The sequence below is a fragment of the Podarcis raffonei genome, chromosome Z (assembly GCF_027172205.1).
Source record: "Podarcis raffonei isolate rPodRaf1 chromosome Z, rPodRaf1.pri, whole genome shotgun sequence".
Taxonomy (NCBI): domain Eukaryota; kingdom Metazoa; phylum Chordata; class Lepidosauria; order Squamata; family Lacertidae; genus Podarcis; species Podarcis raffonei.
Genome location: NC_070621.1, coordinates 8,261,438 through 8,333,526, shown reverse-complemented (window position 1 = coordinate 8,333,526; position 72,089 = coordinate 8,261,438). Strand labels below are relative to the sequence as shown.

At 44.4% G+C, this 72,089-nt stretch overlaps 1 long non-coding RNA gene across 1 annotated transcript; it reads right to left on the bottom strand.

Moving 5' to 3' along the window:
* Positions 1-26,421: 26,421 nt before the first annotated feature.
* On the bottom strand, positions 26,422-58,739 carry LOC128406623 (uncharacterized). The gene is made up of 3 exons (XR_008328545.1): positions 54,988-58,739; positions 28,223-28,304; positions 26,422-26,507 (listed from the first exon to the last, which is right to left on the bottom strand). It is a non-coding gene; the product is annotated as an uncharacterized LOC128406623 (long non-coding RNA).
* Positions 58,740-72,089: the final 13,350 nt, after the last annotated feature.

Below are 72,089 nucleotides of genomic sequence, written 5' to 3'. Positions count from 1 at the left end.
TAAAAGTTGTTTGCAATGCCTTTAGGCAGTGTCTGTTTCAAAGAGCACAATGCCGTTTTCCCTCTGTAGAGCAAAGAATCCCATTCAAGAATCCCTGATGAGCTTTATAAAAAAGACCAAGGCACACTTGCTTATAAGTAAGCTCCACTCAACTGAACAGAACTTGCTTTTCCATTGTAAGTGAGGATATGATAGAAGTGCATTAAATTATGCATGCTGTAGAGAAGGCGGGTAGAGAGAATTTTATCCCCCTCTCTCATAATCTATCTTGGGGCCATCCAGCAAAGCTGAATGTTGGGAAATTCAAGACAGACAAAATAAAGGACTCATTCACATAGTGCAGTTAAACTATGGAATGAATTTTCTCCCACAAGTGGCAGGGATGGTCACCAACTTGGATGGTTTTAAAAGTTTACACAAAATGGCTATTAGTGATTATTAATTACTATGGCTATGTTCTACCTTCATCGTGGGGAGACAGGACTTAGCTACATAAGTAAAGAAAAGGCATTTTAAATGCATTATAGCACTGTGACACCAGGTGGCATTGTGGAGTTCCGTCTTTCGCCAACATGATTTCCCATTGCGTGCCCAGGCGGAGACCCCCGCTAGCCCAAGAGACAGTCCAAAGCAATGAATCACACATGACAACGTGGGATTTGGGATTTAAAATGGCCACAACTTTGTTAAGAGTTTCAGGTGTAGGAAACCTTGGCTTAGGCATTGGGCATGTATCCCTCTCAGCTCAGCAGCGGGGGGACTGAGGCACAGCAGGGTTAGTTCGATCAGAGGGGGCACTGCAAAACATGTTTACACAGCCTCTGTGCAACTTTGGGGAGTTCACTGACAACCTTTCAGTGTACGGCCAGTGACTCTCTTCACACAACCCCCTTTAATGGAGAACCCTGGAATGCCGTTGCGGGGGGGGGGGGGTGAGTCACCACTTCACGCCCTCCTATAGGAATGATAGAATAAAGGATTCCACCCAAGGCCTAAAACCGCCAAAGTTGTGACAACTGCTACAAGGAAGGCGAAACCTGCAGAGCAGGGGGAATTCCTTCCCAGCTCTTCAACAACAACCATCATAAGACTGTAGCAACACCCAATAACCTGGAAGGAAAATAGTTAACCTGCAATAAAAGCATGAAATCAAAGGGAGGGTTGGGTGGGTGAAGCTCTGGAGCCAATTGCGCAACCTGCGCTGGCTCCGCCCTGCTTTTAAACCCCCAGAGCGGAGCAGAGTGAAGCCTGCTCACTCTTGGTCCGCTCTCCTGGCCCTGCCCCCATTGACACCATGAATTGGTTCATTTAAACAGGCACCAGGAAGGTGGTCGAGCTCTGGCAACCCAGTGTGTCTCACAGACGTTCGATGGTGCTGTGTGCCAGTCTGCTGATGGTGCCCACCATCGAATGTGTGAGTGACTATAATGAGGTTTACAACACGTTTTCCTGAAACGTTTTTTTAAATATGTCTAGATCCAGCCACAGTATGCCTCTGAACACCAGTTGTTGGGAATCACAAGGGGAGAGAGTGATGTTGCACTCAGGCTCCAGCAGGGCTCTTATGTTCTTATGGCTGCTGAGTTCAGGCTTGGATATTAACCTCTAAATTCTTCTCCTGATTTGATGACAATCTAAACCAGGGGTTGTCAACCTGGTCCCTACTGCCCATTAGTGAGCATTTCAGGATTCTAGGTGGGATGTAGAGGGTTCTACGGCACAAGCAGGTGGACGGCTGCTCGTACCCTCAGAAATGTGTTTCTCTCTCCAGAGAGAAGCGAATGGACCCAGCAACAGGGAGCTTCCCCCTTAACGCTCCAGCACTTCGCATGCCCAGTAGCCAGTCAAAACAGCAAGTGCATGCCCATCAGCCGGCAGCGTGTGGCGTGCATGCTCAGAGAAGGCCCTCTTTTGGCCATTTGGGGAGGACGCTTCAATTGCCAGCTTCTTTCAGAGGAGCGGCTGGATGGCGAGCGGGGCGGGGGGTGAGGCAGGACACATGCTTGTTTCGCTCTCGGTAGAAAGGTTACGGTTATAGCCAGGGTGGGAGAGGTCTCTCTGCTCCAGAGCGGTTTCCCATTTTACTTTGCCTCACCCTACAGCAGGGGTTGTCAAACTTCCATTAAGCACTGGTGGGAAGTAAGGAATTTTTACCATCAAGAAAGATGCATTAGTGGGCACTAGGTATAAAAAGGTTGACTACCCCTGATCTATGCTCCTGATCTATAGGCACGCGGGTGGCACTGTGGGTTAAACCACAGAGCCTAGGGCTTGCCAATCAGAAGGTCGGTGGTTTGAATCCCCGTGACGGTGTGAGCTCCCGTTGCTCGGTCCCAGCTCCTGACCACCTAGCAGTTCGAAAGCATGAAGTAGATAAATAGGTACTGCTCTGGTGGGAAGGTAAACAGCGTTTCTGTGCCAGAAGTGGCTTAGTCCTGCTGGCCACATGTACACCAGCTCCCTCGGCCAGTAAAGTGAGATGAGCGCTGCAACCCCAGAGCTGTCCGCGACTCGACCTAATGGTCAGGGGTCCCTTTACCTTTACCTTACCCCTGATCTAAACCAAAGAAGAATTCCAGGCCTACCTACTTAACTCCCAACACTCCCCTGCCTCCACCTATCCAACTCTTATCAATTGCAAAAACTCTTATCAAATGCTGATAACCCTGGGGTGTGTTTATTTCCTCAGTGGCCCATGCTTGGCTCTATTCCTGTTGACTCTAACAACCTAGCATTGCTATTAGAGAGAGTGACTATAGGAAGCTACTTTATACCATCTCTGCCTGTTTAGTCTAAATGGATTGGAAGTTGCTTTGCAGGATTTCAGACTGGAAGCTTTCCCAGCCCCACCTGCAGATGCCAAGCATTGCACCTGGAATCCAGTGTGTTCATTGCATGTCTAGCATATAAAAAGTGTGCAAGTGGTACATCATAATGTGACCATTTGCCTTAAGAAAGAAAAGATTTTCTACTGTAGGAATGGCAGCATCTGTTTTTCCCAACAGCATCCAGAGGCATAGAAGAAACCTCTATCAACTTCTGTTCTCCATGGCTTGGGGAAACACTTTGAGGAAATCTGCCTGCCAGAGTACCTCTGATGTTCCAAGATGAAGGCCTCTCATTCCCTCCACAGAAGAAAAAGAATCAGAGGAGAACCCAACACCAGTCTCACTCCTTCTGAAGTCCCTTGAAAGCTGAGATCACAAGATTCAGTCGCAAAACATTGCCAGCACATAACTGGAGGCAAACAAAACCATTTATTTGACTAATGAATCCCCTGGGTGGCTGGGTTCTTTATTTTATTTTATTTCTTTAAGCAACCAAACTCTTATCATTCGTCATCCTAATTTACTAAGCAGAAATGTCAGCTACAAAGATGAATGAAATGCAGAGCAATCCTGTTAAGGTTCCACAGATAGTTGTGTGTTGTGATGATAAAGGGGTCCCAGAAGGGCAAACATGGAGACTGGTACTGGCAAGTTGGAAGGGTGCCAGAGAAGGACCAGACCAGATAAAATAGCTCCTTGGCCTGGTTTCAGATATTGTCAGGAGGTGCTGGAACTCTATGCAGATTCCCTGTGTGATGAATCTTCTCAGTGAAGTTCCTTCATTCCTTGGACCTATTGCATCCACCCAGCTGACCACTGGACCCTCCTGGGCAGAAAATAGTATAACAGAGCTAGGGAGCTTTTTTTAGCCCAGAGGACACATTTCTTCATGGGCAACTTTCTGGGAATTCCATCAAGAAAAGTAGGCAGAGCAATAATCGTGACTTTGTATGATAGGTTGTGTACCAGACACACAGATTTCTATGCATCCGCACACCCATCTCTCTGTCATCCATCCATCAATCCAAGCAAGGTGCTGCTATCATATTTCCATTATAGAAATCCATGTTGTAGCCACATTTGGAATATTAGGTACAGTTCTTAGAATCATAGAATGTAGAGTTGGAAGGGACCCCAAGGGTCATCTAGTCCAACCCCCTGCAATGCAGGAATCTCAAGTAGATTATACATGACAGGTGGCCACCCAACCTCTGCTTAAAAACCTCCAAGGAAGGAGAACCCACAACCTCTTGGAGTCTGTTCCCTCTGTCAGACAAGTCCTACTGTCTGAAAGTTCTTCTTGATGTTCAGTTGAAATCTCCTTTCTTGTAACTTGACGCCATTGGTAGGGGCCTTAGCCTCTGGAGCAGGAGAAAACAAGCTTGCTCCATCCTCCATGTGACAGCCCTTGAGATATTGGAAGATGGCTATCATATCTCCTCTCAGAAGCCTGCCTCACCTCAAAAAGGATATTGTAGAGCTAGAAAGGGTTCAGAAAGGGGCAACCAAAGTGATCAATGGGGATGGAGCAACTCCCCTACGAGGAAAGGTTGAAGCATTTAGGACTTCTTAGTTTTGAGAAAAGGTGAGTCAGAAGGGACATGTTAGAAGTTTATAACATTCTCTGAATGTTCTTGCCAGTGCTTTTTTTCTAAAAAAATGTTTAGGGGTGCTCTCATTTTCCTACTCATATTGAAATACTGCCCCTCAATGAGGCCACACTTAGATTCACAAAATGTTTAGGGGTATGCGAACCCCTGCGTCCCCCCAGAAAAAAAGCACTGGTTCTTGCTATCATAGTTCAAGGACATGTTTCTAGCCTGACAAAAGCATTTGAGCAGGAGGTGGAGCAGTCTGGTAAGGCGGTGTTACCTGAGAAAGTCTCAAGGGCCTGGAGGGCACATTCAGTCTCCAAGTCTAAGATCCGTCACCCTTACAGGATTTCTGTTCCAGGTGAGTCTTGCTTGAGCAACCAGGGCTTCCTGAGCTCCATCATATTGTTGTAATTCCTGTTCATTCTCAGGGCCTAACGTCTGACGTTCTTCAGCCCTTTGTCCCTTGGTTCAGCTCCAGGGCAGCTGGTCATCCATCAGTGATGGCTGGTGTATTTAGATTGGTGGGACATAAGGTAGGGAGACCAACAGAAGGTGGAGACCAACAGAAGATGGTGATGGTTCAGAAAGCAGGCTCCAGAGCTCTGCAGATCACAGGATTTTAACTGAGTTTTAATTGGATTTAACAGAAGGTAGAGCCAAAGCCAATGAATGACTGTAAATAAGAAGATATGGATTGGCTGAAGGCAGCCTGAGGGTAGTGAGGCCATGTCCTATTCACCCTAACAGCCAACACTGTTATTATTATTTCTTATATTTCTAGATTGCCTTTCATCCAAGGATCAAAGGGCTGTTTATAATATAAAAATGCATAACGTAATAACAAACAACAACAACAACAACACACACCCATTGACCATTGTAGGAAACCCGACAGGCTTTTGGTGTGGTCCAGCAGAACTAATCTTACATCCTGAAATTGTCAGTGAGTCAACCCTGCCATCTCCACCTCTGCTACCAGGAACATGGAGTCAACTGTGCTGGCGCAAACTGACTTTGACATTCAGCCTACTAGGAGGGACATTCGCTTGCCTGCTTCCCCAGTCCTGGGCCTCAACATCCTGACCATGCAAATGATGGTGTCCATCCCACTCTTCATAATGAGAGCTCACAAAGGTATGTCATGGGACAGCATCTTGGCTTCTGCTTAGCTATGCACACTAGAGCAGTGCTGTGCTTCCTGACTTTGTAACTTTCCTGACTTTGTAACAAGTTATGTTTGGGCCACTTGGTGGATTTTGGAGTAAAGCTTTCCATCGTAACAATGGATTTGAGAGTCTCAGTACCGCATCTGTGAGTGGGAGTCAGGACAGGCTGTCTCCTACCAATACGTCCATGGATGCCCTCCTCTTCTTTCCTGCATTCCTCTCCTCTTGCTCATCCGCCTCTCTAGACCCCCATGTAAGTAAGCATTTAATACATTCCCGAGCAACACTACCCCCTCTCCAGATGCACAACACATCTTCATTAACTCCCCATGACATTCCAAATTGCTGGCGATAAAGGCAAACTAAATCTGGAAAGACAACTAGAAATACTTTCCCACCCCCACACCTCCTCCTTCTCCGTGCCCCTGCACAGTGCACTTCCCGCCCCCCTGGGGCTAACGTGCAATTACAAAAGATGAATGGAGTGAGCATTCTGCTCTCAAAATGTTTGCAGGAGATGTGGAGCTGGCATGTCTCCCACCAGATGGCGCTGGAGCTCACCAGATGAAACACCACTGCAGATTTTTCAGAACCAAGGGAACACACTTTTGATCAAAGTTCTGAAGTTGATCAAAGGTCTGAAAGAGATATGGACTCAGAAGGAGATTCATGATTGGATCTTTCAAAACTTAAATTGTTTTATTTTGATTGTTGCAAGTGTGCTGGTGGATGGAGTGTCTTAACCCTTACGTCTGTGGTATTTCTCCCAACCTGATGTTCGCTCTCTCTGGAATTTGTAACACACCACTTATTCTTCTTATATATCAAAGTCAAGGGCTCTGGATAGCCAAGGGATGGAGAGCCTCAGAAAGGTGTCCCTCTAGGGAGGGACATTGAGTGGAAAGAGCCAGGGGGTCAGCCCCCCCTCAAGAATTCTGATGAAAGGGCCACTGCCCTAAAGTTCCTTGGCGGCCACACATGCATGCTGGGTGGTGTTCTCATGTCCCATGCATAAGCTGTGGGGTGTCTGTATGACACATCAGCATGACCTGCAGCATGTGTGAGTGATGTTAGCACACCACAGGGAGTGTGTGCATGGTGTGCTGATGTTGCACGGCCCCGGGCCCCCTCAACTGTGGGTACAAGGCGGCGTGTGTGCCTCCAAGTCTTTCTATCTGGCCCTTGGGACACTTCCTCAGCTACACCTTCTGTCCAAAGGCTACATACCCTGCTGCCTTTGCTTTGCACTCTGTGTGTTTTTGTCTAGCTGGAATGTGTGCTTGATTCTGATAATGACTTGTGTTTGTCTGGAGCAACTGTTACTTGAAAGCAAGCATTGAATGGGGTTGGGCTAGATGACTCTCTGAGACCCAGCTCTACAATTCTATTATCTTTATTCTGGCTAATAGCAGCAGCAACTACAAGGCCCAGATGTCAAGAGTCCAAGATACATGAGCTTGGCAAGAGAATCATAACCGTGAATAGAAACTAGAAAGATGTCTCAACAGTTGATGTGGCCCTCCCACCAAACTTTTAAGGATGAGACCAGGCAAGCTCCCCCATCGAACTCTTTTGCCCTATGAGTCTGCTGCTCAAGCACACGAGTGATTCTATCTACAAAGTTGGTGCCTAGTTCTTGATGGCAAGACTGTCTCTTGTCCCTCTTCCAGTGTTGATGCCACCTCCTCCTGTTCAACTCCTCCCTCAGGCTGGTCAAAGTCCTCCCTGGTGAGCCTCTGAACTCCTCAGAGCGGTGCACATCTGTTTTCCTTTGTGACATCCAGAGTCACAAGGAGAGAACCTCTCTCATTCATACTTGGGTGCCAGCTTTCCAGACACCAATCTGTTCCTTCTCCTGCTGCCTCCTGATTTATCTGCACTACCAAACCATGCTAGATCCTGATGACCTCTGAGCCTCTCATCTGCCACCCGTCCACTACTCCCTTGGTCCATGGGTTCTCTACCCTTTTCCTCTCTTGAAAAGTGCACAGAGCTGAAGGGGCAACTGAAAGAATGACACTCTTCCCTACTTCCTTTTTCAACTATGTTTTGAAAGCTCAGCTGAATTCTACTAGATTTGACTTTTACCCAATTCCTTGGAATAAGCAAAGTGTGTAAATGGGTGATTTCTCTCTAGGCCTGGATGCAAGGCCATCTTTAGCAGATGTGGTGCTGGGGTGCAAATATCTGCCCAGCACCCCCAAATTACCACAGATAGTGTTGGGGTGGCCATAGCTGTGCACTGCCAGCCATCGGGGGGGGGGGACAACTCTCCCCCATGCCGCTGCAGGAGAGCGATCTGTGCAGAGGCTTGGGAGTGAATTTGCACCCCTCCCAAGCCTCCTTGGGAGGAGAGTAAGCCTTGCAGAGGCTTGGGAGTGAAGTTGCGCCCCTCCCAGGCCTCCTCGGGAGGAGAGCGATCCCCACAGAGGCTTGGGAAGGAAGCTGTGTGCCCACCAGCCATAGAGCAGTTGAAGGAGCCCCGATGCTCTGCCTGCTTGCCCATGAGCAGGAACCTTCCTCCTCCCCAGCCGAGCTGCGCCAAGCACTCCTGGTGATCCTGCCCCTCATGTGCAAGCACCAGGAGCTCCAGGGCTGTCTCAGCTGGGGAGGGGGAATCTTCCTAATCACCAGCTGAGCTGCGCAAACAAGCTGCATTGACCCAGCCTGTGACTGCCTGGGTGAAACTGCCTGGCTTCCTGAGGTGAGAGCTGGGGCAGTTTCACCAGGTGCCTCACAGGCAGAGGCCAATACAATTTATTTTTTCAACATCGCAGTATATCGCCAAACCGCAATGTTTGTCTGGAGATACACCGCCATGTTGAAAAGCTGATATTGCCCAGCCCTTTTTCTCTCTTTCTGTTTCCTGGAGGCATGGGAAGCAGATCTGGGCAAGAAAACAGAAAAGTGACTAGATGAGACTGGCACCTACAATACTTGCTTATAAAATAAACTTGCATATTCAAATACATATCATATTTACATGTCTGGGTAGGCTTGTTTAAACCAAGTAAGGTTTTAGTAGACGCTGAATACAGTACAGTACAGTACTGTACAGGACAGTGAAGGAACCTGCCTGATATCAATGTGGAGGGTTTCCAAAGATGGTAGCACAGTGAAAGATCAGCTCCTTGAAAGCTCAGTGCCGATGTTGTTATTTGTTATATGCCAGTTCCACAAATCAGTGTGGTCGAGTGGGCATATATTGGGTAATGGCATGCCCATTTGGATCAGGGCTCAATCCAACTGAATGATCCTTTATTTTCAGGTGAGGCTCCTGGTGTTTGGGGAGAGGTTTTACTGCCAACTTCCTGAACACCCGCATCTCGCTAAAGGGTGCCCAAGCCTTGGTGAAGCCTCTCCTTGTCCCCCCACTGCTGCCACCAAGGAGACCTGAGAGCTCCCCCTTGCAGTACCCTTAGGGTTTGTTCCTTGTTTTTGTTTTCAGTCAAACCATCTCAAAAGACCTTTGAGGAAGCTGGAAACTGTGAGCAGGCTTCATGTATGGGAAGTTCCATGAATCATGGAAATCTGAATGAAGTCATTTTCAGCTTGAACCTGGTTTCTGTGAAGGCAGCCTCAGGTTTCTTCATTGCAAATGAAGGCAATTTTAGAAAAAGAAGAGTGGGCTGGGGGAGAGACCAGGTTTGTATGGAATCGGGGGGGGGGGTGACACCCCCACCCCATTATAGATCATTGGAGTTTGCTCTTGTTTCCAAAGCTTGGAATTTCTTTCCCATTTCTTACAGAACTCAAGGCTTCGCCTCTCGGCTCCCATGTCCCCCCACTGCAAACAGGCTTTTCAAAACATTTTGCGTGCCACCGTCAGAAAGGATAGGGAAGGATTTCATTGTGAAGCTCACCACACCAAAAACAGTGATGTGAATGGCTTAGAGGCTGAATGTGCCACAGAGCTGGCCTTGGAAATTTTAATCTTTGGTTACAGACTTTTTAGTTTGGAGAAAAGACAACATGACAGATGCATGACATGGAGAAGTGAATGGAGAAAGGTTTTTCTCCCTCTCTCATAATAACACTTTGTTGTTATTGTTCAGTCGTTTAGTCGTGTCCGACTCTTTGTGACCCCTGGACCAGAGCACGCCAGGCACTCCTGTCTTCCACTGCCTCCTGCAGTTTGGTCAAACTCATGCTGGTAGCTTTGAGAACACTGTCCCACCATCTCGTCCTCTGTCGTCCCCTTCTCCTTGTGCCCTCCACCTTTCCCAACATCAGGGTCTTTTCCAGGGAGTCTTCTCTTCTCATGAGGTGGTCAAAGTATTGGAGTCTCAGCTTCAGGATTTGTCTTTCCAGTGAGCACTCAGGGCTGATTTCCTTCAGAATGGATAGGTTTGATCTTCTTGCAGTCCATGGGACTCTTGCAGTCCATGGGACATAATAACACTAGAACTTGTTGATACCCAATAGAGCCAAATGTTGGATGATTCAGGGCAGATGAAAAAGTCCTTGTTCACACAGCACAGAATTAAATTGCAGAACTCACTTGCGCAGGAGGCAGTGACGGCAACCACTCTAGATGCTTTCAAAAAAGACGATCAGACAAATTCATGGAGGAGAAGGCTATTGGTGGCTATCAGATAGGTTAGCTATACTCTGCCTCCACAGCTAGAGGCAGCAATGCTTTTGAATAACAATTGCTGGCAACCACAGGAGGGAAGAGTGCTGCTGTGGTTCAGCCCTGCTTGCAAGTTTCCCATAAGCATCTGGTTGGCCCCTGTGAAAATAAGATGCTGGACCAGGTGAGATGTTGGCCTGATCAAGCAGGATTTTAATATGTTCTCATGGATATCAGGAGAAACATCTTGAGGATAAAAGCAGTTTACATTGACATCAATTACCTACAGGGGCATAGAGATCTCTTTTGATGAAAGCTTTCAGACAAAGGCTTGACAGTCATCTTCTGAAGTTGCTATAGCTTAGGAGGCGGGGAAGCTCAGGTTGGGGACCAAATGTGGTCCTCCAAGCCTCTCTGTCTGGCCCTCAGGGCTCTCCTGAGCCTATGCTCCTTCCCAGAGCACATCTGTGACCAGCAGGGCAGCACAGGCAAGATTGTGCACCCTTGAAGGGGGAGGGGCATCGAGGGAGCCCACTGCACCCTGGGTCAAGCCTGACCTAGGGGTGGAGCTGCCGCAGCTGGCACACTACAACTGAGGAGAGTGGGTGGTAGCATTGCTGCAGCTCTCCTCTCTCCACCCCAGTCTTCACCCAGGGGTGGAGCTGTGGCTGACAGTATTGGGCTGATTCAGGATCCAATGAGGTAGCCTGTTGTGGGGCACCTGATCACGTCGCCTCAAAAACATGTGCCTGAGGGCATGCCCCCTCCCTCTATGCTACAGCCTGTCAGTGGCCTTGCTCCGCCCACTCCTAGAGGGCTTTTGCCTGGCTGGGTTGTGCCATTGATGTAATAATGCCTCTTACTTTCCTAAGTATGTTTGTATAAACCACTTTATTTCGCATGCCTTGAATGTAGGAATGGATGGGAAGATTTGCCCATTTCAGTTCCTCATTTTTTTCAATCATTGGTTCCTCACATTTCTACATTACTTTGTGGTTTTAAAACAAACAAACAAAGTTGCTCATGTGAAAACTTATCTGCATTTAGGAGTGAATGTCTGCTAATGCATAATGTTTGTATACAATTTTGGCAAATGTGCTCATCTTTGCAATCATCCCCCCCCGCAATGTAATGCATTTTGGCTTATTAGTCTAATAAATATTTGCATCTTTATGTTGTTGTTGTTTGTTGTTTATTGAATTTATATACCGCCCTATACCCAGAGGTCTCAGGGCAGTTCACAGAATAAAACCACAAAATACCTAATAAAAATAAAACCAATAGCCCAATAGCCCCCCCCCATTTTAAAAGGGCATAGGATATACCGTATTTTTTGCACCATAACACTCACTTTTTTCCTCCTAGAAAGTAAGGGGAAATGTCTGTGCGTGTTATGGAGTGAATGCCTACGGGTGGCGGGGGGATCTGCTGCAGTCGTGAGCAGAGGATCCATGGTTCCCCTTCCATGGTTCCCCTTCCATGGTTCCCCTTCCTTCCCTCCTCCGTGGCTCGTTTTGAAACAGCAAAGCGGGAGAAGAGCCGCTGAGTGGGGAGGAGAGAGGGACAGAGAGCCTGCTTCTTTAAAGGAGCAAAGCGGGAGAGGAGAGGAGTCTTCTCCCCTTATACCCCTCTTCTTCATTATTAGCAGCATCCTTCACCCACCCCACGTGTGCTTCTTCTCCCCTTAAACCCCTCTTCTGTATTATTAGCAGCATCCTTCTCCACACACCCCACGTGTGTTCCTTCTCCCCTTAAACCCCTCTCCTGCATAATTAGCAGCATCCTTCTCCACACACCCCATGCGTGCTCCTTGTCCCTTGAGTGCTTTTCCTTCCCTCCCCACTTAAAACGTGGTTACAAAGCATGGATCCACATGGATCCTCAGGATTTTTGCACTGGGTCACCCCAAATTCACTGTCAGATCACATAGCATGTCCATGGCTACATCTTGCACCAAAAAAATCACGCACCCACTGTTGCCTCAGGCCACAGTGGTGCAAAAACGTGGTTACAAAGCATGGATCCACATGGATCCTCAGGATTTTTGCATTGGGATACTCCAAATTCACTGTCAGATCACATGTCTGTGGCCACAGCATGAACCACAAAAATCATACATCCACTATTTTGTTTAGAATATTTTTTTCTTGTTTTCCTCCTCTAAAAACTATGTTCGTGTTATGGTCGGGTGCGTGTTATAGAGCGAAAAATATGGTAAATTGGATTAACCAAAGGCCTGGTTAAAAAGGAATGTTTTTGCCTGGTGCCTGAAGGTGGCAGGCGAACTTCCCTATGGAGAGCATTCCACAGACGGGGAGCCACTGCAGAGAAGGTCCCATTCTCACCCACTGAACCTTTTGAGGAGGAGGCTTTGACATTAACATATGAGAGTGTTGGAGGTGAAATAGTTAAACAGGTTACCCAATCAGAACCCAGGGGGTGGAGTCAGAGGGACTATAAAACCAGCTCTGGGAGGGGTGAAGAGAGGAGTTCGTTTGGAGTTGGGTGGTTGGTTGGAGTGGGAGTGAATTGGGAGAGAGTCTGTGGGCAGGTTGAGTTAGTGTCACGAAATAAGCTGAGTCAGGAACAGTTAGGAGCTAGGAAGACAAGTAAATATCTGAGAGATGGTTTAGTGAGCGAGAGCAGGTAGCAGAAGTTATAGGTCTGGATAGGCACCCCATGACTGTAATTGACTGATACCGTTTATGAAACCACATGTTTGTTAAACTGCAATAAATAAACAGAAGTTTATGTTCCAATTTAACCCTGACTGGACTCAGTATTTTACCAGGTAGGGCCTGGGTGGTGGCAGCGAGATATAAGGTGGAGGCACAGGGATCATTAGACAGTGAAACGTCTGGGGAACCTATGTGATCGCCACAGAGGCTCACGAAGGAGGGCCTCAGAAGATGATCTCAGGGTCATCTCAGTTGGTTATCACCATTTCCTGTGGGAGCCATTTCCATGGTTTAACTATGCGACGGCTGGAAATATGCACAGCATATGTATTTGCACACACATTACGTGGCCGGAGACCTGCACAGCAAAATTTGGAAGTGTGTGAATTTCAGAGGGTGGCCGTGTTCCAGTTCTCAAGCTCTTTTTGGAGAGTATGAGTAAGGTAAAATCAACTTGTGAATAGGAGCAAATTTCTCCTCCAACCCTACTTTAACATAGCCTACCATGCAAAAGAAAGAGTCACATCACAGCCAGCATTCCATAGTGTGATGTGGTAGGTGATATGGTAGCAGAGGCATTGCCTGAGCTCATGGCACCTGGAGCGGGAGGGCATGAGCAAGCACCAGGGGAGCGGGGCGCCGAGGGTGAAGGAATCTGGCATGGCACTCAGCCCTGCGTTCCAAGGGAGAAATGAGGCGCCATGGCCAAGGGAGCCCATTCCTCCCTTGGCTGCAGGGCCCCCAAAATGCACCTGGGGCCCCTGCCCCAGCTGCCCCCTCCATGCTACACCACTGTATGGTAAAGGTAAAGGGACCCCTGACCGTTAGGTCCAGTCGCGAATGACTCTGGGGTTGCGGCGCTCATCTCGCTTTATTGGCTGAGGGAGCTGGCGTACAGCTTCTGGGTCATGTGGCCAGCATGACTAAGCCACTTCTAGAGAACCAGAGCAGTGCACGGAAACGCCGTTTACCTTCCCACCGGAGCAGTACCTATTTATCTACTTGCACTTTGACGTGGTTTCGAACTGCTAGGTTGGCAGGAGCAGGGACCGAGCAATGGGAGCTCACCCTGTCACGGGGATTCAAACCGCCGACCTTCTGATCGGCAAGCCCTAGGCTCAGTGGTTTAACCCACAGCACCACCCGTGTCCCTTCTCCACTGTATGGTAGGCATCTTCAAATAATGGTAGGCATCTTCAAATATTTGAAGGGCAGGATCCAAACCAATGGATTCAAACTACAAGAAAGGAGATTATAACTAAACATTAGGGAATGGATAACCTTGGAAGGTGGTTGGTCCTCCTTGGTTGGAGGATTTTAAGCAGAGGTTGGATGGCCATCTGCCAGGAATTCTTTAGCTATGATTCTTCCATTGCAGGAGGTTGGGTTACATGACCTTTAGTGATGCCTTCCAACTGCATGATTAGTGGATGCCTTAAAAGGAACTAGGGTTTTCAAAAAGTGAAAATCCAACAGCCCCAAAGGAACAGAAGGTAGAACGGAAACCATACTTAATATTAACCAGTTGAGACAAAGTAATGTTGGGATGTGGACACTAGGGGGCAGAATAGGTTAACAAGTAAACTCAGGTGGTACCTGCTTACTCTATAGGAGGATCGACACAGAAGCATCATCCTTCATACTGACCTGTCTCCCATGTTCCACTTGCTGTGAATTTATGGAGCAGTGATTGTGTGAGTTTCCTTCATTATTCCCAATGGCATTTTCACTTCTTAAGTGTGTTTCCATAATTATGGTAATTATTTTTTTTCCAAAAAAGAATAATAATCAAACTCTCCATGAGTAATGGGAATGCCAAAAGAAACCTGACAAACCATAATTTTATTTTGCTGGGCGATAAATCAAAATGCAGGCTTGATTTCACAGTTGACTGGGATATTTGTTTCACTTGATCGCACCTGTGTCCCAGACGTTTCTTGTGCCAAGCATTCTCCCCAAAGGCCCAGCATGGTGCTGCAGAACCTAAATCTTCACCTTCGAAGGGGCCAAGCTCTAAGGTGATGCTAAAATGCTCTTTGTCTCATAGAAGGTGGAGGGAGCAAGAGTCCTTCGCTGACCTATGTTGGTGGCTATGGTAGGATGTTCCTATTTTCATTAGAGAAATATTGAAGGGTTTATAGAGTTATGTAACCCCCGAGCCAAGGAGATAAGTAGCTTTACAACTTTTAGAAGACATTTAGAAGACATCTGAAGGTAGTCCTGTATAGGGAAGATTTTTAAAATTTTTATTGCTTTACTATGTTTTTATATATGTTGGAAGCTGTCCAGAGTCGTTGGGGCAACCCAATCAGATGGGAGGGATGTTGTGGTTGTGGTTGTTATTTAGGACATCCCTATTGGGAGGGTATGAAATTAGCAACAGCCACTACCCTCCCCTTACCCTTTCTTCAGGACAGGTAGAAAAACTGACCTGGTTGTGGAGATGTAGTTCATGTGTAAATGAAGATAAATTAAAGGGATGGGTTAAGGAATCATTATATTTTCATTGTTACAATACCCCAGTGCTGATTGCTACTGCCATTCATTCACAACTGTATTCTTGCAATAAGCTTTTAATTGGCAATATGTAGACACATAAATTGAAGTCATTGAGGTTTCCGCTTTTTGCTTAAGAGAGTCATTAAGAGAAGCACTTCAGCACGTTTGGATTGCAAGAAATCTGGGGCCTTTCCAGTCATCAGAGCAGATGGTAAAGGCTCATCAGGGGCACATTTGTCAGAATGGAAATTCCTCTTTAGACTTCCCAAAGGAATAAGCTTTAGACACACATTTCATAAACTATTTTGGTGCATCTGGCAAGGAAACATCACTTTTGATGTCACTTTTTCCTGAAGGGGACATATTGCAGAGATGAGTTGCCCCTCACATCTGTTCCAATAAGAAGCTACAATTGGCTGGATAAAGGCAACCACACACAACTCAAAATGCTGGTGTGACTGCTAAGCCAGGTTTGAAAACAAACTTCAGCAGATCTTAAAAGCCCAATTCTAATGAGATTTCAAAGCTCTGAAATTATTTCCTGGCTCAGATAGTAATTTGAGCTAGAGAAGAATTATTGGGGATGGGTTGTAGCTCAGTGGTACATACAAAAGATGTTGAGTGCATCTTCCACATCTCCAAGTAGAGCTGGGAGAGACCCCTGTTTGAAACACTGGAGAGCAACTATCAGTCACTGGAGACAATACTGATCTAGATGAATTGATAGTCTGACTTGGTATAAGGCAGCATCCAATGTTCCTACCACCACCACCCACTCTGTGTATCAGCTCCCCACTCCCCTAAATACCTCCCTGGTTGGCATTTTACCTGGAATGGCTGCAACAATTAAACTAACACTCTGGAGAATTTCATGTCCCATCAATTGCTGAATCCATGCATATCAGCCAGCCAGGATGCCAGGTCGGAATTGGCAGGATACTAGGTGAGGGTTAAGGAAAACCCTTCCTCCTCCCTCCCTCCACTACTGATCCTACTGTTGCTACATAGCCAGGAAAAAATTCAACTGCACTTTTCTGAAAGATAGTTTACTGGTTGCTGGTTTCAGACAGTGGACATATTCAACCCTACCTGAAGATGCTGGGGATTGAACATCAGACCTTCTGTGTGCAGATCTCTCTGTGGCTTTTGATATCACTGACCATGGTGTGCTCCTGGAACAGCTCTATGGGATAGGCAGCAGGGGTATTGCATTACAGTGGCCCTGTTCCTATCTACAGGGTCAAGTTCAGAGCGTGGTTTTTGGCCCTCTGACAGCTATGGTATGGAGTGCCTCAAAGCACTATTTCATCCTCATTGCTGTTTTTTCATCTACATGAAGTTGGTGGTCATTAGGATATTTGGGTACCAAAAAGAGCATAGGAAAAGGCCTAGTATTGATCATTGGTTCATCTAGCTTTGTACTGATTTGCACTCAGCTCTGTTTTTCCATAGCATCCCTGCACCAGTGCCTTGACGAACCAGTGAGCTGGACAAAGGGAAGTAAACCAAGCTTGAATTCTGGCAAGAGAGAGATGAGTGGACTTTGAAAAATCAACCAATTGCCTGGTTTGAAGCAGGAAGCACTCCCACTGATGGAGTAGGTATGCCATCTGGGATGGCTCCTGGATCCAGCTTTGTCACTGAAGGCTCAGGTAGCCTTAGTGGCCAGGAGTGCCTTTTTACTGCTATGACTGTTGTGACTGTTCCTGGGCTGGAACCGCTTGATCACATTAGCTCAGGCATTGGTAACTTCAAGACTAGACTACTATAATGCACTGCATGTGGAGCTTCCATTGAGGTTGACTTAGAAACTCTGGATACCTCAGAATGTTGCCACACAATTGCTTGCAGGAGTGAAATCCTGTTGGCATATTAAATCTGTGCTCAGGTATCTGTACTGGCTGCTCATTTGTTACTAGGCCAAGTTCAAGGCTTTATATAAAGCCCTTCATGGTTTGGGACCAGCTTATTTGATGGATTACTTTGTCTGATACATGCCTGTTTAACCACTTTGATCTGTAGAACTTGTACAAGTGCAGCTCCTATCGTTTGGAAGCCACCCCACTCACTGAGCAGGCCTACCCAGGCATGTACCATATTTTTCCATGTATAAGATGCCCCCGTGTATAAGACACCCCCTACTTTTGGGGACTCCAAATTAAGAAAATGGGGGAGAGAGAGAGAGATGGCTCATAGTTGTTGAGCTTTATGGGGAGAGGATTGCCAAGGGTGTTGAGATTTTTTGGGAGCGGAATGCCCCGAAAATAACTTACTTGACGCTGCCAATCGTGCACGTGGCATAAGAAAACACCTTCTTTTACAGTAAAATAACCTTGTCTTATACACAGAAAAGTACTGTAATTTAGTTATCTATATTTCTGTTGCAAATATTTACTGAATATTGGTGATTATTTTATGCATGCAGTCATACCTCGGGTTAAATATGCTTCAGGTGAAGCGTTTTCAGGTTACGCTCCGTGGCGACCTGGAAGTAATGGAACACGTTACTTCCGGGTTTTGCCGCTCGCGCATGCGCAGATGCTCAAAATGGCATCACGCGCATGGGCAGAAGTGGCGAATCGTGACCCGTGCACGTGCAGACGCGGGTTGCGTTCTACTCAGGATGCGAATGGGGCTCCGGAATGGATCCCGTTTGCATCCCGAGGTACCACTGTATTCATTTCTGCTAACAGTTTTGTGGATTTTAGCTGCATTTTGTTGATAATTTTATTACATACACAACTTAGAGGAGGATTGGGGAAATGTTTTCAGCCCAGGAGCTGCATGCCTTTCTTGGCAAACTTTCAATGGTCATATGCCTTGTGGTGGGTGGGACAAAATAGGTGGGGGGGGGGGAAATGTATTCAAATTGTACCATTGTATAGTAGGCTGGGACTGAGAGAAACCTCCATCTGAAATTCTGGCGAACAGTTGCCAGTCAGTGTTGGCAGTACTGAGCTAGATGAAATAATTGGTCTGACCCAGTGCAGGGCAGCTTCCTAAGTTCCTAACCTTTATTAAATAACATTGATTGCAATGTTTCTAGTTTGTGTTCCTCGATCTAACAAGGAAACCTAAAGAAAAGTTTCATGAACTCATTTGAACCTTGGAGTGCTGATGCTGGGGAGAAATGTCAGGGTGTTTCCAAGTCAGGTTGATGGTTCTAGCCTGTTCTTATTTTTGTCTAAATTTATGTACCCAGCCAAGAGTATTATATTGTTTGGAAAAAGAAACAGAGAGAAAGAGAAAGAGAGAGAGAGAATATGTACACAGAGGCTTACATTGGGGGTGAAATGGAGGGAATGGTGTTCTTCTTCAAAAAACAATTAATTTCATATATTTTGGACAATGACAAAGAGGGAAACAAAAAGCCTTCCAGGACAATATTTGCTATTGGAGCTCAGATGGAAATTCTACAAAATGCTGGCTTTGCCCCATGCAGGCTTCCCACTCCACTGTTCTTAAAAGGATGAGAAATTGCTTATCTTAGCATTTGTAAGTTTATTTTTGGATGTGATTACAAGGCCTGTCATGTCAACTTTCTGAGAAGGTTGCATCCATTGTCCTTAGAAAGCTAAAGTGTGATTACTGTGGGGATTGCTTTTTTCTGTTACTCAATTGTTTAAAATTGGAGAAGTCACTAAGGTTGTTCTCCGACCCAGCTGTGTTGATGGATTAAAGATGGAGTGAGTCAAATATTTACCACAAGCCACACACAAAAAAACCAAAAAAACCCAGAAAAACAGTCAGTGCCCATAGGCTGTGGCAAGTGGCTGCAAGAGGCTTCCCTCAAGATAACATCCAAATAAAACCTTGGCTCTATGTCACACCCTCAAGACTGTCCCCAAACCACACCACTCACTGGCCCCAACCTGCAGCTTCTTTGAGTCTCCCCCAGATGGATAAGATATAGAGGGCTGTATGAGTGTGTGTAGAAACTAGACTGCTATAGGTAAAGGTAAAGGGACTCCTGACCATTAGGTCCAGTCGTTGCTGACTCTGGGGTTGCGGCGCTCATCTCACTTTATTGGCTGAGGGAGCTGGCGTACAGCTTCCGGGTCTGTGGCCAGCATGACTAAGCCACTTCTGGTGAACCAAAGCAGCGCATGGAAACGCCGTTTACCTTCCCGCCGGAATGGTACCTATTTATCTACTTGTACTTTGTTGTGCTTTCGAACTGCTAGGTTGACAGGAGCAGGGACCGAGCAACGGGAGCTCATGCCGTCATGGGGAATCAAACTGCCGACCTTCTGATCGGCAAGCCCTAGGCTCTGTGGTTTAACCCACAGCACCACCCGCACTATATTGACTACTATACAGAGGTCAAATTTACATTAGTTTCTCCACCCCGCTTGACTTTGTACCCACCACTGTTATATGCTCCCCTGCAAACAGGAGTTGCCTATTTCAATGCCTGAGGTGAAACGGGAAGGCATATCCCCCAAATGTCCTGATTTTCCAGGGACAGTCCTGGAATTATAAAAGCCATCCTGGCTTCTGATTCAATCCCAGAATGTTCCTATTTTCCCTTCCAGTGCTGCCGCCACTGAGCTCAGAGAGGAGGATGAGCCAGGGCTTGTCCCGAGCAGTGGTGATGGTGGCTGCGAGGGAGCAACCCATGGCCTCCCCATGGCCACTGCTGACAGTCTCCTCCCTTGGGAAGTTCGTTGTGGTTGCTGGAGAGCAGGCAAGGAGGGGAGGTTACCAATGCAGAGGCCAGCTCTGTGTGACATGCCGGCTCAGAGGGGCAGGCAGAGGGCTGGGAGGGAAGAAAGGAGGAGCAGAGCACAGCACAAACAATCTTGATTTCTTTTTAAAAAAATAAAAATAAAAAAAATGCTTTAGGTGTCCATGTCCAATTTTGCCCCTTTCTATTTATTCATTGGGGTGTATTCCTCTTTATGTAAATCTACGAAATCTACTAAAGAAGGGCATGTGTCCTGTTAATGTACTGGTGGTGGCACTTGTCCTACTGGTAGGAAATGATCGGGGGGGGGCAAAAATGGGGGGTTGGGGAAGGTCAGTTGGAGGGTATTGGAAGGTGCTGCACTGCTGCTGCCCCTGCCCCACCATTGTAGTCTTGCTTACTGAGACTGCATGACTGAGGCTTCTAGGTTCTCACAAGAGGTCTGTGAGATGTTGCCAGAACCCAGAAGCCTCAGCTGCTTCTCCTTGCTTCTCCGGTGCCAGCGGCAGAGGGCAAGCAGGACACCCCACCCACCCCCATACCATGGGAGAAGTGAGGAAAAGCAGCAGCAGCAGTGAGATCTTGTGAAAGTTCCATGTGATCTTGTTTCTGTGGGATTCTGTTGCCCAAGGCAGTTGCTTCAGTCCACCTTCAGGTGGACTGAAAGGGAAGGCAGCCCTCACACTGAAAAAGACTCCCTGATGAGGCTGTATATGTTGATTTTATTTGAATCTGAGAGGGAGTTATGATAAAGGGGGTTTCTTTATCTGGACATACTGGAATTTGAACTTGGGATGTCCTACATTCAAGGCCCAAAATGGGACTATTGAGATACCATGCTTGTCAGTAGATCCAATAATTACTGGGAAGTTTGCCCAATATCATTGGGCCTATTCTGGCTAGAAAGGCCATGTTCCTTGTCACAAATGTCCTGGCCTTTCATAGCAAAAGAACATGTATCAGGGCCCTGCCAGATTTAAGATGTTACATGAAACTCTATGGGAAATAAATTGTGGGTAAGCTTGCACCTTAGGGGGAAAGACACTGTGTTCTTAAAATGTTCTTGGAGGGTTTGACACACAAAGTTGCCTCAGGTTAAGTGCCTCGTGTACTCTCTTTGGGGGGGGGGAGTTTTCACAAGAAAGAAAAGCTTTTACAGGGATATTTTTAGAGAGATACAGAATGGTGAGAGATTCTGGCATAGGAACCAACTCCTAGAGGCCAAAGTGCCTTCGCGCCCCCCTCCCCAAATATTTGAGGGGTCTGCCCTCCCCCAGATGATGGGCATTGCCATTCAAATGGTGTGGGTGCACTGCATCATGTGATCGATTATGCAGGGTGGGGCTTACCTGCCCACCACCCAATATTTTACTCAAGTTGGTGTTGCAAAACAGCAGTGTCCGGGCTGAAGGAAAACTCCACGCAGCAAATGAGGAACAACAAAAGGTTTATTGCCTGGCTAGCCAGCAAGCTGACTCAGAGGAATCAGTTTCCACAGTCTGAGCCCCCTAATAAAGGGAGGGGCTCCTTCATATATACATTTCTGTTATCTCTTATACATATGCATAAACTGCAGCAAAATCCTTCCAATCCTCGGCTACATCGCCCTATTAGCATACCATTTATGGTCTTTCCTTAATTGCATATACATTAAGCAATCACACAAAGAACTCTCTCTAAGCAGCACCTGGCTGCACACAATCCCTAAGCATTCCTTTCCCTATATGGGTTTACCTAAGGGAGTTTAGGACATGGAGCAAAGGCACATCTCCCTTTCTTATGCAGACACTCTAGAATGTGTTTTTGCGAGGCAAAGATAACTGCCTGTGGTACAAGATTAGGATAGCCTGGCTTGAAGGTCTCTATATGCATCATTGGCACCCCTGGATTCTGGACAGACAAAAGGAAGTCTTGTCACATGGAAAATGGAGCAAGCTTTGTTTTCTGTTGCTCCAAGGGTCCCAGCCAACAGATTCAAGTGACAATAAAGGAGATTCCAACTAAACATTGAAGGTAAAGGACCCCTGACCATTAGGTCCAGTCGTGACCGACTCTGGGGTTGCGGTACTCATCTCGCTTTATTGGCCGAGGGAGCCGGTGTATAGCTTCCAGGTCATGTGGCCAGCATGACTAAGCCGCTTCTGGTGAACCAGAGCAGCACACGGAAACGCCGTTTACCTTCCCGCTGGAGCGGTACCTATTTATCTACTTGCACTTTGACGTGCTTTCAAACTGCTAGTTTGGCAGGAGCTGGGACTGAGAATGGGAGCTCACCCCGTGGCGGGGATTCGAACCGCCAACCTTCTGATCGGCAAGCCCTAGGCTCTGTGGTTTAACCCACAGCGCTACCCGCGTCCCTAGCTAAACATGAGGAATAACTTATTGATGGTAAGAGCTGTTCAACAATGGAACACACTCCCTCAGGTAGTGGTGGACTTTCCTTCATGGCCATCTGCCAGATAATTTTTACCTGTGATTTCTGCATTACAGGGGTTGGACTAGATGATCCTTGGTGTCCTTTCCAACTCTACAGTTCTATGATTTTATAAGTGCTTCTTCACATAGCACACTTAAACTATAGAATTAGTTCTCTCAAGAGGTAGTGATGGCCACCAACTTGGATGGAATTAAACAAATCTATGGCAGTTAAGGCTATCAATGGACACTAGCAGTGATGACTATGCTCTACCTCCACTGTTGGAGGCAAGTTACTCTCTGAATACCAGTTTCCAGGAAGCATGAAAGGGGAGTGTGCTGTTGCGCTCTGGTCCTACTTGTTGGCTTCCCTTTTGGGCATCTGGATAGCCACTATGAGAGGCGGATGTTGGACTAGGTGAGTCTTTTTCCTAATTCAGCATGGCTCTTCTTATGTTCTTAATCTTAGTAAGGGTAAAATGGTATGAAAAGATGCAGGGAAGAGAGAGTAAGGGAATGAGGAGGCATAAGCTCTATTCAGTCATTCCATTAATGTCTTAAATGTCTTAGCTATCAGTCTCAGTTTCCTCTTATCCACACTAAACATACACAATGCCCTCAACCATTCCTCATAAGACTTAGTTTCCAGGCCCTTAGTCATCTTGCTTGCCCTTCTCTACACACGTTCTAGCCTGTCAACATCCTTCTCTAATCATGACACTCAGAACTGGACACAGTATTTCAGGTGTGTTCCAGATGTGTTCTGACCAAGGAAGAATAAAGCGAGACTATTACTTCCCTTGATTAGTACACTATACTTCTGTTGATAAAGCCTAGAATAGCATTCTTTTTTTGCTGCTGCATCACACTGTTGACTCATGTTAAACTTGTGTTCTACTCAGACCCCAAAATCCTTTTCAGGTGTCCTCCATCTTATATTGATGCAGCTGGTTTGTCCTGCCTAAGTTCAATACCATACCTTTGTCCCTGCTGGCATTTATTTTGTTAGTTTTGACCCAGTTCTCACATCCGTTAAGGTCATATTGAATCCTGATTCTGTCTTCTGTGGCAATAGCTACCTCTCCCAGTTTGGTGTCATCTGCAAATTTGATGAGCATCCCCTCAATTCCTTCATCCAAGTCATTTATGGAGATGTGGAACAATGGGCCTAGGACAGAACCCTGTGGCACCTCACATCTAATTTTTCCCCAGGATGATGAGGAACCGTTAATGAGTAATCCTTGGGTTTGGTCAGCCAACCAGCCACAAATTCACCTAAGTTACCCTGTTCAACCCACATTTTACCAGCTTCCTTGCAAGAATGTCATGGCAGATGAAAGCTCATACCAATAGCAAACTTAGTTGGTCTCTAAGGTGCTACTAGAAGGATTTATTATTATTATTATTTTGTCAAAACTCTTACTGTAATCCACCAAACTTGTAATGCCATCAAAAAAAAGAAATGAAATTTGTTTGACATGACTTGTTTTTAAGAAACCTGTGTAGGGTCTTAGTAATCACATAATTGTTTTTGAAGTGCTCACAGACCACCTGTTGAATTATTTGCCCTACAACCTTTCCTGGTATCAATGGCAAGCTCACCAGTCAGTAATTACCTGGGTCTTCTTTCCCCCCCTTTTTAAAGATGGGAGCAACATTTGCCTGCCTCCAGTCTGCAGGGATCTCACTTGTTCTCCAATGATTCTCAAAGATCATCAGTGCCAAGTGATGGATGGAGGGACCCATTAAGATCTGGTCTATCTCAGTTTTCAGAGATAATGGGACTAACTCCATCCCATGCAATTCTGAGGCAGGTTTTCTATGAAAAATTCTAAGACATCCATCCCCACCCCCCATTAAAGCTTTTCCTTCTAAACTGCTAATATGACACCTGGAGCAGGGGGAGGGACAGCGGCAGCCATTCTTTCCCCCTACAATTCCCTCTGAGAACACAACCCAGTTCCTCCTAGGGGCCTTGCCTTACATGCATTCAATGCACATGACAGCAAGGAGCCCTGTGCACTAGCCTTTCAGATTGTGGGCAGCTGTATACCCTATTTTAGAAATGAAATAGGAGGGGTGCTATGGATATAGCACATAACCTACAAGGCCACCTTGTAAAATAATCCACTAGACTGGGGATTCTAAAGTGGACCGTTGTTTCGTTTCAGGTCATGATCCATTGGGACTGAACAGGGTATGCATAAGAATCTAAGAGCTTGCTGGATCAAGCCAATGGCCCATCTAGTCTAACATCCTGTTCTCACAGTGGTGCACCTACAAACAGGATTTGAGCACAAGATCACTCTCCCTTCCTGTTGGTTCCAACAGCTGGCATTCAGAAGCATCACTGCCTCTGACTTTGGAGGCAGAGCATAGTCATCATGGCTAGTAGCCGTCAATAGCCCTCTCCTCCATGCTTTTGTCTAATCCTCTTCTAAAGTCATTGGGGTTGGTGGCCATCTGTGCCTCATGTGAGGCATTCCATAGTTTAACTATGAGCTGCATGAAGATATCCTTTCTTTTATCTATCTTGAATCTTCCAGCACTCAGCTTTGTTGGATGTCCACAAGTTCAAATATTGTGAGAGGGGTATGGCATATGGACACCAATTTTACAATGGCAATGCCCATCAATTTTTTGGGGGGGGGCAGTCCCCTCAAATATTTTATTTGGGGGCTGAATACCCCCCTCGTCCCCTAGGAGTTTGCTCCTATGCTAGTGGGATAGCTCCAGATGGTGCTTTGAAGTAAGCCATCCATGAAACTAGCACTCTAAAAATGGATCCTTCTAGGGAGGAACCCTTATGAGCTCATCCACCTTTTCATTGGATTGGCTGGGTTGGATGGAATTTATCAATAAAAGCAGGAATGAGATGACTCATTGTTATCTCCCTGGCAATGAGGTAATACACCTAAAAGAGGATGTGACTCTCATCTGTAAAACGTATTTCCCCCTCCTCTTTGAATTCATTTCCCTGATGCAATGTGGCACAAAGAAATTAGAGTCATTGTATTAAGATTAAAATGGGTATCTGTGTCAAGGCAATTTAATTCCGCCCAGAGACAGCAATTCAGAAAATAACCCTCTCACACTGGAACTTTCTTCCCTGGAAACTCAGAGGGCTTCATCCCTCTTGCATATCAGCACTACACCAATTTTAACCAAATTGTGTGTTTTTTTTAATTATACAAGAGGCTATAAATTGTAGCTTTGAAGACACAGGGATGGATAATCATAGATCATTTCCTAATGAGTCGCAAAATGTTATTGGGATAAGGGAAGGAGCAAGTAGGCACGATATCAAATGAGCTGTCATTTGAGTGATGGAGTTTGTCAGGAACTTCTGCTGCTCATTGCCTCTTGTGAACAGCATCAGTGCAGCTTCTTGGCAAAGAACCTTCCAGGTTGTCTCCACCAATCGTGCCTGTTGGCTTCTCCTGTGCCACAAGAAGGTTGCCAAATCAGAAAAAAGATACATTAACAAATGAATGAACTGTGCCCTGAGGACTGAAAGACAGCATTTACTTTTGCAGCCAGAGGACTAAGGCTGCAGCAGACAGATAGGAGGGAAACAGGGCAACTCTATCAGTTCTGCTGAAACCTGCAACATTTGCATCACCTTCTTGTTTCCTCGATTTCTGCATGGACATATCCCCTTCTCCCTCACAATCCCCATTCCTTGTATAAAGGTAAAGGACCCCTGACAGTTAAGTCCAGTCGTGGACAACTCTGGGGTTGCGGCACTCATCTCTCTCTACTGGCCGAGGGAGCCGGCATTTGTCCGCAGACAGCTTCCGGGTCATGTGGCCAGCATGACTAAGCCGCTTCTGGCGAACCAGAGCAGTGCATGGAAACACTGTTTACCTTCCCGCCAGAGCAGTACCTATTGATCTACTTGCATTTTGACGTGCTTTTGAACTGCTAGGTGGACAGGAGCTGGGATTGAGCAACGGGAGATCACCCCGTCGTGGTTATTCGTGTATTTCCCCTTTTAAACTGTGAGCCTGAGCGCAGGGACTGCCTTTTCACTGATCCTTGGCAACTGATCTAGGAGTCTTTTCAGCTGAAGAAGAGAGTTTTAAAAAATAGTTCTTAATAAGAAAACATATTATTTCTTGCCATGTATTATTTTACCATTAACTTGAAAAAGAACGCATGCATTTCAATACTAGACCCTTTCCTTGAAATAAGGAAAAGGTGGAAAGCCTAGTCCCAATGGGATTACATATGCATTACTGGCCCTACATGTCTAATTAACACAGTAATGCAAGTGGATTTCTTTAAAATGTTTGATCAATGTTGGATATGCCTGACAAAATTCAAACCATGCATTCATCAGCCATCCAGACATTGTTGGGAGGCAAAGTAATACAAGTGAAGCAATTGTTTTTATGCTTGTAGTAGAATGTGCAAGCCTATTAGAGGGACGTGATGCGAAATGAGAAAGGATGGGTCAAGAGTTCCAGTAGCACTTTTTATTAGGATTTGTTCGAAAGGTGATGTTGCATTTGAAGATGAAGAAGTAATGGGTGGTTATTGATTTCTGCACACACAAATCAACACAAAAATGAAAGGGTAAAAGATTTCCCAAACTGTGTAAAAGTGAAGAACACTAGAATTTATGGACATCCAATAAGCTGGATGCTGGAGGATTCAGGATAGACAAAAGGAAGAACTTCATGCATGATATTGTTAAACTGTGGAACTCACTCCCACAGGAGGCAGGGATGGTCGCCAACTTGGAGAGCTTTGAAAGAGGATTGGACAAATTCATGGAGGATAAGGCTATCAGCAGCTACTAGCCATTGGTGGCTGTGTTCTGCCTCCCTCCACAGTCAGAGATACCATGGGGGTGAGGGAGAGTGCTCTTGTGCTTGGGTCCTGTTTCTTGGTTGACTACAGGCATCTGGTTGGCCATTATGAGAACAGGATGCTGCACTATGCTTCTCATGTTCTTAGGATCTTAAGAAAGTAGGAAGGCTTCATGGGTCAGTGGTAGGGCACAGGCTTTGCTTGCCAGAAAAAGACAATTCCCAGATTCAGTCATCAGCATCTCCAGTTAAAGCAGGGAAAGACTCCTGTCTGAAACCCTGGGGAGCCACTGCCAGTCAGTGTTGGCAACAGCTGGGTAGGTGGTCTGATTCAGATTAAGATAGCTTCCTCAGTAAATTTTCTCAGGCATTTGTTAATGATTTAAAGCAGAGGTGAGGAACCTCAACCCTTTGCCAGCCCTGCTCCGTGCTCCCCTCAAGTGCTTTTGCCTGCCTGGAATATATGTCTCCTTGAACTGTGATAATGCTTGTTGATTGCCAGGATTGAGAGATGTTTGTGCATGTTGGTGGGTGCTGCATGAACGGCTTTTTTTGGCTTTTGCATGAACGCATTCTGGAATGCAGCCCACTGTACAAAAGATGAGAGTCTCATCCAGTTCCCCAATTTTTACCTCTGGCACCACCCACCACCAGGATGCATCTCTTGGAAGGTTGCCCAGGGCCAAGGGCTACCTAAAAATATCCCAGGATTCTCTTTTGGTCCACAGAACAACAGTTTCTCCCAAAAAAATCATGCAAAATCCAACCAGCTCAAGCCATGTGGGTTTATTAACGAGTGACAGAGTTAGTGAAGGCTACAGCAAACCACATGTTTAAACTACTCAAAAAGCCACATAATAGAGACAAACATAAACAAACCTATATGCTAACTCTCTTCCTACATTTACTAGGGCACTGCTATTGCAACATCTAATAATGTAGGCCACAACACCAAAGATCAATCCACCTGCTTATCTTCCAGTGTGATGTATTCTGTCACCTGCCAGCAAATCCCTTTGCCATTCTGCATAGGACTAGAAGATCAGTTCCTATACAAAGGAAGAAATGGGCACAGAATTGGCATCAGAAACAAGCCAGCAGGAAAATATTTCATTCCCTCAGAATGCTCTATGGTGGACATCTTTGGTGGCCCTTGAAGCATCTGAGAACTGGGAGGGAGGCATGGACCATCTTCATTTCCCCCAGCACTTCCTGCATCTGCCACCAGGGCTGGGGCTATGAGAGACAGGAGCAACGGCCACCACCCAGGGAGGAACTCCTGGCCGGTCTAGCTTCTTCGTCACTCAATGGACTCATGTGCCAGTAGACTCAGTAGCAGAATGGCATTTGCTGGAACATCAGAGAACAAACGGTGGGAGCCTCACATATATATTTGCCCTGGTGCAGTGGCTATTTGCATCACTGCCTGTTTTATTGTGTTTCAAATATATTATAAAGGTAAATAGTACCTCGGGTTAAGAACTTTGCTTCAGGATGAGAACAGGCGGCGGCACGGCAGCAGTGGAAGGCCCCATTAGCTAAAGTGGTGCCTCAGGTTAAGAACAGTTTCAGGTTAAGAACAGACCTCCGGAACAAATTAAGTATGTAACCAGAGGTACCACTTATATACTTGCCAATGAGAATTATACCATATGCATCTAATTCTAGTCCATGGAGGTATATGCCATGATAAATGTGTTAGTCTTTAAGGTTCCACAGGACATTTTGTTGCTTAACCTCAAATAGTGTTTTGAGTCAGTGGCGGGGGGGGGGGGGGAGTAGGAAATGAATTGCTTATTGTTCTTTCCATACCTTCATACCAGCTTTCCCCCATCAATTCACAGCTGGGAAAAGACACAGTGCAGAACCTCTGATAAAAGCCAAACCATCTTTTAGTTGGCTTGTTCTTTTACTCATGTAAACCTTATAGGGCTGTTGCTACTCTGTGTGTGTGTTTTGCACAAATTAAACAATATTAATATGTATTGGCTCATTTATCAGCTTTTCTGTTTTACTGAAGAAACTGTTGCCAACATGTGGTAAAATCTTCTATTGACTATATCACCCTAAACTTGGACCTCTCCCTTGGTAGGTCTCCTTTCCCACTTGGACACATGAAATCCTTCTTGTTTGGTTTTGCAAATACTGCAAAGGCATTAATTCCTATGGGGAACATTCAGGTTTCATTAGAAGAACAAATGAGGAAACTTCTTCCCCAAATACATGCCACCCAAAATGTAACAGACTTCACAAAAGCAGCTGGTTTCCAAATAGGAGATGCACTAGAATTTAAATCTAAGTCAAAGTGGCACCAGGTGATCTAGATGCCCTGCTTAACCCCACATGTGTGACAAAACCCAAATATAAGAAAAGACTCACATCTACTACTCCAGAGTTCAGCCTTATCCCTTCAGGAAGAGGAATCTGATCTCAAGGTTATGAGACTTCAGGAAATGAAGCCTAGACAGAAGTGGTGGTGAAGGGTAACAGCAGCAGAATCAGCAGCCACAAAATGCATCATCCAACCTCTTCTTTAGTTTCATTCCCTGTGTCAGTAGTCAATTCAATTTGGGATCTCCTAAACAGTGGTGCCCTCCCCTGCTGCTACCTGGACCTCCATGATCTGAGGCTCTAAGCTAGGATTGCCTGATCAGGAGCATCCCAGACTCTGAGATTTCAGGATCCAAACCAGAATCAAGGATGTCATGGGAGACGGTCTTGGTGATGTCCCACTACTGAGCCATGGAGATGGAGGTTAATTGGGGGAGGGGATGAGGATCAGAGGAAGGCAGATCCCCAGAGAGCCATAATTTGCAGCTGGCTCCTATTAGGCTAAAGCTTGCATGCTGCACACATAAGTCTTCTTAAAAATAAAAAAATTAAGCCACTCTCACCCACCTGCAGATTCAGGCAAACCTGGAGGGGGCCAGGTAAACCTGGATACTTCAGGTCAGCTATGGAGAGCTCCAGACCTCCAGAGCTAACCCTGCTCTAAGTCATAGCTTACTTAGCTTGCTTGTCTGGCTGTCAGCAGCTGGAAGGCTGCCGGCCTAGATAAACAGCACACAGTGGTGGTAATTACAAGAATGGAACAAAGTTCAAACTAAAGAATGCAATATTAAGATATAATAAAACAGGCAGGAGAAGTTATCATGTAAAGAACCAGAAGAGGAAGTTGAGGGAAATCGATGGTATATCATGCCCGTAAAAATGGCAAAAACGTATAGAACAGGCTCCAATAAATGTTGGAAGTGTAAAGAGAAGGAAGGCATGTTTTATCACATGCGGTGGAATTGTAACATAATCTTTTTTAAAAATTGGGGGACTTCTGGTCTGTTGTGGATCGGAAATGGTGAAGCAGCTCATGTCGTCTGATTAAAAGGAGACCGTTCTGAGGCTGTTTGGGCATTAGGGGAGAGTGCTAGGGCTAGGCACCCCCCTAGAGAACCCCATGGATGAAGTGGGGCATTGAGAGGACCAGTGGAGCGATTATACTCTCGCAACCTCCTGTGAACCCGCTGCTGCCACGAGGTGAGTGGAGCGGGGGAGGAAAAGCAGTTGAGATTGCTCATGGCTTCACCACAACCCTACAGTCAAAGCCACAAGTTGTCACCGAAAGCAGCAGATTTTCCAGCGAGGTCTTTGGATCTAAATCTTATTTAAGGAGAAAATTGGAAGCTTTTAAAATAAAAAGTTGATTTGGCGAAAACGGAAACAAAACAGGAAGTCAACTTCCGTTTTCTGGCTCACAGGCAATTGCAACGGAAACAATTTGTGAGTGAGAGAAAAAGACTTTTTGCAGCCTTTAGAGGGACTTTATTATATCATTTTATTGGGTACAGAGATTTCCCTTCTGATTGAACTTGACTGGTGAGTTTCAACTTGATCTATTGCTCCTTGTTATTGGCATTTGGAACTTAAACTAGAAGTCGACTGAACAGCTCTGGTATTATTATTATTATTATTATTATTATTATTATTATTATTATTATTATCTGCTTATTTGGAGGTCCCTGGAACTTCACAATCAAACCCGAAGCTTGGCAGGGGAACACTCAGCTAATCCTGGAGATTTACTCCTGGAAAGGCTGAGTGCCTGGAACAGCTGGAGATGAAAAGTTGGAGAGCAACATACTTCATAAAGTGATTGTAGAAGACCAGGGCACGGAACAATTTGGTATACAATTGCCAATTTTGGAATTATAAAATAACTATCTTGATTGGATATACAAACTACACATTTTAATACTTCCATATTAGACAGGGCTCCGTCATCACTTATCATCAAAGGAGTGACCCAATGTTGTGCTCCTCCCTCCAGAAGGTTAATGAGGAAGCTCACTCTCTCTCTGTCATCTTGAAATTCCTTCCCCCTAATCTTCATGAGGGATGCGGGTGGTGCTGTGGTGTAAACCACACAGCCTAGGGCTTGCCGATCAGGTCGGCAGTCGACGGTTCGAATCCCCATGATGGAGTGAGCTCCCGTTGTTCAGTCGCTGCTCCTGCCAACCTAGCAGTTCAAAAGCACATCAAAGTGCAAGTAGACAAATAGGTACCGCTCCGGCGGGAAGGTAAACAGCGTTTCCATGCGCTGCTCTGGTTTGCCAGAAGCAGCTTAGTCATGCAGGCCACATGACCCAGAAGCTGTCTGTGACAAACACCGGCTCCCTTGGCCTATAGAGCAAGATGAGAGTGCAACCCCAGAGTTGTCTGCGACTGGACCTAACGGTCAGGGGTACCTTTACCTTTAATCTTCATGAACCAAAGAAATCCCATCCTGAACAATAAATAGTCCAAATTTTCCCCAGAAAACTTGGGGGGAGGGCCAACTAGAGACTTAGACATTTGCAAGTCCTGTTCTTGAGCTAACTGCTTGCTCTGCTCCCCAAAAGCTCCTGCTAGATGATCGAGCTGTGATTTAAGTTTCAAATATTGTTACCATAGTACCTGATAGGGGTACTAGGGACCTCAGCGCGTCTCCAGCTGCTCCTTGCTCTTCGGACATCCCGACTCTTTCCTGGCCATCTGATGTGAAGAGTGGAGATGCTTCAAGCTGGCAGGAGCTGGCAGGCTACTGGCATAGATAAACAGCACGCAGTGGTGGTAATTACAATAAGATTTATTGTATACAGTTATTAGCCTCAGAGCCGCACACGCTAGCAACTATCCATCGCAATTCAATTGAAGCATCTGAGCCATCATCGCATCTCTGGGAGGAAACAGGAAAGTGCCCACCCCTCCTCCTTTTTGATTGACGCCTCTCTTTGACCTTTGTTCTTCTGCAAACTCTCGGACTTTCAGGGTCAGCTCCCACCCCTTCTTCTGCTGAAGATTCTCCCCTCCCCTGAGAGGTGACTAATGGCCGCTCGCCAGAGGGTTGGCCTGCATCCAGCCCAATCTCACTGTATTGATAAGGTACATTCTCTCCTCCTTCTGGAAAGGGGGACTCTAACCCACTGCTTTTGGCTGGCTGAGAGAAAGGCACGTCTCTATCTCCCCCTTCTGACTGACTGCCTTCCCCCCTGCTCGGACTGTTCCTCTGGACTGTGGGAAGCTATGTCCATGACACTGGCCCTGAGTAAGTCCCCTAATTATGTTGACCACCAGCACTGGGCCTGCTATGAAAAGAGGCCTTGCTCAGTTGTCCTTTTGCAAATGCCAGTGTCATCTTGAAATAATGTCTCATTGGAGCAGTTATGGTTCTTTCCAGAAAGAAGAGAGGAGAAAGAATATAATTAGGCTTGGTTGGCAGCACAAAACTGCACAAATAAATATGTATCATGCGACCAAGTCACCAGGAGGGGCACATTCTCCTGTAATTATGCAAATAAATCCACAGGGTGCTATCTGGGATCAACCGCCTTGTACATTTGTATTAATCAGAGGCAATGTAACTGACAAGGGAATCTATTGCACTGCTTTCCTGGCAAGAGGCAAATCTAATGGCAGAGGAGTCTGCACCACAGTCTGCTGCAGAAGGCAGAGGGCTGCCTGCCTTATCTCAACAAGTCCTTTAGGTATCTGGGGGAGGCCACCAAACCCGCTACAGCTCTGAATAAATAACACTTTCTCCACTTCAAAGTTCACCAGTTCAACCCTCCACAATGCACACATACAAATGTTGATTGTCCCCTGGAATCTGCACTGTTTTTCATATCCTCCTTCTCTGTATAGGATGCTGGGGCATCTGTTTAATGTAAAGATGTTTGCATATCCTCAGATGAACTTTTCTGACACTTCAGCAAGAACAGCTGGATTTGGGGGCAAATAACACAGCCCTGGATTTTGTATTCAAGGCCCCGAGCTGCCTGATTTGTCCCCAGGTTGAAGCCTCTACTTTATCAAGCAGCAGATGAAAAAAGGCAGTTGGTTTCTGGTGTTTCTCTGATATATTTCCCCTTCTTTTTTTTTTTTTAAGAACAAAACAAAAAAGATTTTCTAACCATTTAAGAAAGATGAGAAATGTTTTGTTTGGAATGGGGCAAGATCTGTGGTATTCAATCTGACCCATAATCTGTCTTGCCCAGTGAACAGATTGGGTGCCAGGATCATATCAGTGACTATAACAGTCAGTTCTGAGAATTTCACGTCACACTGGAGTGTGACCAAGACACATTGATTGAGGAACCAGCTTGTGGGGGAAAGAAGGCAATCCTCCAGGGTGCTAATGCCTCCCCTAAGCCCTCTACCCCCCCGCCCATCTCCTGCCCAATGAGGCCCTAGTTGCCATAGTGGGTGAATAAGACTGACTTCACATCAGGTCTTTCCATTTCTTTGCCAGAAAAAGCAGCTTGTGAGGGCTTGTGGGGGGCAGGGAGCAGCTCTGATGGTGAGTAGGCTGCAGGCAGAATTTGAAACTTAATAGTTGAGAATGGGGTTTGGGAAGAGTACAAGAGCTCTCCAAACCTTCTCTTTACTGAATCTGGTAGCTCAGACATCTCCAGCATAGGTGCCCTTGATGTGTTATTGGACTCCAACTCCTATCAGTCTCAGCCAGCATAACAAATAGTCAGTAATGATGGGAGCTGCAGCCCACCAAGAACACAGGTTTGGGGAACACGGTGATTAGCTTTTGGCTGTGTTGGAGGATTCAGGACAAACGAAAGGAAGTGCTTCTTAATACCATGCATAGTATGAGGCAATGATGGCCACCAACCTGGGTAGCTTTAAAAAAGGATTAGACAAATTCATGGAGGTAAAGGCTATCAGTGGTTGCCAGTTCATTTGCTTTGCCTCCACAGTTGGAGGTAATAATGTTTCTGATTACCAGTTGCTGGAAACCACAGTAGGGGAATGTTGTTGCACTTGGGTCCTGCTTCCAGGCTTCTCAAAGGCATCTGGTTTGCCACTGTGATAAAAGGATGCTGCCACTGGCTTGATCCAGCAAGACTTCTCTTTGGTTCATATGTTGTAATATACTAGGGAATTTAAGTTGATTATCACACAGCGTGCCATTCACCCAGCCCTCAAGGCTTTCCAGGTACTAGGGACATCTTAACATTCCTGTCTTCTCATTTCCTGAGAAGGAAAGTCATAGGAAGGTGCCTTAACACTATGTCATGCTATCTGTCCAATCACCACAGATTCTCTACTCCAATTGTCAGCAGCTCTTCAATGGTTTCAGAGAGCTTTCCCCATCACCCTGCTACCTGTTCTTTTTTAAAAACAAAAAACCCTGGAAATGCCATGGATTGAATCTGGGCCTTCTTCACTGACACTGGCCTACCCCCCAGCCCCGGCACACACATTTAACCATATGTAAGCCCATAATAAAAAAGTGGGATGTGCGGGTGGTGCTATGGGTTAAACCACAGAGCCTAGGGCTTGCCAATCAGAAGGTTGGTAGTTCGAATCCCCATAATGGGGTGAGCTCCCGTTGCTTGGACACTGCTCCTGCCAACCTAGCAGTTCAAAAGCATGTCAAGGTGCAAGTAGATAAATAGGTACCACTCCGGCGGGAAGGTAAACAGCATTTCCGTGTGCTGCCCTGGTTCGCCACATGACCTGGAAGCTGTACGCTGGCTCCCTCGGCCAATAAAGCAAGATGAGCGTGCAACCCCAGAGTCGTCCGTGACTGGACCTAATGGTCAGGGGTCCCTTTACCTTTACCTTTAAGCCCATAATGTAGAGCGTTATTCCCACTTGCCTCCTTAGCACCCTTGTCAAAATCTCTGTTTTCTCATGCCACGCATCCCTCCTGATGTTTGTGACAAGGGTACCATAGGCATCCTGTGCCAGACATGGGGAACCATTGCAGATTAGCATGGGGAACCATTAGCAGTGGGGAGAAAATGGGAAGATGGGAGTGTGGATTTAAAAAGACTCATTTATCAGCTGACTGATAAATATGTGCGTACATTAGAATCACAGAACTGTAGAGTCAGAGTGGGCACCAATGGTCATCTAGTCTAGGCCCCAGCAAATGCAGGAAATCCACTACTACAGCATCAGGGAAGGTCTGTAGCTCAGTGGTAAAACACCTGCTTTGCATGCAGAAGGCCACAGGTTTAATCCCCAACACCTCCAGGCAGAGTTGGGAGAGACTCCCTGTCTGAATGCCTAGAGAACTACTGCCAGCCACTATCCTGCGTGTGTACTCTTACTGGCAGAGAATGAAGAACAGGGGTGGGGAACCTCAACGCCAGGGGGCAAATGTGGTTCTTGTGGCCTCTCTATCTGTCCCTTGAGACTCTTCACATGCTACAGGTCCTCACTAGCCACTCTACTCCCCAGCCCATGGTCCTTGGTGCTCCTGCTTTGCATCCACCTTGAGTGCTTTCTCCTGGCTGAAATGAGTCATTTAACTCTGATAATGCCTCTATTTCACCTGGGTGGAGGATGGAAAGGGGTGGGAGAATGTGTGCAGAAACTAATGCAAAGGTAACACTGACATTTGTTGCCCCCCCCCACACTTTCATCTCTGGCCCCACTGGTATGTGACCTCCCAAAAGTTGCCCCAAAGGAAATGTGGCCCTTGGGATGAAAAATGTCCCATCCTCATCCACTCTAGAGGGAAATAGGGAAGACAGGGTATTGATCAGAGCTTCACTTTTACTGAAGTATCAGCAAATGCTTATCCAAATTCCATTCCAGCCAAAAAGGGCCTTAACTGACTGCCAATGCAATTAAACAGAGAAGGGGGGAATAAAAGAATCAAAACTGCCTGTGGTCAGATTTCTAAATGGCTATGGTGTCCTGGATCCCACAACAGAGACTCTTACTTGAGATTAAGGCATATATATTTATTGAGATAGAGTAGAATTACAAGCTCAGCAACAGGTAGCAAATCTCAGCAGCCATTATGCTCAGGTTAGTGACTAGAAAGGCAAGACTAGGCAGGCCAGAAGCAGCACTTCCAGCTGATGGAATCCAAGATCAGGGCGAAGAATTCAGAGGTGTATGGAAGCAGTGGCATCCCAATGAGTTAACATGCCCACCTGCCAAGCATTTTGAGACTGTTAAGCATGCAAGTGCTCACTACATCACAGGGGAATGTGATAATTCCCAGTGATAGGAACATCACTGAGTCCTAGACAATCAGTCTGTGACCCACCCCCTTCTGACTCTCACTCACCCACTACTAGCAATTGGTTTAATGTTGTTTGTTTGTTTGTTTGTTTGTTATATTTGTGTTCCGTCTTTCCCCCAAGGAGTTCAAGGTGGCACACATAGTTCTCCTCCTCTTCATTTTATCCTTACAACAAACCTGTGAGGTCACCCAGTGAGCTCCATGGTCAACTAAGGATTTGAATCCTGGTCTCCCAGGTCCCAGTCTACCACTCTAACCACTACATCATACTGGTTAATTCCCTCCCCAGATTGTATTCCTATGAATCTCTAGCTGGGGTGGGGTGGGGGTGGATTCCCCAACCAGAGTAGGCACATCCTGGGAGGGGGAAGTAACTGCCTCCTCCAGCCTCTGTTCCCTAGTCTCAACCCCCTCCAACACATGTCAGCCTTCTGTTCTCCATCCTTGTCCATCTCCCCTTGCCAATGCTTGAGCCTGGCAATACCTCAGGGCTCTTGAAACTGGGCACAAAAATTCACCGAGAGACAAAAGAACGTAGGCTGGGTCTTTAAAAACAAAACAAAACCTCAGCCTTTAGGTGATGTGGGTTGATGGCTTGGCTTTCCCATGCTTTTTGTTTGGCTGATTAATAGCCCCAGAAAGTGGCTTTCAGGTCAGGTAAAGTAGGGAGGGAGGACATCAAAACCTTCTGCAAACACCTACAGTAAATGGCTGCTACAAAGAGAGAGATAGAAAACTTCCTTGTAATATAAACCTGTAGGTTTGAGTCCTGTCTTCTGGAAGAGTGGTGATACCCTCCCAGGCTTCCCAGTATCCAAAACAGTATGCCTCTGAATGCCAGCTGCTGCGAAACACAAATGAGGAAATTGCTGATGCAGCCAGGTCCTGCTTGTCAGTTTCCCATTGAGGCATCTGATTGGACACTGAGAGAACAGGATGCTGGACTAGATGGGCCTTTTGCCTGATCCATTAGAGCTCTTCTTATGAACTTAAGGAGATGATCTGCCCATTATCCATGCCACAATAATGCCCTGCATTACTGCAATGCTCAGGTCCCCAATGAAAATGGACGTTGCAAAAATCAGGTGATATCCACAGGTGATAGTTGACACTAAGCAAATTAGCCAAAATGTCTAGTTCTAAAGGTGATCTATGCTGGAAGTACAAAGAAACAACCAGCACATTTTATCATTCATGGTGGTCTTGTAGAATAATAAAAGAATTTTGGGAGATGCTGTATAATGAACTTAAGAAAATGTTTAGAAGAATGTTTTCCCCAAACCCAGAAGCTTTCCTTCTGGGAATAATAACAACAGAAATCCCACAAAATCAAATTACTCTATGGATGTATGTGACCACAGCTACCAGAATTCTGGAAGCTCAAAAGTGGAGAACAGATAAAGTACTGCCGCTAGAGGAACGGCACCTTAAATTATTAGAATATATAGAACTTGCCAGCATAACAAATAGATTCAGAAACAAAGACAACAAAAATTTAAAAGAGGATTAGACATTTTATATAGTTTATGTGGAAAAACATTATAACAAAAAAATAAGCATGACAGGCTGCCAAAAAATACTCAGCAGTAGAGGTTATATAAGGTAATGAAAAGAACTTAGTAGAGTAAGAAAATGCAGTTGACCGAACAACGGGAGCTCACTCCATCGCGGGGATTCGAACCACCAACCTTCTGATCAGCAAGCCCTAGGCTCAGTGGTTTAGACCACAGTGCCACCCGCGTCCCTTATTTTTTCTTATTATCCTGTATATAACACAGTATGCGTTGATGATATGACAAAACAGAAAAGCAAATTAAAAATATATCCAAAAGAGAGAGAGAGAATAGGATGTTGGAGTAGATGGAATGCTGGCCTGATAAGTGCCTATCTTATGATTTTATAGAATGAATCAGTCTACCCCTGCTTCTCTATGGTTGAAGATCTATTTGCTTAGCATTTGTCGCCAAATGCTTCCCCTACACCACAAGCACACACACGGCTGCATTCAGAGTCAAATGAAAGTGCCTGAGTATTGTTGCCATGACTTGGTCCTTTAGATGTTTTCATTGCTTGCCGCCACAAGATGGCATTGTGGATTTAAGGGAAAATAGCAGAAGCAAGCAAGGAGGGAAGCAGACAAGGAAAAGCAAAAGGAAAGGAAAGGAAAGGAAAGAGAGAGGTGGTGGAGTTCTTCCCCTTTGCAACAATGGTGTTAAAAGGCATACAAGAGTTGGTTACTTCAAACAACCTATCATACTTCAGTCATCATACATCCTTTTTGAGAATTGGCGGGTGGGAGGGGTGAAAATAGTTGTGTGAATGTCCCAATGCATGTCCCAATGCATGTTCCAGCTGTTTATTATGGTCCTGTCAGTGGCAGCAGCAATGCTCCTGGCTGCCAATTTCCTGTAACCCACAAAGCTGCAGAATAAATACAAAACTTGCCTCCACCAAGACCTGGCTTCAGTTGTCATTCCATGACATCATTATGAAGCCAAATCAGAGTGAAGGCAATTCTTGACCCCACATTCTGGAGCCTTGTGGGTTGCAAAAGAAGAAAAAGAAGAAGTCCGGCAACAACTAGCAAGTTTGCTCTGCACTTTGCTTATGTTTGAGCTCCCCCTAAAATAATTGACCCCAGCCAATAAAACTTGATCATTGTGTTCACAGGCTTAGCTAGAGCCTGTCAGTCATGAGACCCTGGAGCCAGAAATCTCTAAACTGGGATCCCTGGAGAATGCATGTTCCAAGCCAGATTCTCCAACAGAACCAGCACCTTTCAAACCAAGAGCCTCACAATCCCTGAAGCCTGCTTGATGCACAGGCATTACCACGAGTGGCAAATTGGCCCCATGGCTGTGGGTGCCCAGGGCCATGGGTGCCATGCAGCATGCATGGCCAGGCACTGAAATTGGAGCCACTTGGAGCACTTTAGATATGTGGCTCCTGCTATGCAATTCTGGGCTGCATCAATAGGAGTATAGCATCTAGATCAAGGGAAGTAATAGTGCCACTGTATTCGGATCTGGTCAGACCTCACCTGGAGTACTGTGTCCAGTTCTGGGCACCACAGTTCAAGAAGGACACTGACAAACTGGAACGTGTCCAGAGGAGGGCAACCAAAATGGTCAAAGGCCTGGAAACGATGCCTTATGAGGAACGGCTAAGGGAGCTGGGCATGTTTAGCCTGGAGAAGAGGAGGTTAAGGGGTGATATGATAGCCATGTTCAAATATATAAAAGGATGTCACATAGAGGAGGGAGAAAGGTTGTTTTCTGCTGCTCCAGAGAAGCGGACACGGAGCAATGGATCCAAACTACAAGAAAGAAGATTCCACCTAAACATTAGGAAGAACTTCCTGACAGTAAGAGCTGTTCGACAGTGGAATTTGCTGCCAAGGAGTGTGGTGGAGTCTCCTTCTTTGGAGGTCTTTAAGCAGAGGCTTGACAACCATATGTCAGGAGTGCTCTGATGGTGTTTCCTGCTTGGCAGGGGGTTGGACTCGATGGCCCTTGTGGTCTCTTCCAACTCTATGATTCTATGATTCTATGTGGGTTTGAAATGTTTCAGCACCATTTCCTCTCTGCAGAGACAGGGGACCTTTTAGCATGGTCTGCCCTTGGAGGTTGACGCATCCGAGTGGTTTCCAAACAGCTCTGGGGTTTAATCCAGCCGATATAGCTGGTGTTCCTGTCAAAGCCCTGGTCGATCTGTGGAACATCCAATGGTTCAGGCTGCAGACACAATTACCCCTGAGCACCCTTACCCATTTCATAGAGCCCGTATATTCCCAAGCTTAGAGCAAAGAAGCAAGCTAGATGAAAGCTTGAATGCAAGTTAGGAAAACTCCAGATGAATACAACCGAACCCTGGTGGTGTGTATTTTCAAGCTTACTCAGTGGCAGTGAAGGCAGCAAAGAAGGCATACTTTGCTACCTCCGCTGCATCCTCACTATGCCACCCGGCAGAGCTTTTCCAGGTAGTATGGGGCCTTTTGCAGACTGGCCCCCCAAAAGTAGTGGAACCAATGGTCGCTCACTGTGATTTGTTTGCCAAGCATTTTGAGGATGAAATCGCTTGCATTCATTAAGACATTGATTCTGCTGTTATAGCAGATCATTCCCATGGGGTGCCCAGAGCACTGTCTAGTCCTGTTTTATTGGATGAGTTTCAGCTGATGCAGCTCAAGGATGTGGACAACGCACTTGGATTGATTTGGGTTACTACCTGTAATCTGGACCCTTGCCCCTCTTGGCTGATAAAATCCAGCAGAGAGGAGACAGCTGTCTGGGCCAGAGACATGGCCAATGCATCTTTACATGAGGGGGTTGGTCTCTGCCTGTTCAAAGGAGGCAGTGACAAAACTATAGATTCTGAGAACTTAGGTAACTACAGGTCAGTTGCCAACACACACACACACACACACACACACACACACACACAAATACATGATTTTTAATTGAGATTTTCCCATAATACAGTAAAATTGCAGCTACAAAACAAAGGTAAAAAAAAGAAGAATAAAGGGACAATAGAAAAAGAGTGGAAAGAAATAGAAAGATAAAATAAGGAAAGGAAAGGAAACATTAGCAAAAAATACCAAAGAGGAACTTCAAATTTTCCATATTTACAGAAAAGAAGAAAATATGAAACTTTCGGTCCGTGGGAACATCCCACTTCACTTTCTGTTAAACAATATTTCTTTTAAGTTAAAGTGTCTCAGAATCATTCATTTCCTTTTCCTACATAAAGTCCAAGGTAGGTTCCCTAATTGTTATTTATTAACCATATTTTCCCCCCTTTTAATTTTACCTCTATTAATTCCCAACACCATTATGCAATATTTAATAATACTAAAGTCCTCCACCCATGTCCATATTAAAGTCTCTCTAGTATTCCATTTTTTTCTCATTATATAGCTACTCATTCATGTCCAGTTTCATATGTTCAGTTCCATGACCTGCTGTATTCCATTTCCTGTTGTGCTTACAATAGTATCCTGATCTCCTCCTCTACAAAATTCCATTTTCTCCCCCCCCCCCCAGTCTTTCTCCAGAGGTAATACCATAACTTTAATAGCAACATTCTCTGAATTTGCTCCAGATAAAGAAAAGGATACTAGTATTCCTATCACCCATAGGAAGCTTTCTTGTACAAGCTTTCCACTTTGCTCTAGCCACTTTAACAATTTTTTTCAGCAACAGAAGGTGGTACTCAGATTTCCCCCAGCAGATGGAGGAGGAGTCTCTTCCTTGTCCCAAATATGTTTTAAAGGTTTTTTTTTGGGGGGTGTTTTTGTTTTAAAGAAGAGGGTGTAATTCTTATTACCTGTTTTCAGGTGACTGCATGGCTTTTAAGTACCATATCATTCTCCTTGGCTAGCCAGTTTGTTATAATTCCTGTCAAACTGCAAAGCATAGACAGCAGAAAAATGGCTTCGATCTAAACATCTTGAGGTAACTCCCAGATCACTCTTATCTCCAGAGTGATTAATAGAGCCAAACTATCTGTCTGGCTATTATCAATCACCATGTAATTATCTTCAGTCAGCTGAAGCTACCAGTATGATCTCTGAACTGCCATGCATCTCTCCTGGAAGTTCCCACCAACTTCCCTTTCTTGAGCAAGGTTCTTGAGGAGGTGGTTGCTGACCAGTTCCAGGCACTCTTGGAGACAACTGATTTTCTACATCCATTTCAACTGGGGTTTGGGCCTGGCTTTGGCACAGAAACTCTCCTGGTAACTTTATATGATGACCTCTGTTGGGAAAGAGATGGGGCAATGTTTCCCTGTTAATTCTCCTTGACTCCTCAGTGGTTTTCAATACCATTGACCACTGTATTCTCTATCCAAGTTGGGGATGGGCGGCACTGCTTTGCAGTGGTTCAGGTCCTACTCGGATGGTCATCTTCAGTGGCTGATGGTTGAGGAGGGTTGTTGTTGTGTGTGTTTTTTCCACCATGGGGCTTTCAATGTGGGGTCCCTCAGTGTTCAATTCTATCCCCTGTGTTGCTTAATATCTGTATGAAGCCATTGAGTAGAGACATCAAGAGTTTTGGAATATGCTGTCAGCAGTACGATGATGACACACAGTTCTATTTCCCCTTAACATCTACAGGTGTGACAGTGGATGTGTTGGACTGGTGTCTTGCCTTGGTAATGGACTGGATGAGAGCCAATAAACTGTAGTTCAGTCCAGATAAGATAGAGGCATTGTTAGTGGGCGCAGAGGCGTAGTGGGGGGGCATGGGGACTGTGCCCCTGGGCGCAATTTTGTAAGTGGACACAAACAGGAGCCCTGACAGCAAGAAGGAACTGCGCCTTGGTTGCAGCACTTGTGCTTAGTACAGCTCTACCCCAGGTAAGGCGGCAGTTTCTCCACCCCTCTCCTACCCCGAACTGTGGCATGCGGAGGGTGCCCCTGCCCCCCTTGGGGGTGTGACCCTGCCCAAGCCCTGGGGCAGCATGAGCATATGCTATGCCACTGACTGGATGCATGGGAGACTGCCAGCTCTTGCGGAGGTTACACTCCCTCTTAAGGAGCAGATACATAGTGTAGCTTGTGGGTGCTCCTGAATCCTTTACTGTCGCTTTAGCCCAGGTGACCTCAGTGGCATGGAGTGCTTTATGTCAGCTTTGGCTGAGAGCCAAGCTGCACCCTATCTGGACAGGGATAGCCTAAGTTCTGTAGTCTATGCTCTGGTAACCTCTTGGGTGGAATACTGCTATGCATTGTACATGCTGGTGCAAAATTCAATGGCCAGATTGCTCACTGGAACAAGATGGTTTGAGCATATAACACCACTCCTGTCACAACAATACTGGCAGCCGATTAATTTCTGGGCTCAATTCAAAGTGCTGGTATTGCCATATAAAGCCTTACATAGCTCAGGACCTCAATACCTTAAGGGCCGCCTCTGCCCATATGAAGCAAACCAAACCCTGCGCTTATCACCCAATGCCATCTTCTACGTCTCCCTACCCGAGAGTTTCGGAGGGTGACAACATGAGACGAGGTCTTTTCTGTGGTGGCTCCCTGTCTGTGGAATGCTCTCCCCAGAGAGGCTTACCTGGCACCATCATTACATGTCTTTAGGTGCCAGGCAAAACTATTCCTCTTTACCCAGGCCTTTGGCCATTAAATAATCTATGGCCTGGTAAATGTGGGAAGGCGAACTGTTATTATGATTACTTTATTATGTTGTTGTGTATTATGTCTTTATTATTATGCTTCATAAATTGTGTCCTTAATGTTGTATAATCCCCTGGGCTCTTTGGATAAAGGGTGGTATATAAATTTAAACAAAAACAAACAAACAAACAAACAAACAAACGTGGCTGCAATACTTTCTAGGAGCAGTGAGATGTGGTGCTGTCACTCTCAGAGGGATTGCGGGCAGGGTTGGGTGGGGATGACTACCTTTTATGAGCAATTCCTAAGTGTACACAAAGTCACTGGGAATGTGTAAACATATTCTTGACTGGGGGCCAGTTATAGGGAGCATATGACTCCCTTGCTACAACAGCACCACTGGCCTGGTCTGTTTCCAGACACATTTCAAAGTGCTGGCTATAACCTACAAAATCCTAAGGTATAAGCTACACTGGTACCTTGGTTCTCAAATGCCTTGGCACTCAAACGCCTTGGTTCCCAAACACCAAAAACCTGGAAGTAAGTGTTCTGGTTTTCGAACATTTTTCGGAAGCTGAACATTCAATGCAGTTGTCAGCTATTGTTTCTGGGGCGCCTGCACCAATCAGAAGCTGCGCCTTGGTTTTCGAACATTTCGGAAGCCAAACGGACTTCCAGAACAGATTAAGCTTGGCACTTTTGTTTTTGCTATTTATTTTGCGTTTTTGTTTTTGAGGCTTTTTCAGTTAACTTGTTTTTGTGACAGTGTGGAACCCAGTTCAGCTACTGATTGACTGATTGTGTGACTGTGGAAATAGATAAAAGCCCCTCATCCAAACAATGACTATCATCAGTGCTGGTAAGAAAAAAAATAAAAATTAATTTTTATCATCTACAATACTGTCTTATTTATTTTATTTTCAGGTAGGTAGCCATATTGGTCTGACACAGTCGAAATAAATTTTAAAAATTAAAAAATTGTCCAGTAGCACCTTAGAGACCAACTAAGTTTGTTCTGGGTATGAGCTTTCATGTGCATGCACACTTCTTCAGGTACCTGAAGTGTACAGATACAGAAGTGTATCTGAAGAAGTGTGCATGCACATGAAGGCTTAGGTACTACTGGACAATTATTTATTTAATAGTACAGTATATTGATTATTGCTTTCATTTTATGGATCAATGATCTTGTTAGATAGTAAAATTCATGTTAAATTGCTATTTTAGGGGTTGTTTTTAAAAGTCTGGAATGGATTAATCTGTTTTGCATTACTTTCTATGGGAAGTGTGCCTTGGTTTTGGAATGCTTTGGTTTTGGAACAGAATTCCAGAATGGATTAAGTTTGAGAACCAAGGTACTAAAGTATCTGAAAGACAGTATTCCCTCATATGAACCTGCCTGGGTTTTGAGATCTTCAGGTGAGGCTCTTCTCTTGGTCTTGCCACCTTCACATGCATACTGGGTGGGGATGCAGGAGAAGGCCTTCTCTGTGACTGCTGACAGAACCCCCTCCTTGGAGAAACCAGACTGGCTCCCTCCTTGTTGTCCTTCAACTAGCAGGTGACGAATTCTTTGTTCCAACAGGCTTTTTGGAACTAATTGCTTTTAATGAAAGAGCTGGATGCTCTTCTACTTTTATGGTAATTATTTGTATGTTTCTAATAGATTTATATATGTAAAGGTAAAGGTAAAGGGACCCCTGACCATTAGGTCCAGTTGTGGCCGACTCTGGGGTTGTGGTGTTCATCTCGCTTTATTGGCCAAGGGAGCCGGTGTCCAGCTTCCGGGTCATGTGGCCAGCATGACTAAGCCGCTTCTGGCGAACCAGAGCAGCGCACGGAAACGCCGTTTACCTTCCCGCCGGAGCGGTACCTATTTATCTACTTGCACTTTGATGTGCTTTCAAACTAGGTTGGCAGAAGCTGGGACTGAGCAATGGGAGCTCACCCCGTCGCAGGGATTCGAACCGCCGACCTTCTGATAGGCAAGTCCTAGGCTCTGTGGTTTAACCCACAGCGCCACCCATGTCCCATATATGCATATAGTTTTAATTCTATCAATTGTTTAATTGTTTTGTAATGATTGTTTTTTCTACACTTTTAGCTGTTCTTATTTTTATCTGTAAGCTGCCTTGAGTCGCTGGCAGAGGAAGGCAGGGTTGGGGTGCGCACCAGGTGTCAGCCGTGAGGGCAGGTGACATCGCCGCACCACCCCTGCTTGCTGCGTGGGCAGCGCCCCTGGACACTCGCCACGCAGGCGGTGGGCCACCAGGGATGATACTCCCACAGGTGGCTAGCGGCACCCCTGACGCTCATCGTGCGGGCGGCTAACGGCGCCCTTCCCGACACTCACTGTGCAGGCAGCTAGGGTAGCTCACCATGCGGGCGGCAAGCGGTGCCCCCCCTCATGCTCGCCACATGGGAAGCGGGTGGCTAAGGACACTTGCTGTGCAGCCAGCTAGCCCCCTCCCCGGGCCGGCTAGCCACACCCCTGCACCGCTCCAGGTGCCAGGGCAGGTAGCTCCACCCCTGCCTTGAGTTCCAGCAGGGAAAAAAGTGGTACATAAATAAACATAACTATAAAAAAACAGCAACAATAACAACATATTGGTTGTATCCAAGTAAGTCATATTCAGAGTAGACCAATTGAAAGCAATGGCTCAATTTAGTCATGTCCATTGATTTAAATAGGTCTACCCTGAATATGATATAGTTGGGTACAACCCTTATGTTTATGTGTCCCATTGACTTTGTCTATTGCTTTATTTCTTAAGATCAGTACTTTTTTCATGGGGTACTCAAGTATATATCCTTGAACATCTGAAGCTGGTGGAATCACCAAGAGGATCACCCCTGGAAGGGTCTACAGCAGCCTTTCTCAAACTTGTGTCCCCATATGTTATTGAAGTCTCTTAGACATTTGTGGCCTAAGTTACACAGAGCTTGAACATCTTGAATTGGGCCTGGAACTGAAGTGACAGCTAATGCAGCTGTTTTAGAACCAAGATTATAAGAGTTTTAAAGGCAACCCCAACCTGCATTTCGGACCAGTTCAGATTTCCCAGTCTTCTTCATGAGCAGTCCCACATAGAATGCATTGCAGTAATCCAATTTGGAAGTTACTAGAGCATGGAGTAATGTCTGTCCAAAAGAGGCTATGGCAATAGTACATAAAAACATATGTGAAACAGACTCATATTACACCATATGCAGGAAACCACTCACAATATAGCCAAGAAAAAACTACAACCCATTAAACAGAAAGAAAATACAAATTTTCTTGTGAAGCTGAATGTAGGAGGAATGCACTGTAGTAGAGTTGTTGAAAAGATCTCCGGATTATATCTCATTTCATTACTTCATCAAAGTAATATAGAGGGGTGTGATTTCTCGTGATTGACAATTGAAAACAACCCTCTGCCTTCTTATGTGTCCTTTCCAAAACATAGATTTTCTTTATCTACCTATCAAACACCCAATTAAATCAAAGAATAGGCTTAATCTGGCAATATAAATTAAATTGCCTTCTTAATTAATTACTTGAGTCTGAATCATCTAAAGTAGCTTAACCAGAAGAATTTCCCCACATGGGGTTTATTGTTCCCCAAAAGTCTCACTCAGCTCAGTGGCTCTAAGTGTGCATAGGAGGGTGACCAATACAATAAAGGTCCCTTCCAGCTCTAGAATTCTGTGATTCTATGAGACCATTGATCCTTTTAGCTCAGTACTGTCTACACTGACAGGCTAATATTCTGTCTGTTATAGCCATGTTGCCTAAACTTACTCACACTTGGCTAGGAATCTAGGGTTGTCTCCAACTATATTTTATTCAGAGCAGATCCATTTAAATTAATGGACCTACCTTAGTCATGTTCATCGATTTCAGTGGGTCTAATCTGGGTAGGATTAGCATTGGATACAGCCTGCAAACTTGTAATGGTTTCCAAGTTAACCTTTGTCTTTGATATGGTATTGGTATAATGGTTTTAAAGCAGTGACAGAAGATATCACTAATTATTTGTAGTGCTTAAAAAAAAAGCTATTCTGAACTATCCATTTCCTTCCAATTCAGAGGTGTAAATTACAACTGTAACACAATTCTTGTTTCACTGTACAGTCGTACTTTGGTTGTTGAAAGGAATCAGTTCCGGAAGTCCATTCGACTTCCAAAAATGTTCGGAAACCAAGGCACGGCTTCCGATTGGCTGCAGGGGCTTCCTGCACTCAATCGGAAGCCTTGGAAGCCACATCGGATGTTTGGGTTCCAAAGAACTGGAACCCAAACTGGAACACTCATTTCTGGTTTTGCGGCGTTTGGGAGCCAACATGTTCGACTCGCAAGGCATTTGGGGTCTAAGGTACAATTGGGCTGACATTGAGTTATACTCAGAGAAGACCCATTGAAATTATTAACCCAAATTACTCATGTCCATTGATGTCAGTGCCTCTACTCTGAATAGGACTAATATTGGCTCCAACCCATCATGTTTTAACTAGACACTCAGAGTATACTCACTGAAACTAAGTTAGTCCATCATTTTCAATGGATCTACTTTGAGTAGGACTAGCATTGAATGATACTCACTATTTTTCCATAATTCAGCTAAGTTTTACTCATAGTAGACCCTCTGAAATTAATGAGTCTACTCTGAGCAAAACTTAGTTGAATATGACACTTGGAAATAAATGGCCCTAATCAGTTTCAATGGATCTCCCAAACTGAAATAAATGGAAATAATCAGTAGTCTATTTCTATGCCATGTTTCCTGAGCATGCCAAATGAACAACAATAAAGATAACAATTCAAAAACAAATCAGAAGTCGGAAGTTCAACATGGAGGAGACCTGCCTAAACTCAACTGGAAGAGAATATATAAGCACATATCATAGAATCAAAGAATCAAAGAAATTGTAGAGCTGGAAAGGAACCGAAGGGTCTTTTAGTCCATGCAAGAATCTCATCTAAATCTCATGACAGATGGCCATCCACTCTCTGCTTAAAAACCTCCAAGGAAGGAGAGTCCACAACCTCCTGAGGGAGACTGTTCCATAGTTGAGCAACTCTTACTGTCAGAAATTTCTTTCTGGTGTTTAGTCAGAATCTCCTTACTTCTAACTTGAAGCCATGGGCTTGGGTCCTATCCTCCAGAACAGAAGAAAACAAGCATGCTCCATCTTCCATGTAACAACCCTTTAGATATGTGAAGATAGCTATCAGTCTCAGTTTCCTCTTATCCAGGCTAAACATACACAATACCTTCAACCATTCCTCATAAGACTTAGTTTCCAGGCCCTTGGTCATCTTGCTTGACCTCCTCTACACACGTTCTAGCCTGTCAACATCCTTCTCTAATTGTGGCACTCAGAACTGGACACAGTATTCCAGGTATGTTCCAGGTGTGTTCTGACCAAGGAAGAATAGAGCGGGACTATTACTACCCTTGATTAGTACACTATACTTCTGTTGATAAAGCCTAGAATAGCATTCTCTTTTTTTGCTGCCGCATCACACTGTTGACTCATGATAAACTTGTATTCTACTAAGACCTCAAGATCCTTTTCAGGTGTCCTCCATCTTATATTGGTGCAGCAGGTTTGTCCTGCCTAAGTTCAGTACCATACCTTTGTCCCTGCTGGCATTTATTTTGTTAGTTTTGCCCAGTTCTCCAATCTGTTACGGTGATTTTGAATTCTGATTCTGTCTTCTGTGGCATTAGCTACCTCTCCCAGTTTGGTGCCATCTGCAAATTTGACAAGCATCCCCTCAATTCCTTCATCCAAGTCATTTATGGAGATGTTGACCAGGACAGAATTCTGTGGCACCTCACTTGTCACTTTTTTCCAGGATGATGAGGAACCATTAGTGAGCACTCTTTGGGTTTGGTCAGCCAACCAGCTACAAATCCACCTGTTATCTCATCTGATCCATATTTAACCAGCTTCCTCATGAGAATACCATGACCCCAGTCAAGCTTGCAAAAATCTATCATTTGCCCGATAATAAATGTTGGAAATGTAAGGAAACCGAAGGTACATTCTTTCACCTTTGGTGGACGTGCCCTAGGATTAAGGCTTTCTGGGAAATGATATATAATGAATTGAAAAAGGTATTTAAATATACCTTCTTGAAGAAACCAGAGGCCTTTCTCTTGGGCATGGTCGGCCAAGTGGTGCCAAAGAAGGACAGAACGTTTTTTATGTATGCTACAACAGCAGCAAGAATACTCATCGCAAAGTATTGGAAGACGCAAGATTTACCCACTCTGGAAGAATGGCAGATGAAACTGATTGACTGTATGGGATTGGCAGAAATGACTGGCAGAATCCGTGACCAGGGAGAAGAGTCGGCAGAAGAAGATTGGAAAAAATTTAAGGACTACTTACAGAAATATTGTAAAATTAAGGAATGTTGAATGATGCTGGATTGAAATTGAGTGGTTTCTAGCTGTAATGATATAAAGGAATATGAAAAAAAAAGGTTTGGATAGAAAATAAGGTGGTATTATAAGCTGTAATGCTTTAAGTTAAGGATTTGCTGAACAAATAATTTGAAATGGAATACAAGAAGGGGAGGTATGAGGAGGTCAGAGAAATATGTTATTGAAAAGTTTGTATTATGAACTATATGTCTTTTTTAATCTTTTTGTTTGTTTTTTGTTTGCATAAAAAATTGAAAACTTCAATAAATATCTTATTAAAAAAAAGAGAGAGAATACCATGGGGGACTTTGTCAAAAGCCTTACTGAAATTAACATACACTACACCCAAAGCATTCCCCTGAAAAGGAGTGCTAGAATTGATAGCACCTATGGTGTCGGGGGGGGGGGAGACACCAGAGGCACCAGATATGGAGACACAAGGGGCATCAGCCCCCTCAATATTTTGAAGCAGGAGGCCCAGCACCCCCAAAATTGAGGGAGCTGACATCCCCCACTGCCGGTAGCCCTCAACATGCCCCCCACCTCTGCTGGGGAGCCCAGGAGCTGGGAGGGAGCTGGGATGAGTGAGGTTGAAGATCACCCTCCATGCATTCCACCCCCACTTGGTGCATCCCCACTCGATGTCCCCATTCCCTACCTCATATGCAAGCACTGGCATCATGGCGGCAGGGGCAGGATGCCCACGCAGCCTGGCCTAGCCTGGTGTGCAAGCACTCGTGCACTGGGCAGGGCACAATACATCACATGATGTGTCACATGACACGCTCCCCAGATGTGGGGGCTAGTCGGCACCCCTGAAAGGCACACAAACCACCCACAGGCAATGGGATCCCTTCTTCTTATCCGTAGCCAGAAGCACATTTCTTCCTGCGTATGCTGGGAGCTTTTTCTCAGTTCCCACTTCCAGCTGTGAATGTCAGCCTCCCCCCACCCCTTCTGCCAGCCGCTTATAGTACATCTGCAACCCTGTGAAAGGATGGGATGTGTGCTTTTAATTGAAAAAAGGCGTCAGGCTCTGGGGACACAGCAAAGTCATTGGGAGCATGCGAACAGCAATTTACATTGTCAGTTCAAGTTACAGTCACCCTGGCATGCAAAATCTGCAGATGTCAGTTACTCTATATGTGACTTTGACACGCCACAATGAAGTGAGGGGTGGGGGTGTCACCATCATCCCTTTTCCAGAGCTTTACAATGAGGTCTTAATAAATGGTGCATGTGATATGATGGATGGAGCTTAGATACTTGCAAGCATGTTTGCTTGCGCATGGATACAGAAAAGGTGGTGTCGGGTAAAGCTTTGTGCACACATTGCAGTGCATTGGCAGCAGCACTCCACTTTTCTCACCAGATGCCCTCAAATAGCTTTTTGCTGTTTTTGTTATGCAGCCTTTTGAGAGAGAAAATTAACTGTCCATTTCTTGTTCACCACATAAGGAGGAAACTTCCTTGTCTCCTTTCCAAAGCAGTGTGAACCTCTGGCAAATATAGGCAAAGATGTCTCAGGTGATGTTCAGCAATCATTTTATACAGTGGCCTAGTAAGTAAAACCTGTTTATTTTCCAAGTCAACCTGTGTCTGGGCTATACCACTTCAGACTGCATGCATGCAAGTTTAGGTGGAGGCTCACATGGTGGAGTGCTCCTCTGTATTTAAAATACCAGCATGTCAGGGAGAGGCCCAGGCTAGACGTAAGTTTTCTACGTGCATGGTATCATTTTCATTTTCTATGGAGGAGCATCCTATCCTATGAGCTCCTACCTTGAGTCCCAAATCGTGCAGCTTGGACAGAAGTGGACAACTTCATTGAGACAGAAGCATCTCCAGTCAATCTGAACCCAAATTTGCAAGATCAGACTAATGTAATGCTACAGCTCAGCTATAGTTCTGTCCATCTATACTACCATTACACACACACGCACACACACATATCCCACCTTTCCCCGCAAGAGCTCCAGGAGGTGTATGTGGCTTTCCCCAGTCCTTATTTTGTTCTCACAACAATCCTGTTCAATAGTAGGCAGTGCTGAGAAGCCATGGCAGATCCAAGCATGGTCGTAGTGAGGATTTTTGTTAGGGGAGCAGGCCTTGGGGGGGGCAGGCCTTCTGTGGGGGGGGCAAACCTCAGTTTACAATGTATTTTTATTTATTTTTATTGATTTTAGGGGGGGCAGCTGCCCCCTGCCCCCCCTTGGCTATGCCCATGGATCCAAGGTCACTCAGTGTGTTTTATGGCTGAGTGGGAATTTGAACCTTGGTCTTTCAGATCCTAATCCAAAGCTCTAACCACTGCACCACTCTAGTTCTCCAGTAGCACTGTCTACTCTTCACTGACAAAGATTCTCCAGAGTCTGAGTCTGAGACTTTTCCCATCACCTGTTACCTGAGATCCAGAGAAACTGGGGATTGAGCCTGGGATTGAGCACGAGACCTTTTGTGTGTAATAGCAAGTGATCTACCACTGAGCTATAGGTCTCCCTGATTAGTCTGATCCTGCAGGGGAGGTCATTTTATACATCTACATTAATCCCAGGACAAGGATGAACTGTTGCCTGTTGGGCAACTAGCAGCTTGCTACCGTCCCACCACCAAAAACCAAAAACAAAACCCTCAGTGAACCTTTCCCATATTCAGGAGCCTGAATCCCTCCTTTGAAAATCACAAAAATAATAGCTGTGACCATTTTCATCTTGAACTTAGTAAATATCCACAGAAATGCATTGGAAGCCTTCTTCACAGGGTCCTTATGATGAAAAATTGGCTAACCCCTAGACCAGTGGGATATAAATGAGGAACTGTTTTCAGAAATTGACCACCTAGTACTGCTGGCATCAACAGTCTGTTTTCAGTTTCAGATCAAGTTAGAAACCAGCCCAAGGTCATTCAGAATCCTGGAGATTCTCTCTAGTTCTGCTTATGCCTTTTCAAGCAAGTGATAACTTAACACTTTTTGCCAGCAGGTAAATCCTTTACAGGAGTGTTTTGCTGAGTGTAAATGGATCCCCTCTGCTAATGGCCCAGTCCATCACCTTGAACTGTACTGCTATCCCCTTTCATATTCATTTAAAAATAGGAAATGGTGAGTCTCAGGTGTGCTTGCAATGGATGCCCTTGCTGAACAGGCAGTGCTTTGAAATGCCATACCAAGAAGCATCGCCTCCCAGCAAGGAGGATTCTGAAATTACGTTGAACATAGGTGGCATTTCAAGAAGCTAAGGTTTCCCCTCTAAAAATCATTTTATGAAGTCTGACTTCACCCAACACATGGCATAGCCAGGCTTTTGAAATATGCTCAGATTTTCCCCTTTCCTTTCAAGGTACTCAAGTAATGGGAGGGGCAGAGGGCATGAAAATTCAGGAAGATGTTATGCAGATGCAGCAACTTGTACTTCTCTGGCTCACCACATGGAGCAGCTACACACATATTTGAATGAACATAGGAAATGGCCTTAAGACTCAGCCTAGTAGATCTAGCCCAGTATTGTCTAAACTCACAAGCAGCAGCTCTCCGTTATTACAGGCAGGGGTCTTTCCCATCCCTACCTGGTGATGCTGGGAATTTGACCAAGGACTTTCCGTATACACTGAGCCCAAAGTAGATGTCCTTCCTCATCTGCGGGCCTTCAATCTGAGTCCTTGAAAGGCGTGTCTTAGAAGATGAATAGGACAGAAATGCCTTCTTCAGACTTGCCTTTACATGAAAAAATTTAACTTGGTTATTTAAAAAAATGCATTTGGAAGCTGCTGTATATGATCCAACTGTTGTTCCATCTAGCTCAGCATGGTCTACTCTGGATGCTGTGGCTCAAGCTAGTTCAAATGCTTTTAACTGGAAATGCCAAGATGTGAAGACAGGGTGCCCTGCATCCAAACCATAGGCACTATGACTGAGCTTTGAGAATGTAAGAAGAACCCTGCTAGATCAAGTCCATTTCCCCATTCTCTCTAAAAGACCTCTTATAAAAGGGACCGTTTTAATTGCAGAGAGTTTCATTCTCCCCCATCTTTCAAAATCTTTTTTTACTTGAGTCTATACTTTACATAATTATCATGAAATAAATGCAGATTGTTAGTGGTTAACCAATTACATATTTTACAGTCTTCATCACCTTAATTCTGCTTATTTCTTGTTAAGCTTATTTTCCTTGCACGTCTATTCTTAGCTAACATTTTAGTTTTATTCTAATTACATAAAAACCTGCCACGTCCCCATATTGTTTTATCATTTCCAACACCTTTGTTTAGAGTTACCATACGGCTGGAATTTCCCGGACATACCTGGAATACTGACCAGAATAATACAGATATATGGCAACCCCATGCCGGCTGTGTAGTTTTTGCTGATTTTCCTAAAACATAGCTCAAAAATGACTTTTTTGTGATTTTGTCAAAAAAGCTTATATATATGTTTAGTATCCAGATTTTCATTTTTTGAAATATGGCAACCCTATATTTGGTACATTTTCCCCTGGGTTCTCTAACATTGATACAACATCGTCTGCAAATGCCTTCAGTTTATAACTTTGTTGCCTCAATTGGATTCATTGTACCGCTTTATTATTGTTGTGGAGGTGTGGGGATGATTAACAAAATCAATCCTTCTGGCAAACTGGGAATATCCCTTCACTCACCTACGTTTAGGATATTCCACACCTTTCTTCAGCAGAGTTTCTCTTTCTTTGAGAAAAATAAGTGGCTCCCTTAAACTAAGTTTTAATAAAAAATAAAGCTACAACAAAATAACATGAGAGAAGCTAAATACAACATGAGGCAAGTCTGAGGCAAGAAACAAGAAGAGGCAGTTGGTCCCTCATAACTGACACTCTTAACTGAACACACGCTGAAGGGAGGGGCTGATTCCAGAGCAGAACACACAAGCCCCGCCCACCAGATACCAAACATTCTACTGATCAAATTGGGCCCCAGTGTTTTTCTCACAATCCCCCTCTCCCTGAGCCTAATTTGAATTAATCATATTTAATTTAGCACGTAATTTTTCAAAACTTTCTTTAGACAAAGGCTTTGTTAAAATGTCAGCTATCATTTCTATTGTTGGACAATATTGCATTTCTATAAATCCCTTCTGGCTCAAATCTCTTATTGCATGACATTTTATGTCTATATGTTTGGTACATCAATTTATCTTCTCTGATTGCACCGATTTCAGATAAATCTGATTGTATTCCATTAGCTTAAAGGGCTTAGAATCTGGCATTCCCAAATCCTCTAAAATTTGGTTAAGCCATTGTGCTTCTTTGCACACTTCTGCAGCAGAAACATACCCTGCTTTGTTGAAGAGTGAGCTACTGAACTTTGTTTATGACTTGCCTAACTTACAGCTTCATTCTTTGTCTCCAACCCAGTCTGCATCTGAGTATCCCACTAATTTGGGATCCTTTGCAGCTGACAATTTTAATTTAAGATCAACCTTTCCCTTTAAATATCTTACTTTTCAATGCAGTCCAGTCTCTTTGGGTAGGTGAACTCACCTTTCTGCATAGTATACCCATTGCTGAGGCAATATCAAGCCTACTTGTAGTAGCTACAAATAATTTACCTATTACAGTTCTGCACAATTCATTATTACATAAATATTCACACTCAACCTCTCCTGAAAGAAAATTAGTACATTGGAGTTGACACAGAATGTTCTTCTTTCAAACCGAAAAATTATATTAAGTCAATTATTTTCTGCCTTTGATTAAGAAGAAAACTACCATCTTCCTCCCTCTCTTCTTGCATGCCCCCAAAATAAGATACGTTTCCTAGTCTTTTAATTTCTACAGTGGTACCTCTGGATGCAAACGGGATCCATTCTGGAGCCCCATTCGCACCCAGAAGGGAACACAACTCACATCTGCGCATCTGGGTGTTGCTCTTAGTAGAAAAAGCCAGAAGTTCAATTCTTGTATATTCTTGTTTGTTTTCAGTAACCAAAATTATATCATCTAAATATACAAGCAAAATAATTCTTTTTTCAATTCATTGCCTTGTATAGAGACATGGATCTACTTTACTTTCTAAAAAACCTCATTTTAAAAGCAGATTATTTAACTTTTCATTCCATGCTCTCTCAGCCTTTTCTAAACCATACATTCCCTTCCGCAGTTTACAAACCAGCCCTTCATCTCTTTCAAATCTTTCTGGCTGAATCATATACAATTCCTCTTCAATTTCCCAATTTAAGAAAGCAGACTTTACATCCAGTTGTTCAACACAAGTTGCTTGGATGCTGCAACACTAAGTAAAATTCTAATTGTAGTATATTTAACTACAGGCGTGAATGTCTCATCATAATCTTCAACATATTTTTGTGTCTATCCTTTGCTACTAGCCTTGCTTTATACTTTGTACATTTCCATTCTCATTTAACTTTTCCTTAAACACCCATTTGCACCCTATAGCCTTTTTACCCTTTGGCAATTTAGTAAGTGTCCAAGTGTTGTTTTATTCAACGCTCAATTTCTTCCTTGTCTGCTTCTATCAACTTATCAGCTTCTTCTGCAGGAAGTTTGTCAATTTCTTTCCATGTGTCAGGTTCACCATTGTTGTTGTTGTTTAGTCGTTTAGTCATGTCTGACTCTTCGTGACCCCATGGACCAGAGCACGCCAGGCACTTCTGTCTTCCACTGTCTCCTGCAGTTTGGTTAAACTCATGCTGGTAGCTTCGAAGACACTATCCAACCATCTCGTCCTCTGTCGTCCCCTTCTCCTTGTGCCCTCCATCTTTCCCAACATCAGGGTCTTTTCCAGGGCGTCTTCTCTTCTCATGAGGTGGCCAAAGTATTGGAGCCTCAGCTTCACGATCTGTCCTTCCAGTGAGCACTCAGGGCTGATTTCCTTCAGAATGGAGAGGTTTGATCTTCTTGCAGTCCATGGGACTCTCAAGAGTCTCCTCCAGCACCATAATTCAAAAGCATCAGTTCTTCGGCGATCAGCCTTCTTTATGGTCCAGCTCTCACTTCCATACATCACTACTGGAAAAACCATAGCTTTTACTATACGGACCTTTGTTGGCAAGGTGATGTCTCTACTTTTTAAGATGCTGTCTAGGTTTGTCATTGCTTTTCTCCCAAGAAGCAGGCGTCTCTTAATTTTGTGGCTGCTGTCACCATCTGCAGTGATCACGGAGCCCAAGAAAGTAAAATCTCTCACTGCCTCCATTTCTTCCCCTTCTATTTGCCAGGAGGTGATGGGACCAGTGGCCATGATCTTCGTTTTTTTGATGTTGAGCTTCAGACCATATTTTGCGCTCTCCTCTTTCACCCTCAATAAAAGGTTCTTTAATTCCTCCTCACTTTCTGCCATCAAGGTTGTGTCATCTGCATATCTGAGGTTGTTGATATTTCTTCCAGTAATCTTAATTCCGGCTAGGGATTCATCCAGCCCAGCCTTTCACATGATGAATTCTGCATATAAGTTAAATATGCAGGGAGACAATATACAGCCTTGTCGTACTCCTTTCCCAATTTTGAACCAACCAGTTGTTCCATATCCAGTTCTAACTGTAGCTTCTTGTCCCACATAGAGATTTCTCAGGAGACAGATGAGGTGATCAGGCACTCCTATTTCTTTAAGAACTTGCCATAGTTTGCTGTGGTCGACACAGGCACTGCTTTTGTGATGTATGATAGTTGCTCTGCTGGCACACCTTTGTTAACTCATGATGAGTGTCTGATTAAAGGTTCTAATTGTTCATCCATATCATCACACGCAGCTTCTTGTCCTGACTCTGTTTCCCCTGGTAAAGTATGGTATCTTACTTGGACTAGTTTTCTCTGTTCTTTCAACTTCTGTGATCAGTTTTACTGGAACCTCTTCAGTTACCAAATCAGCATTAGTCTGTTTCTCTTTAAAATTGTTCTGATTAGGAACACATGCACAAGATTGCTCTCCTTCTCTAAAATACACTACTCACTTTCACTTCTCCTGTCCTTGGATTAAGAATTATGTAACCTTTGCACCCCTTCTCAAAGCCGACAAATATTCCTAACTCAGTCCTGGTGCTAAGTTTGGTATGTCTTTGTGCTGGCACATATGCAAAAGCTTTTGTTCCAAAGACTCTAATGTGACTGATGTTCAGTACTCTTCCAAACCAATGTTCAAATGCTGCTTTATTTGCAGCTTTTGTTGGCAGTCTGTTCTGCATACATCTGACCATCTCCATCAGAGAGCAATTCTTTCTCTCTGCTATTCCACTTTGTTCTGGGGTAAATGGGGTAGTGTGCAAATGTTTAACATCACCGCTGTCTGAAAGTATTGCTTGTGGCTTCCTTCTGAATTGATTTTTAATGCTTGCAACAAGCATCTTCAATTTTTCTACAGTTTCTGATTTGTCCTTTAAAATATAAGTTGTGTAGTATCTGGAATAATCGTCAATAAATGTTAAGATATACTTATTTTTCCCATGAGACATCAGTTGAATTGGACCATATATATATATATATATATATATCAGTATGAGTAAGTTGCAAAGGCTCTGTTGAGCTTCTCTAGTTTTGCTTGGGGAAAGAAGGTATTGTTCTCCAGCAAACAACTTTCACATACTTCACTAATTCAGGTCAACTTTACAAGGTTTAATTTCCATTCCTCTCACCAAACCTTTCTTTGGCAGGTCTCCAATAATCCTGAAGTTTCTATGTCCCAGCATTTTCTGCCATTGAGGAATACAGGTTGCACTTGAATTCTTTTTGACCATATTCACCCTTTCTTGACCTATATCTAGCACAAAGATTCCATTCTTTTCAAAATATTGTGCATACAGAACTCCATCTTTGGTAATTGCACATCTGTTGTGATTAAAATTTCCATCAAAACCATGCTTGGTCAGAGTTGACACACTCAGCAAACTGTCTGTTAATTCTGGCAAGTAAACTACATCTCTCACTTCATTACAAACAGTTTTTCTGCCTTCAACACACTTATCCGAACCTGCTCCTTTTCCTTGCACAGAAATTTGTGGCCATTTGCAAATGTAACTGTCTCTGATGCGTTTTCATTTAACCCTCTGAAAAAATTAGCATCGCACGTCATGTACAATGAAGATACTGAATCAATTAACCAACTAGAGGAGTTACTGTTAATAGCATCTGTTTTCCTATAACCTGAGATTGCTAGATAGTTCTGATAGTACCACCCTGGAACCTATCTTTATTAGTGCCACTTTGTTTTGTACAATTCTGTGCAAAATGTCCCATTTTCTCACATGAGAAGCATCCAGTTGTTTCTTTTTTGTCTGCGCCTTGAAAAGCACTTTTATTTTTAAAATTATACTTACCAATCTTTTGTACAGCAAATACTTGCGTTTCACCCTCTGCTGCCTTTTCTGCTCTCCTAGCAGCCTCCTCTTTAAGTCTTGATACAACGTACTTTTATGCCGAGTTTATCTTTAGTCTCTAGTGCATATATCAAAGAATTGTAACTTTCAGGCAGACTTGCAGAATTAAAATCACTTTGTCCTCTTCTTCAAATTTCTTGCCTATAGTATTTAAATGATCAATCAACTCTATCACTTGACTTTTCTAAATCTCCATTTTCTTTCAATTTAATACTAAACAGCTTTCTTGATAAATACAGTCTCTCATTCAGAGTGTTCCTCTCATACAACTCTTTCATTCAGACCTTGCCACAACTCCATGGCAATCTTAAAATTGCTTATGTGGTGTAAGTCACTCACATGAGTTGAACTGTCTGCCCTAGCGTTTCTGTCCTGCTTTTCCCACTTCACTTTCTCTGCCTCTTCTGCTGGTGCAGATTTTTCAATTGTTTCCCACAAATCCTTCTTCACCAGCTCATTCTCCATTCTAGATTTCCATAAAGGATACTTACTTGAAGTGAGAACAGGCACAGCAGGCTCTAGGGCTTCCACAGCTTTTATATATGTGGCCATAATTTCTTTTCTCTCTGCCAGACGGGGCCCATAACCCAATTGTTGTGCAGCGGGGATGATTAACAAAATCAATCTCCTGGCAAACTGGGTATATCACCTCAGTCGTGCAGTTTAGGACATTCCACACCTTTCCTCCGCAGTTTCTTTCTCTTTGAGAAAAATAAGTCACTCATGTAAATGTAAACTAAGCTTTAGTAATAAAGAAAACTACAGCAAAATAACATGATATGAGGAGCTAAATATAGCATGAGGCAAGTCTGAGGCAAGAAACAAGAAGAGGCAGTTTGTCCCTCATAACTGACACTCTCAACTGAACACACCCTGAAGAGAGGGGCTGATTCTGGAGCAAAGCACACAAGCCCCGCCCACCAGATACCAGGCACTCTACTATTCATATTATTATTATTATTTTTTATTAAATATTTATTGGTATTTTCAACAAACATATAACAATCAAAAACAAAAAATAAACAAAATAAAAACAACACAAAAATACATAAAATTTAAGACTTAACAAAAAAAAAGAAAAGACACATAAAGTTTCAGATACTTATTTTCCTTAACCTTATTTCTCAGACCTCCTCACACCTCCCCTTCTTGTATTCCAATTTAAATTGTCAATTCAGCAAGTCCTTAACTTATTTCTTCACTTTAACTTGAACATTTGTTCTAACATACTGTTATTTTACTTTACTTCTTTTTTCCATTCCCTCAATTTATTTTTACCAGCCTTATTTCTATTTAATTTTAAAAAAACCAATTTTACCTTATCAAATTTACACATCAATACTTATACCTCATTAATTATTCTTAAACCTTTTTCCTAAAGTCGACCAAAATTTCCCTTCCACGATTTTCCCAATTTCCATACAACTAACAAAATATAAAAAACAAGGCAGATTATACTTATGTACCCTTTGGATTCCCAACCTCCACCCACCCTTTTCCCGGTTCCAGTCCCCGACCAATATCCATCAGTCTTTATGTTATTTAGCCTGGAGATCTCACGTCCGTCTACTATTCAGATTAGGCCCCAGTGTTTTTCTTACAATTCTCTCTTATTCGTCTTGTCAATACATCTAATACCAATATAAACAACAATTGCGATAATGGGCAACCTTGTATTGCACCTTTCAAAACTGAACACTTTTCAGTAAGATTATCATTTACTATAACATTTGCAAATTGTTCCAAATATATTGCCTTAATTCCTTTACTCAAATTCTCTCTAAACCCCATTACCTCTATTAATTTCCCCATACACTGTCAGCTTGTGCATGGGCGCACAAAACAATGGGCTATATATCCAGTGCCCCATGCACATAGTTTCACTGACACATTTCCTCCCCACCCCCAGTGTCTCTGCCAAAATCTGTTCAGGGGTGCCTCCAACCCTCCAGAATTCCTTTATATTTATTTATATATTTGTAAACTATACTTTCATATGAAATATCACAAGGCAGTATGCAGTCTAAAAACACACTGTTACAAAAAGTACACCAAACGCACCAATACGAAATGGTTATCAAATAATCTCAGGTTTGAAAGGCCTGTCTGAACAATATCATTTTAAGAAGATGACTAAGAAGAAGCAGGGATAGGCTCCGGCTGAACCTCTGTTGGCTAGGAGTTCCACAGGGCCCGCCATGCAAAAGGATTGGGTTCATCTGCACCTCAGGGGGCATGGGGGGACCAACTAAAGTGCCCCATTGGAAGACCTCCATCTGTTGCATCAGCAGAGCTGCAGTGTTTATAGTGACATAGAATTTATAGGGGTACTTCCCAGCCCCCCACATCCTCTAGTTGCCCATCTAGAAGCAATCAGAACCTGAGTAATAGATTTTGACTCCTCTCCACTTTGTCAGTCTGCCAGTCTAATAACTATTATCCCCCAAGATTCTGGCAGAAGAAGACAGCTTACCGACACAGATTTAACAGTCAACTCACTTCAGTAAGATCTCGTATTTCTTAGGACTTCATTACATTTACAAAATACTTTACTTATTCATTTACTGGTTCACTGTGAATCAGTGTCATCTGGCATTACAACAGCACTACAATGAAGTCATAAAACACAAAGCGTCTGCAGGCTCTTTTCAGGATCATACATTTCTCAGGTGGGTGGGCCTCCTTTGTTGCTTCCTTGGAAAAGCAGAAGACACATGCCATGATACTTGTCTGTGGAGCTATATCAGGGGGAGGGAGCAGGAGTTGCCAATTTTTTGAGGCCATTGGGAACATTTGGAATGTTGTGGAAGTGCTGTGGGTGCCAGTCACAAAGTGGCTGCTCTCGGGTACATAGTATAAGACAGAATGACTGCCACATCTAAAAGGGGATTTGAAAAAAGAGTGTAAACAATGTTCTTCACCCTCACCAGCTATTCTTATCTACATTTCCAACTGTCAGGGGAGTCTTACCCATAGAGGATAGTGGCATGGGGTGCCAGGGTGCCAAGTTCTGGAGGGTGCCAGGGAAGAGGCAGAGGCTGGACGCAGCACCTCCCGGCTTCAGCTCACCACCCTCGCCCACTGCCATGCCGCGCCAAAGCAGCGCTGCACCCAGAGCCTCTGTCTACCATTGCCACCACGGCACGAAGTGGCCAGCTGAGCTGGGAGCCTCTGCCTCTTCCTTGCTGGAGGAGCCGCCCTCCAGCCACTGCCTGTCTCCTCCAGCCCCACCGGCAGCACCGTCCTCCCTAGAACACTCTGGGAAATGGGTGTGTGTGTGCCGGAGGGAGCTTTGCACCACGGCGTCGGATATGGTTAAGACGGCCCTGCCAACTGCTACACTTTGTCAGAGAGAGACTCACTTTGCACCTCCCCTGTTTTGAATAAGTAGAGAAGTAAGTGTCCAAACCTGACACATGGAGAAATGTGCACACTTTTTCTTTATATTACAATGACTGGTTCTTTATTTTCTGATTCATTTTCCAATGCTTTATTAGAAGGAACATCTGATGGGTTTTTTCCTTGCCCTTTTAAAATAACCAAATAAATAAATAAATAAAATATTATTAAAGGTTTTCTTGGTTTACAAAAGAACCGTATTTTTTGCTCTATAAGACTCACTTTTTCCCTCCTAAAAAGTAAAGGGAAATGTGTGTGCGTCTTATGGAGCGAATGCAGGCTGCACAGCTATCCCAGAAGCCAGAACAGCAAGAGGGATCGCTGCTTTCACTGTGCAGCGATCCCTCTTGTTGTTCTGGCTTCTGAGATTCAGAATATTTTTTTTATTGTTTTCTTCCTCCAAAAATTAGGTGCGTCTTATGGTCTGGTGCATCTTATAGAGCGAAAAATGCGGTACATGCATTGTCTCTTTTTTATGGTGTGTTTTTAATTTAGGAGAGGCTGAGACAATGGAAGCAAGAATTGGGCCAGAAGAGTGAACTGTTTCTCAGCCCAGGTGGGTTTTTGTCTGAGACCTTTCTCAGGTGCCAAAGGAGATATTGGTTGGCACATTGGCACATGTGCAGATGCCACATTGGTGACCTAGTTCATAACTACTAGTGATCTAAAATTCTCCAAGTGTTGTTGCTTGTGTAGCCCAAAGCATAGCTCTCCATGCTGTGAGTGGTATCAATGCCTGGCATCCTTGGGCAGATGCCAAGACTGTTCCCTGCCCATATTGTGGATTTGCCATGGATAGGTGGATGGATTTAACAGTGTAATGCCCTGACCTAGCATCACTTAGAGAGATTCTGGGGAGTGAACACATGGCTTGACAGAACTGCCTAATGGTACTCATGAATGTAGGGTTGGCATATCTTGAAGAGCAAAAAAGAGGACAGCCTGAGCCAGGGAAAGAGGCATGTAGGCATGGGCGCGCAGACCCACCACAGTTGTATCCATGTGCCTCTTTCCTTGATTCAGGCTAGCAGTGGTCAAAGCATACAGAGCACCCACACCCATGAACCTCTTTCCTTCCTTGGGCTGGCAGCGGCTGGGGCTTGTGGAGCAGCCCAAGCCCAAAAGAAACGCCCAAAACCTGGACATTTCCAGAAGCAAGGTCAGGTAGGTCTCAGACCTTTGTAGGAAACACAAATTCTGACTCTCCTTCTTGCCAGATCCCTCTGGGTAATCCAACCAAACCCATAGCGATCTGTGTCTATATATAGTCGGTACAGGGAGCAGTAAACTTGGGGGTGCAGGGGGCTTTATTTGTAATTCAATGGACCAGTGGGTTTCTCCCATTCCTTTCCTTGATTATTCTTCTGGGGTTCCTCTCCTCTTAAATTCCAGTTCAGATAGGAGAATTTCTAAGATTAATTCCAGACTTGGCACATGCACAGTTTTCCATTCCACTGCATCATTCCCTCCTCATTTACATACACCTACATTGCTAGTTTGCTGAATAAAACACACACACACAGGTAATCATTCATCAAGATTCATTTTGTACAGTGTTTTAGTACAGGAGTGGGTAGCCTGTCACCTTCAAGATGTTGCTAGATGTTGGTCTTCATCTTTGACCATTAATCATACTGGTTGGGGATGATGGGAGCAGGAGTCCAGCAGCTGGACTGCCACAAGTTCCCCATTCCTGTTTTACTGATTCACATACTGAATAAAAAAAATGTGTGCAAATGTTATTGATGCACATACCATCATGTTGCTTGATTTGGTAGGGGACATGTTTCATCAGTTGATGCAAGAAGATTGATACAGTAGTGGAGCAGTGTGTGAAATAAACCAACACAAATGAACTGAAAGATGCAGAAAATTGGTCTCACATCATTATTTGACTACAGGTACCATCAGCCTAAACCAGCATTGTCATTGGTCAGGAACTGTGGAACTTATAGTCCAGCAACATCAGGAGAACCACCAGTTCCCCAATGCAGCTGTACCAAATTTGTAGTTTTTTATTTTAAAAAAATGAAATGGAGGTTTGCTTAATGCATCATTTCCACTTTGGAAACAAGTCTAGGTAATTCAAAACTCCACAACATCAGGAGAAACTGGGATCATTTTGGAAACATCCCTATCTATTTTAATCTTTGTGGTCTGCTCTTTGGAGAGCTTTCCACTAACCTATCACAATGTGTTAAGAACAGAGAGTATTGCAGAAAATTCATTTCTTGGATCTCTGGCCACTAGAGATTATTACAAATTTAATGGATGGCACTTAAGTGTTTAACTGTTGTACACTGTGCCCCTCATAAGCTCAGAAACAGACTGTTCTTTTTCAAGAGACAAGAATCTTGTCTCTTTCTCCCCATCTCCACACCCTCCATTAGCTTCCAAGGTTCTGGGGAAGGTCAAACCATTACATCACCAATTGCACCTCAGTAGACATGATATGATCCCCAAACTCCAGACCTGGTTTAAAACAGAAAGCCAGGCCAATAGGCATCCTTTAGGAAAAAATATAAGAGCTGGGAAAAGGAGAAAGAGAGGAACACGTGTTCTCCAACTGTTTGGTTTCTATAGTTGCTCTTTTGTTACTATCTCCTCTCCTCCTCTTATATATATAGCCAGTGCTGGTGCAGTAGTGACCTTGGGCCAGTGACTGCCTCCCAGATTGACCTACTTCATAGGGTTGTTGTGGGGATTGAATAAGATGGGGGGGGGGGAGAAAACAGTGTATGCTACCTTGAGATCCTCAGAGAGGAAAGCTGGGCTATTAATGCAATAAGTAATTATTATACATCTAATTGTAAACTATCCTGTTTCACCAACATACAGGTCTGTACTTATGCACAAATTAAATAAGCTTCAGTTTAGGACCTCGGATTGTGATGGGGCTCTAAATACAAAAGATAAAATACTAATTTTCAAGATTTACATAAATGCTTTAAAATAAGGGAAAATAAAGACCCTAAACCAAACATTATCATTCTGGTATCACAAAAATGTATTAAGTGCTAAAGGATTATTTGATAGCCCGGTCCGTTTACTGAATCACTTTGGCACAAACTGCTGGAAATCATATACCAATTTTGGAAAAAAAAGTAAAAATAATATACAAGTTTAGCACCCCGTTTCCACCACTCTCACCTCCCACCTCTCTTCTCCTTCAATCCTATTCTAGATACAACATTGTCTTACACTGAACATAACTAAGAGATTCTATGATCTGGAAAAAAAAGAAAAAAGACTTTGGAATGGAACAATGACTTGGAAGAACCACCACCATATAATATTCATTGCTGTCATCCAGCTATCTACTGGAAACACAACCTTAGTAATTCAGGAGACCCATAGGAAATGAATGAAGTCCCAGCTAGGGAAGAAATAATCTCAGTTTTGGTTTCTCTCACTTTCTCTTTGTGAAGGGATCTCAGTTGGCATGGCCAATCTGTGTATGGCTCCCCAGCTTGCCTGACACACTGCAAAGACATTAGGGGAGAAGAGGAGCTGTTAAGGGATGCCACACATCAGGAGGATACAAAGAGTGTCCTGCTTAAAAAATTGTGTGTGGGAGTGCCTGGGTTTGGGCCCCAATGAAAAATCCTCCCTCCCATGAGGGTTGGACCAGTTAAAAAGGGTTGGACCAGTCTATACATGGGTGTGGCAATCACACAGGGCCCCCAGACGTTTCACAGTCTATTGACCCTGTGCCACCACTGCGGTTGCTTTCTTCGCTGCCACGACCCCGCTTCTCATGGAGTCCAGACAGTTATTAACATAAACAAATAATCAAATTTATTTTTAAATGCAGGAATAGGCGTGTGGTTACAGTTTATTTTTCTCTTGTCAGTTTCCTAATCTTAGCTCCTAACAACTTCAAACTGAATTATTCCCAACTATCTATCTGACTCAACCTAACAATTCCTCTCACTCTCTCACAATACAACTCTACCAACCCACTGCCTGTTCCACCCTCTGACAAACCTCAACTCCCAACTCCCAAACCTCAACTGACTTTCAAAATCCCCCACTCTATCTTTTACTCCCCCCTTGCATTCTCACTGGCCAATCACATCACACCCATTTTAACCCTTTCCTTGACCCATCCTAGGAGGCAAACGCCACAATGGGATATAAAATAAATGTGTGGTCTCTTTCTAATGTTAATAATAAATATGATACTATTCATACCTGCTCAGAATATTTAGATCCCAATGACCCGCTCACCAGGTCCCAGTGGTGGGTGAGGTTTGTGGGCCGGTGCGCAGCCTCACCATCTTCCTGAAGTCATGCCATTCAGTGGCCATTGCTTCTCCCCTTTGGTTGCCACGGAGACCTCATGAACGTGAGTGCTCTGGTGGTTCACATCCCTGTTCTAAATGTTTTCATGCCAGGTCCTATTTTCATAGCTTCTGGAACTCAGGACTCACCTCGGGAGAGAAGGAGTTTAGAGTGGCTGCTGGTACTTTGGGCTCCTAGTCAGCAAAAGGATGTACTCAAAAACGACACGCTTTTCTCCCTAGCCCCCTCCCCAGTCTCTCTTGCAGCTATATTACCTCTCTTGTGCGTATACCCCAAAAGGAAGGCGGTGAAATACCTGGAGGAGAGATTTTGTGAAGGCTTTCATATCCCAGCCGAAGGTACTTTGATTACGACTAACCCACCAAATCAGAAGTCAGTGAGGGAAATGCTAGACATCACTCAGAAAAAGATTGAAAAGGAGTGTGACCTTGGCAGGGTCACAGATCTGTTTCCAAATCCGCCTTTTAACAAATTTATAGTGTCACTCCTCAGGATTATACCCCCCAAAGGTCCTGGGTGAATTCTGCATGATTCACAACTTATCTTACCCAAAAGGTGGTTCAGTAAACAACATCATCTCGCAAGAGAAGTGTTCTGTTAAATATGCATCATTGGATCATGCAATCAAATTAATTAAAGAGTGTGGCCCTGGAGCCCTCTTGGCAAATTGTGACATTGAATCTGCATTCCGCAGACTACTCCTGGTTCACCTGGATGACTTCTGGTTGCTGGGTTTCAAGTTTCAGGATCAGTGGTATTTTGACAAGGCCGTGCCCATGGATAGTTCCATAGTGTGTGCCAACTCTGATACTTTTAGCACATTTGTTGAGTGGGCTATGAAGGTAAAGTCAGGCTGCCCCTATGTTATTCAGTACTTGGATGACTGCTAGATACTGGGTCCTCCGGACTCAGATGCTTGCTCTGGGGCATTAGCTTCATTTATCAAAATTGCTACCAATTTTGGCATACCCTTAGCAGCAGAAAAAATAGAGGGCCCGGCCAGCAATTTGTCATACTTGGGAACTGAGCCTAAACATCTCGTTTACCACAAGCTAAGTTAGATACTCTTAGGTGTTTGTTAAATTCCATGATTTCTCTCAAAAAGACCACCCTGTGTCAGGTGCAGTCCCTTCTAGGGCACCTCAATTTTACATGTTGGGTCATTGGCCTGGTAGAGCTTTCTGTGCCTCTCTTGCGCATCTCATAGCAGGGGGAGTTGCTCCTCACCATCATATTAGAATGACACGCAGCATAGGAGAGGATCTCAAGATATGGTTGACGTTCCTCAATAATCATAACTTGGGCTCATTTTGGCAGGAGTTGTTAATCACAAAAGAGGACCTGCAGGTGCACTCTGATGCCTCCGCTCGCTGTGGCTTTGGAGTCTACTTCAGGGGCCAGTAGTGTGCCCATCCATGGCAAGCGTTGGGGCATTCTGGAGATGTCACACATGATCTAACTTTTCTTGAGTACCCCCGCCCCCCAATTTTAGTCACACTTGGGCCACCAGTTCAAGAACAACAGGGTTTGTTTCTGGTCTGACAACCAGGTAGTGGTAAGAATCATAGCCAAGCAGTCAACCAAATTGGAACAAGTTAGAATGCCTTCGAGGTAACATTTCATTCTTAGCTATGTATGTTCCTGGCCTTAATAATGCCATTGTGGATGCCTTGTCTCATTTCCAGATGGAACATTTTTGCAACCTGGCACCCGAGGCTTCCCAGCTACCAGATGCCTTCCTGAAGGAGCCTTGGGAAATTGAACAAGAGAAATGACACAGGGACTATTGCAGGTCCTTGCACTCTCCACAATGCGGGCTTACACAAGAGCATGTTCATCCTTGGAAGGGTTCAGAGCCCAGTTCTGCTCATCTCACAGGCATTCCGCTATGGAATCTGACGTTCTAAAACACCTGGTTTTCGTTAAATGGAAAGGCTTGACAATCAACACCATGAGCCTCCACAGGGCGGCTATCTCTTATTTTAGCAAATGTCTTTGGATACCTGATCCCTGTAATACCTTCCACATAAAAAAGCTAATCACCGGCTGGCATCATGTGCACCTGGTGTTGCCAGACACAAGGAAGTCTATTACTGTCAAGACTTTGCAGCTGATCTGGGGCAAGTTGTGCAGTGTTTGTTGGTCCAGTTTTGAGGTCTAGTTATTCCAAGCTGCATATTCTTTGGCCTTCCTTGGGGCCCTGTGTATTGGCGAGTGCGCTGGGGGCGCAGCATCATCGCCCCATGCTGGATCGAGTATTAAGGATATAAATTTCCATGGCATTTTCTGAAGCTCAGAATACATTCTTCTGAAACTGATTAGTTCTTCCAAAACTGTTCAGGGGCACAACCCTAATGCTGGCCCCTTCACCATACAATGGCCCTTGCCCCGTCTGTGATACCTGTAAGTTCCTGAGAGTCAGGCCCAATCTGGGCGGCCCATTCCTTATACACACGAATGCCCACCCCCTGTCCTAGCGCCAAAAACGTATAACGAAACTTATCTTATAATGAAACTTATAAGATAAATATACATCATAGAACAGTAGAGTTGGAAGGGACACCAAGGGCCATCTAGTTCACCCCCTGAAATTCGGGAATTGCATCTGAATAATTCCTGGCAGGTGGCCATCCAACTTCTTTTTTACAATCCTCCAATGAAGGAGAGTCCACCACCTTCCAACATGGCCCATTCCATTCTTGAACTGCTCTCACCATCAGAAAGTTCTTCCTAATGTTTAGTCAGAATCACCTTTCTTGTAATTTGAATCCATTGGTAATTTGAATCCATTCTTGTAATTTGAATCCATACTATCCTCTGGAGCAGCAGAAGACAAGCTTGTTCCATCTTCCATGTGACAGCCCTTCAGATATCTAAGGACTGCTATCATATCACCACTCAGTGAAACATGTTCTAAAACAGTCATAACAATAAAATAGGCATATACACAGCAAGAGAAAGATTCACAAAGAAATTCCATGGCAGGTCTCCCACAGTGAAAGGTTCTCTGTTAGAGTGAATGGGGCTCTGCCCCACCAGCATTACCTGCCTTCTTACTTGCAACCACTGGAGGGATGGCACTGTCTGTCAACTTCTTCCTCCTTAATCCCAAGATTGCCCTTGTAGAACAGAGCTAGAATTAGTTGGCTCTGCCTGTCATTGGCTACAGCTCCACCTGCTGCTTGCCTTCCCCCACCAGTCCCAGTGAGCCACTGGTCTCCCAGCTTTCCATCTGGGGCATTTTCCAGTCTACAGTGCTGAGAATCAAGCTGCAAGGAATTCTTTACAAGCCTCTCTAGGCAAAACAGCTTGAGTGGGAAAAGGTTTACATATTTGATCTCCTCTATTCTTCATATCCAGCAGGGAGCTATTGCCTCAGCTTGGCAGCAGTCCTAAAGCCACTTAATGCAGATGACTTAATTGTGGAATTGACAGGACAACTCGAGAGTAAGTGCTTTGAGGGCTATGAGCTTAACTCATCTTAGAACTACTGAAGTCAACAAAGCTTCAAAAAAAAGAAAGAAAGAAGAGGAGGATAATAATGGAATTAAGGCACTCAGAAGCTCAAGGTTTATACAATTCTTACCTTCCTCTCCCCTTCCCAGCCACTGCAGTCTTTCTCTCTGTTTCCTCCCACTTTTACTTCAGAACTCTGCTCTCTGGAAAACCATGACACAACAGGGGTCTCCACATATTATATTCAGTGAATGTACTATCTGTGTACACAAATAGTTGAGCTAGGACTGGATTAAGACCTTTAGAGGACGTAAGCACTTAAAAGATTTTATTGCCATCATACATACCTAATTTAAAATAGAAACAATAATGAACCATAAAATAATATATATACGTATGTTGGGCTTGCAGGCAGTGACTCAGCTCTACTGGAGCTTTCTCCAACAAGTGGACAAGAGGTCTCTTCTTATAGATCAAGGGTAGCCAACATGGTGCCCTCCAGATGTTGATGAACCACAATTCCCATCGACCTCAGCCACCATTGTCAATCATAGGGATGGTGAGAGCTGTAGTTCCACCATGGAGGGCACCATGGATCCTTGCTATGGATCATGTTCTGCCCTTCAGCAATTTAGATGGTTCAGTCTTGGTCCAGAGGGTCCACAGACTTTACATCTTTATCAACACCCAAAGCTTCATTACAGACTAGACAAGCGCATTTTGTCAAACTTTCCAACCTTTTCACAGCCATATGCTTGCATACCATGTAATTCTGCATCTTTCATTATATGAACATGGAGACAGTTGGGGGATGTGGAACACTGTAGCTATTTTCAGGTGGGATTCAGTCACACACCAGCAAATGAGCTTGCACAGTTAGGATTGTGTCTGGAAGATCTTGCACAAAAATACAGAATAATAATAATAATAATAATAATAATAATAATAATAATAATAATAAATAAAATAAAAAATTGATAAGGAAGGTGATGGAAAAATGGAGCAGGAAGTGTGGGATAAAACTGTTGTATGAACTCAGTACAACTATCCTAATTCCCTTTGGCAGATGGTGAATTCATGTGATAGGGCTCTCCAGGTGTTCTTTTATGATTATTTCTTCTTGTGATGGTTTCAGGACGGTTATATATAATCACACCTTCAACGCTTTGTGTACTGTTTCTTTTTTATTTATTTATTTATATATGTATGTATATAGAAATTTGGTGTCATCACTGC